Source organism: Triticum aestivum, chromosome 2B, assembly GCF_018294505.1.
Source record: "Triticum aestivum cultivar Chinese Spring chromosome 2B, IWGSC CS RefSeq v2.1, whole genome shotgun sequence".
Lineage (NCBI taxonomy): Eukaryota > Viridiplantae > Streptophyta > Magnoliopsida > Poales > Poaceae > Triticum > Triticum aestivum.
In genome coordinates, this window is record NC_057798.1 from 811,071,322 (window position 1) to 811,143,410 (window position 72,089).

The window sequence follows — 72,089 nt, forward strand, 5'->3', positions numbered from 1 at the left end:
CAGGGCTTCGCCTAAGCACCGCTACAATATGACCGAGGTGTAATATCGTGGAGGGGGGCACCGCACACGGCTAACGAACGGTCTCAATGATCAACTTGTGTGTTTAGGGTGCCCCCCTACCCCGGTATATAAAGGAGGGAGGGAGGAGGAGGCCGGCCCCAAGGGGTGGCGCTCCCTAGGGGGGGCAATCCTACTCCATGTAGGTTTGACCCCCCTTTCCTATTCGGAGTAGGAGAAGGAAGGAAGAGGGGGGAGGAGAGAAGGAAAGGGGGGGCCGGCCCCCCTCCCAATTCGGATTGGGCTTGGGGGGGGGCGCCCCCTCCCTTGCTCCTTCTTCCTCCCTTCCACTAAGGCCCAATAAGGCCCATATACTTACCGGGGGGTTCCAGTAACCTCCCGGAGCTCCGGTATATTCCCAAACTCTCCCGGAACCTTTCCGGTGTCCAAATATATCCGTCCAATATATCAATCTTTATGTCTCGACCATTTCGAGACTCCTCGTCATGTCCGTGATCACATCCGGGACTCCGAACAACCTTCGGTACATCAAAATACATAAACTCATAATATAACTGTCATCGAAACCTTAAGCGTGCGGACCCTACGGTTCGAGAACAATGTAGACATGACCGAGACACGTCTCCGGTCAATAACCAATAGCGGGACCTGGATGCCCATATTGGTTCCTACATATTCTACGAAGATCTTTATCGGTCAAACCGCACAACAACATAAGTTGTTCCCTTTGTCATCGGTATGTTACTTGCCCGAGATTTGATCGTCGGTATCCAATACCTAGTTCAATCTCGTTACCGGCAAGTCTCTTTACTCGTTCCGTAATACATCATCTCATAACTAACTCATTAGTTACATGCTTGCAAGGCTTAGGTGATGAGTATTACCGAGAGGGCCCAGAGATACCTCTCCGACAATCAGAGTGACAAATCCTAATCTCGAATTATGCCAACTCAACATGTACCTTCAGAAACACCTATAGAGCATATATATAATCACCCAGTTACGTTGTGACGTTTAATAGCACACAAAGTGTTCTTCTGGTAAACGGGAGTTGCACAATCTCATAGTTGCAGGAACTTTGTATAAGTCATGAAGAAAGCAATAGCAGTATACTAAACGATCAAGTGCTAGGCTAACAAAATGGGTCATGTCAATCACATCATTCTTCTAATGATGTGATCCCACTAATCAAATGACAACACATGTCTATGGTCAGGAAACATAACCATCTTTGATTAATGAGCTAGTCAAGTAGAGGCATACTAGTGACTATAGTTTTGTCTATGTATTCACACATGTATTATGTTTCCGGTTAATACAATTCTAGCATGAATAATAAACATTTATCATGATATGAGGAAATAAATAATAACTTTATTATTGCCTTTAGGGCATATTTCCTTCAGTTGCACCCACATTACCTCCACACCATCTTCTTGGTGTGCAGACCACACCCATGTGTGCCTCTTTATTAAGTGGTTTTTCAAAGAAAACTGAGGGATTAGCCCAACTGTTTTTTTACCTATTTAACAAATAATCACTATGTATTGTCATCGGGTAAATATGGATGGATAGGATTTAACTAAAGTTTATTGATGATGCTTTTTTTCTGGATATATGGAGAGGCTATGAGCACTGCAGTTCAACACTGATCGTGGATTACATGGTTGAGAAAAATTCTTACATGGTTAATAAATCATGTTCTTGCTACTTTATTAAGTGTTCAAGCATGATTATGATCCTGCGCTTCTTACTCTTTGTGTATGGCTTATTGTCTAATGTATGGAAGTGTAATGTTCTTGCACTCTGTTTTCTTCTCTTATTTCCCCTTTTTTTTGCTTGATCCGAAAACAACTCATATGGTTTAGTCGAGGAATTTTGAAGATCTCATTATTGCTGATGGATGTGTTCTTTTGCAGTTGCAGGGTGGAAGTCGTCGATGTTGTTCAAGAGTATGCTGCCCCTGGAGGGGAAGCCATGCGTGTGCCCAGTGAGGAGAAGCAGCGAGGGCTCGAGGTGTGAGAGGCTGAAGCTCGGGGACGACGACATCATTAATAAGAGTGCATACAGGTGGTTGTCTGAATTCATGATCCTTGCCTGCCTTGTTGGAAGGCAACACCGTCAGCCTATCTAACTTTTTATGTAGAAATTTGTAGGTTCTCCGAACATCCTTCCGAATGAATTATGACGATCCGAACGAGGTTGTGGCAGTTATACTGGGCAGTGGCACCGGGACTCAGATTTTCCCTCCTACAAGCACAAGAGGTGCACCTACTGTAAGATAATTAATTCAGATTTTCCCTCTTACAAGCACAAGGGGTACACCTGCTATAAGATGATTTATATAGTTTCATTCAATTTGACACATCTCAACTGCATAACGGAATAATAAATTCTATTAGAGGCACACAATGTTGCAGAGGATATCCCAGCTATAAGTAGATAGGAAATAGACATTATATTCAATTTCACTTGTTATCTACACATGCAGTTGATTTGGATAGGACCAGTTAAAATACAGCTCATTCAGTAGTGGTTTCTGCATTGTGTTTAATTAATTATTAGTGCAAGTGGTTTCTGTGGCTCGTCCAATTATCTTTAAATCACCAACCTAAATCTTGTTCCTCCCCCGTTGTTGCATTGCTTAGGTTTCTGTTGGAAAGGCTTATTAATATTCCAATGAACAACTACTTAAACAGAGGCACAGACAAGATATTCATCATAACTTGGTTTGAATCAACTTTCTTAACGGTCACATTCATCGCACGTACCTTTACTATGCAGATAATTTTGATAAGTAATCAAACAAGTCAACATCTCACTTTATTATTTAAGATGTTTTCCACATCTGAATCTTTGCTTGAATCGCTCGATCGTTCAATCTATTTGTTGTTGTCGTACAATGATTTTCTATTTGCTTTGTGGTGCAATATTTGTTGATTCAGACAGATGGCCCTGCTCACCGAGCTCAAGCAGCGGCGAGCAAGGCCAGCAACAACGGAAATGTTGTGGCTGGCGCCCATGCACCCCTACCCGACTTCAATGCAGCTTGGTGTTTTGTGAATAATAGACATAATAATACGTAGATTCAATTATCTATATGCAAAAAGTTTCCTTGTTTTCTTTTAGTAATTAAGCTGAACATCAATATGCCATATTAGATGACACATTGGCTACATCATCCAGTAAATGTGCTAATCATAATAAATCATGGACGGTTGCTGATATTGGATATTCATAGAATGCTAATAGGTTACGTCCTCGAGTAATCTGAGAGTATTTAGATTTTGGTGGAGCTAAACTATACAACATGATGCACAAATTCTTGTTGATTGCAGCATTTTAAAATGTCGACATTTCCCAGGTTTGCATTTATTTGGTAGTGTGCCTGCGGAACTTTGCGAGAACTTGAGTATTATGAGTATAACATTTTTGCAGGTAATCATTTTCCAACAATCTTATGGTCTGTACAGACCATCAGGTATGCAATAGCAATATCTTAACTATTTTAATATTCTTTAGGAACCATCGTTAAAGAGTACAAGATATACTTATTGTTAGTTCTTTGTTGACACCTACTGTTCTTACTGAACCATAGTTGTTAACAATATGTAGTACTATAGGATCAATGCACAGAAGGTTCTGTTGTCCAGTTGATGCTACTAATTTTGGCCCTATCGAAGTATCTCTTCTGCATGATATCTGCTTAAATATGAAAATGAGGAAGTCAGTATCTCGGTAGCATGCAGGCAACTTAGCAATGATGTAGGAGGATCCAGTTCTTTTGGACACAATTTTTTGGATTGGTAGTATATTCTGAATTATTTTGTAAACAAATGTGAGTGGGAGAGGACGTACTGCAGTTATATAATTTACTTCTGCAAGTGGAGGTTCTGTTTTCAATATCGTATTGTTATTTATCATTTTCCGCTGTAATTATTTACTAATTATGACATGGTTTTTATTTCTTCTGGTATGAACTACTATTTTTGGATTCATTGGAACAAGATGGAAGAGCTAACGGTTGTTTTATGATACGTCTCCAACGTATCTATAATTTTTTATTGTTCCATGCTATTATATTATCCATCTTGGATGTTTTATATGCATTTATATGCTATTTTATATGATTTTTGGGACTAACCTATTAATCTAGAGCCCAGTGCCACTTTCTGTGTTTTCCTTGTTTTTGAGTTTTACAGAAGAGGAATACCAAACGGAGTCCAATTGACCTGCCAATTGTTATGGATTTTTTATGGACCAGAAGAAGCCCCCGAAGTAAAAGAGTTGGACCAGAAGAGTCCCGAGCCATCCACGAGGGTGGAGGGCGCGCCCTACCCCCCGGGCGCGCCCCCTACCTTGTGGATAACTCGGAGACCCCCCGACGTGAAACCGACGCCAAAAATTCCTATAAATACTGAAACCCCCGAAAAGAAACCTAGATCGGGAGTTCCGCCGCCGCAAGGCTCTATAGCCACCAAAAACCAATCGGGACCCTGTTCCGGCACCCTGCCGGAGGGGGGATCCATCACCGGTGGCAATCTTCATCATCCTGGTGCTGTCCATGATGAGGATGGATCTTGATTTGGCACGATCTTGATGTACCGTGAGCTTTGCTACTATAGTTGGATCTTATGATGTTTCTCCCCCTCTACCTTCTTGTAATGGATTGAGTTTTTTCCTTTCAAGTTATCTTATCAGATTCAGTCTTTAAGGATTTGAGAACACTTGATGTATGTCTTGCATGTGCTTATCTGTGGTGACAATGGGATATTCACGTGATCCACTTGATGTATGTTTTGGTGATCAACTTGCGGGTTCAGTGACCTTGTGAACTTATGCATAGGGGTTAGCACACGTTTTTGTCTTGACTCTCCGGTAGAAACTGTGTGGCACTCTTTGAAGTTTTTTGTGTTGGTTTGAATAGATGAATCTGAGATTGTGTGATGCATATCGTATAATCAAACCTGCGGATTCTTGAGGTGACATTGAAGTATCTAGGTGACATTAGGGTTTTGGTTGATGTGTGTCTTAAGGTGTTATTTTACTATGAACTCTAGGGCTGTTTGTGACACTTATAGGAATAGCCCAATGGATTGATCGCAAAGAATAACTTTGAGGTGGTTTCGTACCCTACAATAATCTCTTCGTTTGTTCTCCGCTATTAGGAATTTGGAGTGACTCGTCGTTGCACGTTGAGGGATTGTTATATGATCTAATTATGTTATCCTTGTTGAGAGAACTTGCACTAGTGAAATATGAACCCTAAGCCTTGTTTACTAGCATTGCAATACCGTTCGCTCTTTTACCACTTACTACTTTGCTGTTTTTATATCTACCATCCATATTACGCTTATATCACCATCTCTTCTCTGAACTAGTGCACCTATAAAATTTATCATTGTATTGGGTGTGTTAGGGACACAAGAGACTCTTTATTATTTGGTTACAGGGTTGTTTGAGAGAGACCATCTTCATCCTACGCCTCCCACGAATTGATAAATCTTAGGTCATCCACTTGAGGAAAATTTGCTACTGTCCTACAAATCTCTGCACTTGGAGGCCCAACAACATATACAGGAAGAAGGTTGTGTAGTAGACATCATTTTACACTAGTACAAATGCTCATATCATAGTAAACAAATATACACTTTTATCAGCTTCTTCACTTAGGTAAAAATAGATTTAAAAGAAATAGTATCATTTGAGTTCTGCATAGCTTGAACTCTTCTTTGCTGGTTCATTAGTCAAAATTTGGAAGGGTACTTTAAATTCTACGCATAAGTATGATCCAGCCTGAGGAACATGTGCAACATTTATTACACACACACGTATATTTAGAATTGCCACACCAGACCTGCAGCACAACAACACACAAATCTCACAACTGAGGTCAAGAACCAGGGGAAGAGGTAGGGGGTAAGGGTGGACACGGTCCCTGACCGAGCCGCTGTTTTGACCGGCCGGCGGCGGACCAGACTGGACCGGACCGACCATCTGGGCGGTCTTCATTTCAGGGACCGATAGCGCTTCAGCCCAGGCTGGACAAAGAGGTGTTGCAATTTTGCTAGTAGGCCTTTGGCCCAAAGCCCAACTAAAATTCTGAAATTCTCTTGGCCCATTCATGCACACATGTGAGTGGAGTGAGTGAGACTAAAGTTTAGTCCCACCCCAGAAGTTGAGAGAGAGTTGCACCTCTTTATAAGGTGAGCTCTTCTACCACTTGTGTGAGCATGAGAAGAGGAGACCTACACGCGCGCTCCTCCTCGCTCGCTCGCCACGCCTCATCACGATGCGGGTTGCGGGATTGAGCCGAGCTGAAGACAGAGCTATGCACGTTGTCTATATTTTTGCTGCTCGGGAAAAATTAATGAGTCATTAATTAATAATTAACGGACGCGTTCCGATTCTTTTGGATCGTGATGACTCGGACGTGGGGTTTACTCCCACGACCTACCCAGCCCGCACTATATAGTCTACCCTAGCCACTGCCGCTTCGTATAGTTTCTCACCACCGTTCCAGATCATTGCGCCGCCAAGCAAGTCTTCTCCATCCCTCCTTTCGGCGTGCACCGGGAGAAGGGACAGCAGGCCTCCGGAACCCCGCCTCTCGTGATCCTGTACGGGAGAGGGGCGATCAGGTTTTTGGGGAGCGCACTCGCGCGACTGCTGGCAGCAACGACTTCACGAACGCCGGCGGTGCTGCACCCGCTGCACCGTATGTGATTCTATCCTTCTTGTTCGAGATCGTGGTAGAATTCATGTTTCTAGTATGTGCCCTAGATGTGAACTGTTCATCTACTATGCTAGTTCGCATGTTAGTTTATTCTCTGCTATTGCTGTCATGATCTATTTCCTATTTATTCAGATTGAATCTCGTAGTAATTTGCTCATATTTCCAACAATCCAAAAACCTGATTACAGGCAATTTACTTCGGGGAAGACCGTGCGTTTGAAGAACATTCATCATGTGCCGTCCATCAATAAAAATCTCGTTAGCGGTTCCCGTTTATGTCGAGATGGTTTTAGGTTGGTTTTCGAATCCAATAAAGTTGTAATTTCTAAGTATGGACAATTTGTTGGAAAAGGCTATGAGAGCGGAGGCTTGTTCCGCCTGTCTTTGTCAGATATTTGCACTAAAGTTATTAATAATGTTTGCCACAACAATGAGTCTGATATTTGGCATTCACGACTTTGTCACGTTAACTTTGGTTGCATGACGCGGCTAGCCAATATGAATTTAATTCCGAAAATCTCTACTGTCAAAGGCTCTAACACTACAGGAAACATCTAGTTTGCTGTCAGTGAGCATCTTTGCCGTCAGCTTTTCATCGGGGTAGACGGCAAAGAGCACATTTGCCGTCAGCTGCTGTCGGCAAAGAATGACTGACGGCAAAGATAACTTTACCGTCTGCGATTTCTATTATAGACGGCAAAGAAAACTTTGCCGTATGCGGTTTCTATTACAGACGGCAAAGAAAACTTTGCCGTGTGCGGTTTTTATTACAGACGGCAAAGAGCACTCTTTGCCGTCTGTAATAAAAACCGCACACGACAAAGTACTTTGCCATCTGGAAAAAAACTGCTGACGGCAAAGAAGAAACACACCTCGCGGATCGATCCCCCGGATCGATGAGGTGGCACGATCCACACCCCACACTGCATCTCTCTCCCACGCCCCCAAACACGTTCTCTCTCTCGCCCCCACGTTCTCTCACCCTCAGCCGACCCCACCACATTCTCTCTCCCTTATCCCCACGTTCTTTGTCTCACGCATCTCTCTCTCACGTAACTCACCAGTAGCCCCGCCATGGTCGCCGCTGGCCACCCTGCACCCAGCCACGCTCCCCTCCAACTGCCATGTCCTCTCTCCTCCCTCGAGCCGGCCCCGTCCCCATCCCCGTCGAGCCGGCCCCGTCCTCTCTCCTCCATCGAGCCGGCCCCGTTCCCCATCCCCGCCATGGAAGCCGCAGCCGGCCTCCTGCCTCGCGCCGCCGCCCGTTCCCCAGCGCCCCACGCCGGAGGCCTCGCGCGACCTCCTCCCTCTGGCATCTCCTCCCTCCGGCGAGCAGCACGGCGCAGACTGCGTGAACAGCGCGGGCGACACGGCGGCTTCCTCACTCCGGCGAGCAGCGTGGCTTTCTCACTCCGGCAAGCAGCGCGAGTGGCGTGGGTTCCTCCCTCCATCGCCTCCTCACACCGACGAGCAGCGCGGGTGGCGCCGCGCGGGCCGGTGAGCGGCGCGGCCTCCTCACTCCGGCGAGCAGCGGGGCCGTGCGGTGCGGGCTCCTCCCTCCGGTGCCTCCTCACTCCGGCAAGCAGCGCGAGCGCGACCTCCTCCTTTCGGCGCCTCCTCACTCCGGCGTGGCCTCCATCCAGCGTGGCCTCCCTCCGGCAGCGGGGCTTTTCTCCGGTGAGGTCGGGCGCGTCCAACATCTCTTCTCCGGTGAGGTCGGCATGGTGAGCAGCTTGGCCGTTGGGCGTGTGCGGGCGGCAAGAATCTCTGCTCCGGCGAGCTTTGTACGAGATGATGTGGATGTGCGGTGACGAGACTGTTGATCTAATTTTTTTAATAAAAAAGAACGGTTTGCCGTCTGTGATGTTTCTGCCTAACGGCAAAGAAGTAATCTGGCTCACGGCAAAACACTGACGTCGTCCGTTAGGGTCGTTAGTCTGTTAGGTTACTTTTCCTTGCCGTCTAGACGGTCTAGTTGACGGCAAACAGTATAGACTGATGGCAAAATCTTTGCCGTCATGCAAAAAAAATAGCAGACGGCAAAGTATTCTTTGCCGATTTATCTTTGCCGTCTACTTCCTAACGGCAAACTTTTTGCCGTCTGGATTTACGTCTTTGCCGTCTGTAATCCATAGACGGCAAATTAACTATTTCCTGTAGTGTAAGTGCCAAGTATGTGTGCAAGCTAAGCAACCTCGCAATTTCCATAAGACTGCAGAGGCAAGAGACTTGGTGTCACTAGAGCTTATACATTCTGATCTTTGTGAGATGAATGGCGTGTTGACAAAAGGTGGAAAGAGATACTTCATGACGTTGATTGGTGACTCTACTAGATATTGTTATGTGTATCTTCTAAAATCAAAAGATGAGGCTTTGACTTTCTTCAAAAACTATAAGGCTGAGGCAGAGAACCAACTTGATCGAAAAATTAAACGGCTTAGGTCCGATCATGGTGGAGAGTATTTTTCCAATGAATTAGATCTGTTTTGTGCGGAACATGGTATAATCCATGAGAGGACGCCTCCCTACTCACCCCAGTCAAATGGGGCAGCCGAAAGAAAGAACCGAACTCTAACTGATATGGTTAACACCATGTTAGACACTTCGGGTCTATCCAAGGAATGGTTGGGGGAGGCGCTAATGACTGCGTGTCATGTCCTAAACCGAGTTCCCACAAAGCATAAGACCATGACTTCATTTGAGGAATGGGAAAGCAAAAGGTTGAAACTCTCTTACCTACGTACTTGGGGTTGTTTGGCGAAAGTCAATATACCAATTCCTAAGAAGTGCAAGCTTGGACCAAAAACCGTGGATTGTGTTCTTCTGGGCTATGCTTTTCATAGCATCGGCTATAGATTTTTGATAATAAAATCTGAGGTATCCGACAGCATGTTGGTACGATTATGGAGTCGAATAATGCAACTTTCTTTGAGGATATATTTTCTATGAAGGATATGTCGAGTTCATCAAATCAGGAAATACCTACTCCATCTAGTGAGGATTCGCTGTAATTCCTGAACCCACCTTTGCGACGGAACACGTTGAAAATCCTGTTGAGGGTGACAATGGAACTCTTGTGAGGAGTAGGAGACAGAGGACTGTAAAGTCCCTTGGTGATGATTTCATTGTGTACCTCGTGGATGGCACACCTAGGACTATTTCAGAACCCTATGCATCTCCTGATGCCGACTACTGGAAGGAAGCTGTACGTAGCGAGATGGATTCCATCTTAGCTAACGGTACCTGGGATATCACTGATCGTCCTTATGGGTGCAAACCTGTAGGATGTAAGTGGGTGTTCAAGAAGAAGCTTAGACCTGATGGTACGATTGAAAAGTACAAGGCACGGCTTGTGGCCAAGGGTTATACCCAGAAAGAAGGTGAAGACTTCTTTGATACTTACTCACCTGTGGCTAGACTGACCACAATTCGGGTGCTACTATCACTGGCTGCCTCACATGGTCTTCTCGTGAAGGAAATATGCCCTAGAGGCAATAATAAAGTTATTATTTATTTCCTCATATCATGATAAATGTTATTATTCATGCTAGAATTGTATTAGCCGGAAACATGATACATGTGTGAATACATAGACAAACATAGTGTCACTAGTATGCCTCTACTTGACTAGCTCGTAAATCAAAGATGGTTAAGTTTCCTAACCATAGACATGAGTTGTCATTTGATTAAATGGATCACATCATTAGGAGAATGAAGTGATTGACCTGACCCATTCCGTTAGCTTAGCACTTGATCGTTTAGTATGTTGCTATTGCTTTCTTCATGACTTATACATGTTCCTATGACTATGAGATTATATAACTCCCGCTTACTGGAGGAACACTTTGTGTGCTACCAAACGTCACAACATAACTGGGTGACTATAAAGGTGCTCTACAGGTGTCTCCAAAGGTACTTGTTGAGTTGACGTATTTCAAGATTAGGATTTGTCACTCCGATTGTCGGAGAGGTATCTCTGGGCCCTCTCAGTAATGAACATCACTATAAGCCTTGCAAGCAATGTAGCTAATGAGTTAGTTACGGGATGATGCATTACGTAACGAGTAAAGAGACTTGCCGGTAACGAGATTGAACTAGGTATTGAGATACCGACGATCGAATCTCGGGCAAGTAACATACCGATGACAAAGGGAACAACGTATGTTGTTATGCGGTTTGACCGATAAAGATCTTCGTAGAATATGTGGGAGCCAATATGGGCATCCAGGTCCCGCTATTGGTTATTTACCGGAGACGTGTCTCGGTCATGTCTACATAGTTCTCGAACCCGTAGGGTCCGCACGCTTAACGTTCGTTGACCATATAGTACTATGAGTTATGTATGTTGGTGACCGAATGTTGTTCGGAGTTTTGGATGAGATCACAGATATGACGAGGAACTCCGGAATGGTCCGGAAGTAAAGATTGATATGTGGATAGTAGTGTTTGATCTCCAGAAGGGTTCCTGAATTCACCGGAAGGGGTTCCGGATGTTTCCCGAAATGTTTGGGCACGAGAACACTTTATCTGGGCCAAAGGGGAAAGCCCACGAGGCTTTTGGAAAGTGCAAAAGGAAGTTTTGCAGAGACCAGAGGCTAGATGCCAGGAACCCTGGCGTCTAGGGGGTAGACGCCGGGAACCCTGGCATCTAGCCCTGGAGTCCAAGAAGGACTCTTGCCTTTCGGGTGAAACCGACTTTGAGGAGGCTTTTACTCCAAGTTTCGACCCTAGGGCTCAACATATAAATAGTGGGGTAGGGCTAGCACCCAAGACAGATCAAGAAACACCAAGCCGTGTGCCGGCAACCCCTTCCCCTCTAGTTTATGCTCCGTCATAGTTTTCGTAGTGCTTAGGCGAAGCCCTGCGAAGATTGTTCTTCACCAACACCATCACTACGCCGTCGTGCTGTCGGAACTCATCTACTACTTCGCCCCTCTTGCTGGATCGAGAAGGCGAGGACGTCACCGAGCCGAACGTGTGCAGAACTCGGAGGTGCCGTGCTTTCGGTGCTTGGTTCGGTCGGATCGTGAAGACGTACGACTACATCAACCGCGTTGATATAACGCTTCCGCTTACGGTCTATGAGGGTATGTAGACAACACTCTCCCCTCTCGTTGCTATGCATCACCATGATCTTGCGTGTGCGTAGGAATTTTTTTGAAATTACTACGTTCCCCAACATCTCGTTCATCAAATGGATGTTAAGACAGCTTTCCTCAATGGAGAGTTGAAGGAGGAAATTTACATGGATCAGCCAGATGGTTTTGTAGTACCTGGTCAGGAAGGAAAGGTGTGCAAGTTATTAAAGTCTTTATATGGCCTTAAACAAGCTCCTAAAGAGTGGCATGAGAAATTCGAAAGAACATTAACTGCTGCCGGCTTTGTAGTAAACGATGGCGACAAGTGCGTGTACTATCGCTATGGTGGGGGCGAAGGAGTTTTTCTTTGTCTGTATGTTGACGACATATTGATCTTTGGAACCAAACATGATTTAATCAAGGAGGTTAAGGATTTCTTATCTCGCTGTCTTGAGATGAAGGATCTAGGAGTAGCTGATGTTATCTTAAACATCAAGCTGTTGAGAGATGAGAATGGTGGGATCGCACTGCTTCAGTCTCACTATGTGGAAAAGGTCTTGAGTCGTTTTGGGTATAGCGACTGCCCACCTTCTCCAACTCCATATGATGCTAGTGTGTTGCTTCAAAAGAATAGACGGATTGCTAGAGATCAACTGAGGTATTCTCAGATTATTGGCTCACTTATGTATTTGGCGAGTGCCACGAGGCCTGACATCTCGTTTGCTGTTAGCAAGCTGAGTCGGTTTGTGTCAAAACCGGGAGATGATCATTGGCATGCACTTGAGAGAGTTATGCGCTATTTGAAAGGCACCGCGAGCTATGGGATTCACTACACCGGGTATCCAAGGGTACTGGAGGGTTATAGTGACTCAAACTGGATATCTGATGCTGATGAGATTAAGGCCACAAGTGGTTATGTTTTTACGCTTGGTGGTGGCGATGTTTCTTGGAAGTCTTGCAAGCAGACCATCTTAACGAGGTCAACTATGGAAGCAGAACTCACAGCATTAGACACCGCCACTGTTGAAGCAGAGTGGCTTCGTGAGCTCTTGATGGACTTACCTATGGTTGAAAAACCAATTCCCCCTATCCTGATGAACTGTGATAATCAAACTATGATTGTCAAGATAAATAGTTCTAAGGACAATATGAAGTCCTCAAGGCATGTGAAGAGGAGACTGAAATCTATCAGAAAATTGAGGAACTCTGGAGTTATTACGTTGGATTATATCCGAACCTCGAAAAATTTGGCAGATCCCTTCACAAAGGGTCTATCACGTAATGTGATAGATAATGCATCGATGGAGATGGGTCTGAGACCCGCCACATGAGTTGTCCATAGTGGTAACCCACTCTATGTGATCGGAGATCCCGTGAAGTAGAAGTGGGAGACAAGCTATTGGTCAGCTGGGAGGAGAGTATCCATATATTATCTATCCCACTCCGTAAAGATGCAATACTCTTTGCATGGCAGGTTGATACTTATCTTAATGTGTTCTAAGTGGCTTATTCGGGTAAGCAGAGATGTTGTCTTGCAGAACATCTTCTGAGGAACACACCTATATGAATTTCACTGTTAACGTCGCAGTCTGTGAGAATTGGGTGTTCTCTAATAAATTCATGAAAAGGCCCTGGAGTATGACGTATACGCTCCACCCGCGGGTAAGCCTTGCGGCAGCCTAGTATCAGTCAAGAATTTGTGTGGAACTAGTCTCGCAGAAAACTTGTAGTTCAAGGCATAGTCCACTATTCAAGTTGTGATCTAGTGTAACATAAATCTCTAAGTGGAAGTTCAACTTCACAGTCTCCACTAAGCACCGGTATATAAACAATGTTTTGGAACTAAATGATGAGATGTGCCAATGAGACTTTGTGGGGGATTGTTGGAATTTTGCTAGTAGGCCTTTGGCCCAAAGCCCAACTAAAATTCTGAAATTCTCTTGGCCCATTCATGCACACATGTGAGTGGAGTGAGTGAGACTAAAGTTTAGTCCCACCCCGGAAGTTGAGAGAGAGTTGCACCTTTTTATAAGGTGAGCTCTTCTACCACTTGTATGAGCATGAGAAGAGGATACCTACACGCGCGCTCCTCCTCCTCGCTCGCCACGCCTCGTCACGATGCGACGCGGGTTGCGGTATTGAGCCGAGCCGAGGACAGAACTATGCACGTTGTCTATATTTTGGCTGCTCGGAAAAAATTAATGAGTCATTAATTAATAAATAACGGACACGTTAATTACTGAACCATTTCTGATTCTTTTGGATCGTGATGACTCGGACGTGGGGTCTACTCCCACGACCTACCCGGCCCGCACTATATAGTCTACCCTAGCTGCTGCCGCTTCGTATAGATTCTCACCACCGTTCCAGATCATTGCGCCGCCAAGCAAGTCTTCTCCATCCCTCCTTTCGGCGTGCACCAGGAGAAGGGACAGCAGGCCTCCGGAACCCCGCCTCTCGTGATCCTGTAAGGGAGAGGGGCGATCAGGTTTTTGGGGAGCGCACTCGCGCGACTGCTGGCAGCGACGACTTCGCGAACGACGACTTCTTCCCCGACCTCGGCAACCTCATCCTCGACGACATGGGCGACAACGTCAACGCCAGCGGTGCTGCACTCGCTGCACCGTATGTGATTCTATCCTTCTTGTTCGAGATCGTGGTCGAATTCATGTTTCTAGTATGTGCCCTAGATGTGATCTGTTCATCTACTATGATAGTTCGCATGATTAGTTTATTCTCTGCTATTGCTGTCATGATCTATTTCCTATTTATTCGGATTAAATCTTGTAGTAATTTTCTCATATTTACAAAAATCCAAAAACCTGATTATAGGCAATTTACTCCGAGTGGTTTTGCTGCGCATCTAAAGTTGCCTGCCTTTAAGGGGGCGCAATATAAGAGGTGGCGCACGAGAGCAGTCTACTGGTTTCAGACCATGGGCTGCTGTGACGCCACCAAGGGCAAGCCTGAGGGCGATCTTAATCCAGCACAACTGGAAGCTTTTGAGAAGATCGATACCCTCTTTAAAGGCGCTCTTCTGAGTGTTCTTGATGACTCCATTGTGGATTCGTATATGTCGTTTGACAATGGCAAGGACATGTGGGCTGCGCTCGAGGCCAAGTTTGGTGCCTCGGACGCCGGCAGCGAGTTGTACGTCATGGAGCAATTCTATAACTACAGGATGACTGATGAGCGCCTTGTTGTACAGCAGGCTCATGAGATACAGTCGCTCGCAAAAGAACTTCAATACTTCAAGTGTGTGTTGCCGGACAAATTTGTTGCCAGAGGCATCATTGCCAAGCTTCCACCTTCGTGGAACAATTTTTCTACTTCCCTGAAACACAAGAGACAGGAGTTTTCCGTTGCGGATCTCATTTGTACTCTTGATGTTGAAGAGAAGGCGAGAGCAAAGGACACACGTGCTCGAGTTGCTGAGGGAGGTTCTAGTGCCCACATGGTACAGAAGAAGAACTTCCAGCCCAACAAGTTCAAAAACAACAAGAACAAAACTCAGGGCAAAGGCAAGTTTGATACAAAGAACAAGCCATCACATTCTACCAACTTCAAGAAGAATTCTCATAAGAAGGGGAAGGGACGTTGCCATGTCTGCGGTGATCCTAATCACTGGGCTCCGAAGTGTCCTAACCGCTTTGAGGAGCGTGAACATGAGAAGAGCGGCAAGTCCGCTAATGTTGTCATCGGTGATACTGATATGAAGGAATCAGGGTACGGTATTTTTCCTACCATCCTTTCAGTATTCCAATCCCCTGATTGGTTAATTGACACCGGTGCCAATGTACATGTTTATGCTGACGCCTCCATGTTTTCTTCTTACCAGACCATTGGGATTTCTCCCATGCTGATGGGGAACGGGTCACATGCCATCGTTCAAGGTGTTGGTACGATCGATCTGAAGTTTACTTCGAGGAAGACCGTGCGTCTGAAGAACATTCATCATGTGCCGTCCATCAATAAAAATCTCGTTAGCGGTTCCTGTTTATGTCGAGATGGTTTTAAGTTGGTTTTCGAATCAAATAAAGTTGTAATTTCTATGTATGGACAATTTGTTGGAAAAGGCTATGAGAGCGGAGGCTTGTTCCGCCTGTATTTTTCAGATATTTGCACTAAAGTTATTAATAATGTTTGCCACAACAATGAGTTTGATATTTGGCATTCACGACTTTGTCACATTAACTTTGGTTGCATGACGCGGCTAGCCAATATGAATTTAATTCTGAAAATCTCTACTGTCAAAGGCTCTAAGTGCCAAGTATGTGTGCAAGCTAAGCAACCTCGCAAGTCCCATAAGACTGCAGAGGCAAGAGACTTGGCACCACTAGAGCTTATACATTCTGATCTTTGTGAGATGAATGGCGTGTTGACAAAAGGTGGAAAGAGATACTTCATGACATTGATTGATGACTCTACTAGATATTGTTATGTGTATCTTCTGAAATCAAAAGATGCGGCTTTGACTTTCTTCAAAAACTATAAGGCTGAGGTAGAGAACCAACTTGATCGAAAAATTAAACGGCTTAGGTCCGATCGTGGTGGAGAGTATTTTTCCAATGAATTAGATCTGTTTTGTGCGGAACATGGTATAATCCATGAGAGGACGCCTCCCTACTCACCCCAGTCAAATGGGATAGCCGAAAGAAAGAACCGAACTCTAACTGATATTGTTAACACCATGTTAGACACTTTGGGTCTATCCAAGGAATGGTGGGGGGAGGCGCTAATGACTGCGTGTCATGTCCTAAACCGAGTTCCCACAAAACATAAGACCATGACTCCATTTGAGGAATGGGAAAGGAAAAGGTTGAAACTCTCTTACCTACGTACTTGGGGTTGTTTGGCAAAATTCAATATACCAATTCCCAAGAAGCGCAAGCTTGGACCAAAAACCGCGGATTGTGTTCTTCTGGGCTATGCTTTTCATAGCATCGGCTATAGATTTTTGATAATAAAATCTGAGGTATCCGACATACATGTTGGTACGATTATGGAGTCGAATGATGCAACTTTCTTTGAGGACATATTTCCTATGAAGGATATGTCGAGTTCATCAAATCAGGAGATGCCTACTCCATCTAGTGAGGATTCGCTGTAATTCCTGAACCCACCATTGCGATGGAACACGTTGAGAATCCTGTTGAGGGTGACAATGGAACTCCTGTGAGGAGTAAGAGACAGAGGATTGTAAAGTCCTTTGGTGATGATTTCATTGTGTACCTCGTGGATGACACACCTAGGACTATTTCAGAAGCCTATGCATCTCCTGATGCTGACTACTGGAAGGAAGCTGTACGTAGCGAGATGGATTCCATCTTAGCTAACGGTACCTGGGAGATCACTGACCGTCCTTATGGGTGCAAACCTGTAGGATGTAAGTGGGTGTTCAAGAAGAAGCTTAGACCTGATGGTACGATTGAAAAGTACAAGGCACGGCTTGTGGCCAAGGGTTATACCCAGAAAGAAGGTGAAGACTTCTTTGATACTTACTCACCTGTGGCTAGACTGACCACAATTCTGGTGCTACTATCACTGGCTGCCTCACATGGTCTTCTCGTTCATCAAATGGACGTTGAGACAGCTTTCCTCAATGGAGAGTTGAAGGAGGAAATTTACATGGATCAACCAGATGGTTTTGTAGTACCTGGTCAGGAAGGAAAGGTGTGCAAGTTATTAAAGTCTTTATATGGCCTTAAACAAGCTCCTAAAGAGTGGCATGAGAAGTTCGAAAGAACATTAACTGCTGCCGGCTTTGTAGTAAACGATGGCGACAAGTGCGTGTAGGAGTAGCTGATGTTATCTTAAACATCAAGCTGTTGAGAGATGAGAATGGTGGGATCACACTGCTTCAGTCTCACTATGTGGAAAAGGTCTTGAGTCGTTTTGGGTATAGCGACTGCACACCTTCTCCAACTCCATATGATGCTAGTGTGTTGCTTCGAAAGAATCGACGGATTGCCAGATATCAACTGAGGTATTCTCAGATTATTGGCTCGCTTATGTATTTGGCAAGTGCCACGAGGCCTGACATCTCGTTTGCCGTTAGCAAGCTGAGTCGGTTTGTGTCAAAACCGGGAGATGATCATTGGCATGCACTTGAGAGAGTTATGCGCTATTTGAAAGGCACCGCGAGCTATGGGATTCACGACACTGGGTATCCAAGGGTACTGGAGGGTTATAGTGACTCAAACTGGATATATGATGCTAATGAGATTAAGGCCACAAGTGGTTATGTCTTTACACTTGGTGGTGGCGCTGTTTCTTGGAACTCTTGCAAGCAGACCATCTTAACGAGGTCAACTATGGAAGCAGAACTCACAGCATTAGACACCGCCACTGTTGAAGCAGAGTGGCTTCGTGAGCTCTTGATGGACTTACCTATGGTTGAAAAACCAATAACCCCTATCCTGATGAATTGTGATAATCAAACTATGATCGTCAAGATAAACAGTTCTAAGGACAATATGAAGTCCTCAAGGCATGTGAAGAGGAGACTGAAATCTGTCAGAAAATTGAGGAACTCCGGTGTTATTACGTTGGATTATATCCAAATGTCGAAAAATTTGGCAGATCCCTTCAAAAAGGGTCTATCACGTAATGTGATAGAGAATGCATCGATGGAGATGGGTCTGAGACCCACCGCATGAGTTGTCCATAGTGGTAACCCACTCTATGTGATCGGAGATCCCGTGAAGTAGAAGTGGGAGACAAGCTGTTGGTCAGCTGGGAGGAGAGTATCCCTATATTATCTATCCCACTCCGTGAAGATGCAATACTCTCCTGATCTGCATGGCAGGTTGATACTTATCTTAATATGTTCTAAGTGGCTTATTCGGGTAAGCAGAGATGTTGTCCTGCAGAACATCTTCTGAGGAACACACCTATATGAATTTGACTGTTAACGTCGCAGCCTGTGAGAATTGGGTGTTCTCTAATAAATTCATGAAAAGGCCCTGGAGTATGACGTATACGCTCCACCCGCGGGGAAGCCTTGCGGCAGCCCAGTATCGGTCAAGAATTTGTGTGAAACTAGTCTCACAGAAAACTTGTTGTTCAAGGCATAGTCCACTATTCAAGTTGTGATCTAGTGTAACATAAATCTCTAAGTGGAAGTTCAACTTCACAGTCTCCACTAAACACCGGTATATAAACAATGTTTTGGAACTAAATGACGAGATGTGCCAATGAGACTTTGTGGGGGATTGTTGGAATTTTGCTAGTAGGCCTTTGGCCCAAAGCCCAACTAAAATTCTGAAATTCTCTTGGCCCATTCATGCACACATGTGAGTGGAGTAAGTGAGACTAAAGTTTAGTCTCACCCCAGAAGTTGAGAGAGAGTTGCACCTCTTAATAATGTGAGCTCTTCTATCACTTGTATGAGCATGAGAAGAGGAGACCTACACGCGCGCTCCTCCTCCTCGCTCGTCACGGCGCGCCGCGCCGCGCCGCGCCGTGGGTTGCGGGATTGAGCCGAGCCGAGGACAGAGCTATGCACGTTGTCTATATTTTTGCTGCTCGAGAAAAATTAATGAGTCATTAATTAATAATTAACGGACGCGTTAATTACTGAACCGTTTCCGATTCTTTTGGATCGTGATGACTCGGACATGGGGTTTCCTTCCACGACCTACCCGGCCCGCACTATATAGTCAGGCAGACGTCTACCCTAGCCGCTGCCGCTTTGTATGGTTTCTCACCACCGTTCAAGATCATTTCGCCGCCAAGCAAGTCTTCTCCATTCCTCCTTTCAGCGTGCACCGGGAGAAGGGACAGCAGGCCTCCGGATCCCCGCCTCTCGTGATCCTGTACGGGAGAGGGGCGATCAGGTTTTTGAGGAGCGCACTCGCGCGACTGCTGGCAGCGACGACTTCGGGAACGACGACTTCTTCCCCGACCTCGGCAACCTCATCCTCGACGACATGGGCGACAACGTCAACGCCAGCGGTGCTGCACCCGCTGCACCGTATGTGATTCTATCCTTCTTGTTCGAGATCGTGGTAGAATTCATGTTTCTAGTATGTGCCTTAGATGTGATCTGTTCATCTAGTATGCTAGTTCGCATGATTAGTTTATTCTCTGCTATTGCTGTCATGATCTATTTTCTATTTATTCGGATTAAATCTCGTAGTAATTTACTCATATTTCCAACAAGAGGTCCAGCCATGGTCACCACCATTGTGTGCAGAGCACACACGAGGGGTTGCCGGACAGAGCAAGAAGAGGGATAAGGGACTCCATGGTCGAGATCTGGGAGGATGCACACCGGCAGCGACGGCCGGGCTCGACTGTTGAGTCTGAACCTGTGCATGTTTCTTCCTGAGCAGTATTTTCTCTTGCATGCATGCATGCAAGTAATGTAATGGGTGCATGAACACACGATTTTTAGTCTGCGGGCATTGCCTTGATTATTGTACTCACTTCGTCCCAAAATTCTTGTCTTAAATTTGTCTAAATACGGATGTATCTAGTTACATTTTAGTGTTAGATATATTCGTATCTTGACAAATCTAAGACAAGAATTTTGGGATGGAGGGAGTATCAAATTTGACGTGGAGTTAATCGTGGCATGTTCTCCCGTTTTTTCTGGTTTTTAAGCATGCAGGGTATATTGCTACGAACGATTTTGACGAAAACTTTTTTTTACGGGTAACTCTGACGTAAACTTTACGTACGTATGCTTTTATTTCCTCAACTTTACGTACGAATTGAATTGCAGTTCCCTAAAACCGTGAGGCACTCACAATCCAAATAAACAAATCTTGTACTGGTAGATTTGGTAAGCCTCTTAAGTAGGAATATGTAGGAGTTTCCTTCTGTTTGCTGTTCGATTGAATAAAAGGAAGCAGCAGCGTGGGATGGCGTGTGATAATTGGATCAAACTGTTTAGTTGCAAATAAAAGGAAACAGCAGCGTGGAGTTAGTCATGTGATGGTGCCTTGATTATCGCATCTAATCCCGTTTCTCTAGTTCTTTCTCTTTTCTGTTTGATGACTGAATTAATAATAGAGATAAAAAAGCTAGCCACTGACCTGAGTCTTCTTCTACCTCTTGCCCCTGTCTCAGTGTCAATTGACTGAATTACACTTGATTTTGGTGAACAGCGCCGGGGCAGAGGATCTGGCGGCGGCGGCACCGGAAGGACAGAGTCTATTGTCCACGCCCTCCTCGACGCCATGGTGAAGTAACTGTCGTTTGCGGGAGGTTGCGGAGGGGAAGCATGCGACGTCGGTTAAGTGTGATCTGGAGACTCCCATGGCATCGCATGGCCGTCTCAATCCTGGAGGTGCACAGGGCCACCGCGGGACACACACTCCCAACACTCCACATACAGACACAGTACACCAAGGACGAAGCACCTACGCCCACTCACACATACACACCGAGCAGCCGCGCGTGCCATCGATCCAACGGCGTCGCCACTCGCCCTTGGCGGATGGGATGCACACAAGATAGTGGACTTGGAAATAAGGGATCGGTGTTGGTGCTGGAATTGAGGCGCCGCCCGGTGTCGTTAATTATGGGAGGCTCTGAACGGCGGACTGGTCGCGGCGGCCGCCGCCGCCCAAGTCGCACGCACGAGAGGGGGACAGGGGTAGCGCTAGGTCTTTCTTCATTTCGGTGAACCGAGACATGTGGTAAATTTCTTCGTTGGTTTCGCGTGAGTGGCGTTCTGGGGGCGGACGAAGTTGAGGCAGGACGCGTTCAATTGTTGATTTTGATTTGATTGCGAGGAAAATGTGGATACAATGATTGTTAGGATTCCAAATTGATTGTTAGGATTTGAAATTAATTGTCAGGAGTACATATCTAAAAAACAAGCAAGTTTCTTTTGCTGCATATATTAGAGATTTGGTTATTAAGAAAGGTAGAGACTGATGCATTAGGAAAGTTAGGATTTGGAATTGATTGTCAAGAATTATCGTTTCACTGTTTGGAAACTATGATTTGTTTTTTCAATGAAAGGAAGAAAAATCCACCGGGAGGGGGTGGTGGGAGCTGAGCCAACAATAAACCAAACGAAATCTTTACTAAACTAGACGAAAATAAACCAGAGGAAATAAAACCATGAAACGAAAACTATCAGCTCCTCAAGTAGAGATTTGGTCTTCAGAAATTGATTAAAGATTGATCATGATTTATTCATTTCCATATAAAAGCTACCAAATACTATCAAAAATTGATCTTATTGGCAGATAAAATTGGTTTAATTAGATTGTGGGTAACATCCGGTTTAAATGTGTTGGTGGGATAAAAAATGGTAGGAAGGATTAACCGGAGTGAGGCGAGACTACCAACTCAGACATTAAAAGTAGAGACAATGAGAAAGAGCAGAGATCAGGGGGTGGTACCGTAGGGATTACACTACCGATTCAGTAAAGTTATTAACAAATTCAACTAGTGGGGGCTTGACCCTATGGGCAAGCAGGGCAAAATCTGCCTTGAATCTTTTCTTCCAGGAGGCATGTGTATGTGGAATTCCTTGATAAATTCTTCTGTTCCTCTCGTAGATGCTTCACGCCGATGTCATAAAAATTTCCATGAACATGGGGCGACTCCTCTACTCTCTGCCCACACAGCACGCCGCTGAAATCATTTCCAACATTGTAGTGTCTCCTCTTCAACATGTTTCTCGTGTTGACTCGATCTGCTAACACAAGCAAAGCAAATATCTTTATCTTCGTCGTGGCTCTGGACTCCCAAATCCATCCGAGTGCTTCATCTGCCATGACGCCCCTAAAATAGAATCTGTAGTACGAGGACTGAAAATGTTCGGAAATATTTGTTCGCTGTTTTATAAAAATGTTTGGAGTTCCAAAAATTCTGTGCATTTTCAAAAATATTCACAAATTTTCAATAAATGTTCAAAAGGGTTTTCAGATCTGACGGTACATTGAGTTATTAAATATTCGCGTTTATCATTAGCCAACAACAGTCGTTAGTTCTAGTGGCCACAAAGGCGTGGTTAGGAGTCCGAGGTTGGAAATTTCAATAATGCCTGGTATGATATGTCTTTGTGCAGGGCGAAGGTGGCGTGCTACGCGTTGCTGAAGATGTATACCTCAAAATACTTCAATTGGTACGCGCAAGAAACAGGCCAATTCGGCAGCTTTTTGTTCACTGACTGAACAAAGTTTTGATGATTGGCTGGCGGCGAAACGTTGAACCGCCTCTGTGTATGAACGGCAACTGTACTTACTTGTGGTTAGTCCTGGCCATGGGAAGCACCGCCCGACGCTGCTCCTAGGCCGGGCCTGGGCCTAGGTTTTGAGCCCGAACGCCAAGCGAGGCTGGGCCCAGGCCTGCTGTTTTTGCGCTTTACTGAATAGGCCCGAGGCCTGGCGGGCTTTTTGTAGTGGTGGGCTTGGCTTAGGCCTGAAAAGTAGGCCCGCCGGACGGGCTGGACTGAGCTTGGGCCTGACTTTTCTGCCTCGGGCTTGATCAGGCCCGGCCAGGCCCGGCGGATAGCCAGGTATACTTGTGGTGATGTGTGGTGAACATGCAGGACCTGATGGACGACCCCAGCATCGTGAGCGCCATAGACGAAGAGACGGAGTTCACGGTATTGGTGGTATGTCACACAGCAACTACTTCCTTCCGGTGTAGTCAGCTCCTAGCTAGTTTTGCTGCTGATGATCATATGTCAGGGCATCTCCAGCCGTTGGCCCTCCCAGGATGCATAAAAATCGCCCCCTGAGGGCGAGCCGGCGATACACTCGGCGCTGGGGGCGGTTTTGCGTTCAGTCGTCGTCCCCAGCTCGCCCCCAGGCGCCGAAATTGGCCCACTTTACAGCCCAATTTTAGCGAATAAACGGCCCATATGGGCGAGAACAGGCCCATATTCGGCGTGGTTTCGCCGTGTCTCGGCGTTCAATTATCAACACAATTATTCCTTATCACATATTTCATCACAGAAAAATCAAATACTTCAACAAAATACTACAACAACAAATAGTTCAATACAAATCATATAGTTCAACAAATAAAAACTCGTATTTCATCATGCGGCGTCCCCCTTGAGCCTCCATAGGTGCTCAATCAGATCTTTCTGCAGTTGATGATTGACCTGTGGGTCTCGGATCTCCTGACGCATACTGAGATAGGCAGTCCAAGTTGCCGGTAGCTGGTGATCAACTTCGGCTAGAGGACCCTGCCTGTAGTATGGTTCAGTGTCAAACACCGGGTCTTCTTGCTCGCTCTCGATGATCATGTTGTGCAAGATGACACAGCAAGTCATGATCTCCCACATTTGACCTCGACGCGGCTTTTCATTGCTCGCCAGCAGCTGGGCGAGGGCGGCGAGCACCATCAGATGCTCTTCTTCCTGGACGTCGGCCGCGGCTTCCTCCTCCAGCAGCGCGGCGAGCTCTTCCTCCTCATCCGAGTCCATCACCGAGACAGTCAAAACGCCGAACACCTTGCGCTCGGTGGGCGTGTACCCGCCGTTAAACCGCGCCTCCGCGGCCGGAAACGGCGGCCGAAAACGCCCAGCTACTGCGGCGAAGTGCTACTATTTTCCGGCGGGGAATGGCTATCTAGCGGAGTAGGCCGGCGGCCGTCGCCGGGATATAGCTAGTGGTGGCCGAGGGCGCGGGGGTGCGAGGCGAGTCGGGGGAAGAAAACCTTGACTTTTCCCCTGTCGGTGTGGGCCAGGCGTGCTTTTCCCAAGCGCCGGAGCCCCCAACAGCTCCCCAGCGCGCCGGGTTCGGCCTGTGACCGCCGGGCGGAAAAAAGGTCCGAACCGGCGATTTTCGGCGTCCTGGGGGCGCGATTGGGCCGTTTTTTCGGCGCCGGCGCCGAAAAAGTGGCCTGGGGGGCCTGGGGGGGCGCGGCTGGAGATGCCCTTATGGTACTGATGTGCGTTTGGGTGTGTGGTTGTTCGTGTGCATGCATATGCAGGAGGAGGAGGAGGCCCTTCTTGGGTCGATACTGCACGGCGACGACGATGTCAGCTGATCCTGACGTGCTTTAGTGGTAGAAGTACAAGTTTGTGACAGAGAGGTATCTCTCAGGAGTATATTATTGTTAGATGCGTAGAGTACGTACATGTGTTTTGAGGCAGGGGTATGTGTACGCTGGTATGGCATTGTATCTGTATGTAGAGAGAGTGTGTCCCTCCCCCCCTTTCCCCGTATCCCCACGTCGCCTCCCCGAGCGAGACGGCCGGGGGCCCTTCCCTAGCGGCCCTCCAGCTCTCCTCCACGTCCCTCCCTCCTCCCGCCGCCGTCAGCGTGCGCCACCGGTCCTCAGCCGCGTGGGGCTGGCGGCGGTGGACATGCCTCTCCCGCGCGTGGCCTTCCCCTGCTCGGGCGGTGATGGCCGGCGGCGGTGCGCCTCGGCCGGCTTCGGTGCTGGCCATCGGTGGTGATGCAGCGGGCTGCGATGGTGCTTGACACGGCGGTGCGGCCGTTGGCCGTGGGGCGGCGCGGTGGCGCTGGGCCTGGCGGCGCCCGCCTAGCCCAGATCTAGGCCATTTTGGTCCTCATCCGGGTTGGGCGGGCCGTTGGCTCGACGATTGGCGGCATCGTTCCCTTGTGGTCGCGTGGTGGCGGCGGTCTCGGGCGGTGAGGGCTTCGTCGGTCGGCGCGCTGAAGCGTGGTGACAGGACTGTCCGGGTCCAAGTGGACCCACCCGGGCATTCGATGGCCGACAAGTCCTTGTCGCCGCGTCCGGTCGGCCCCGCTGAGGTGGTGGAGGTTGTCCCCTCCCTCCGGCCGCGTTGTGGTCAGCTCGCGTGGCCATTGTTCCCTTTCCATCTCCAGGTCTCATGTTGGCAGCTCCAGTGAGGCGGCGAGGGTTGCCCAGTAATCATGATGGCACACGCTGGTGGGCGGATGTGGGGGTGATGCATGTCGAAATGCCTGGGATGGTGGTGGTGGTCGTGGATCGGGAGAAATCCATGTCGGCTTGTCCAGCACCGACGCGGTGACGCTTGTTGGCGCCATTGGTCCCTCCTGAGGGGCGTCCGGCGTATCCCTCCCTCCCCCCCCCCCCCCCCCCCGTGTACCGGGGAAACCCTATAACTTGTTCGGGCAACAACTGCGACGCCGTCTCATCCCTTCTTGAAGGTGTTGCTTGGTGCACGGTGCTTCGGGATGCTGGAAGCGTGGTGGTACTTCTTCAGAGGGTGCAGCGGTTGCTGGGCTTCCTTTCTCCGTTGATCTGACGATGTCGGCATTTATTTCTCTTCTTTTTTCTTCTTGTTTTTCCTTTTGGGCTTTGCTGTGCTTTGCCCCCAGCAAACTGGATGTATGGGCTGTCTGCTTATATATATAAGGAGGGAATCCTTTATCGTATGTAGAGAGAGTGTAGGTGAAGAAGAAGCTGCTAGCCTGCCTCACATTATATTGGAGAATGGAATGGTAGTTAGTTTTTTTTGGCATCTACTACGAATTTAGGCGATCGATGAATGAATGAATGCATGAATTTGGTACACTCGACTTTGATGACAATCAAACCAAACTGTTGCATGGTTTATATAGCGTGGCAGAAAGAAAGAAAAGAAAAAAGATCCTGTTGTGACAGTGAGTGTGGTTGTCTGAGCAGAACTAAAATGCCAAGTTGAACACCAACATATATAAAACAGTGTGTGTAACCTACCATGTACATAATATTCGACACAACTCTAACCAGCACGATTTCCTAGAGCCATGGCTATGCAGTAAGAATGGGCTCAACACAATGACGAGGAAGGATCTTCACACCATCTTTCTACTGATTCTCTGGGAGCTATGGAAGCATCGCAATGCATGCTATTGTTTTTGATGGGGCACCGCCATTGATCGAATTTGTTCTAAGTAGGGTGCGGTCTGAAGGCATGGTGTGGGCCTCTTCAGGACTAGTAAAAGGGCACGTAGACCAATTCATTGGTAGTGTAGGAAGGTGGGCGAGTAGGGAGGGAGTAGCAATTGTGACGAGGTATGGAGCGTTTGTACGATGGAGGCATTGTTTGCCTTTTTTCGGTAATATAGGATGTGCACTCGTGCATATTCGAGAGAAAAAAATATCTAGGAACCAATTGTCACAATTGAAAAGTGTCTTTTAGTAAAGACAATACAGTGCAGTGTGCATCAACAAATATTAGTATTGTAGAGTGTCCAATAACAATAAATTTACCCATAAAAGGATAGGGAGATAAAAGTACATCACTGTTATTTTTATTTTGGCACACTTAATTTTCGGCCCCCGGCCGTTTAGCGAAGTCCATTTCGCAAGGCTAGGGTCACGGGCAAGATTCATGGTCCCAGTACCAGTCCATCATACAGGTGGACACGAGGTGAACCAAATCTAGTGCGTCTTTTGCGCTATGGATTCCCATGTCTTGTAGTGATATTGTCTTTTATTGGCACGTGCAAGTTACCTCCGGCAATAATTTGTGAAGTGTCGCGTTCTGCACATGATTCTCGAGACAACTTTCATATTCTCACACAACCTTCTTATTTAACAACTTAGGGACATATAAAAACTTGTGTGATTTAGTACAAAATTCCAAGGTGGGTGTTCCTATCATAATTGCAAGCTAGCTGAGTTGGCTTTGTCCGTGGCACAATAGGGAAGGTTCATAGTTCAATCCCCTCATGCCCTTAATTTTTTGGTGCTTGTTAGTGTGATAGAAAAAGAAATGCATGGTAGGCCCAGTTGGGGATAAATAAATAAAAATAGGAAACTACGTGTGGAATGGGTGAAACAAAATCTATACGTATATTTTTGCTTTTTCTTGGGGCAGCTGTGTGGGAGCTACTATATGATGCTAGTTGCGTCAAATAGCGCGTGGAAGGCACAACCGATCGTGTCTGGGCCAGCTACTTCCAGGCACGAGTAATAATCCAGAAAAACGATTGGTTGAACGATCGAACACATGACCTTAAAGACTCGACCAGATGTAGTTGGCCATGGCAACAAATGCCTACTGCTAACCAATGGCCGACGCGAATATTTAAGAACATACCGCAACATTAGATTTAAAACATTTTTTATTTTTTTTTAAATATGTATTGCCGAATATTCTTGGAAAATAGAACATTTTTTGATATTACAAACAATATTTTTAATATTCCATCCATTTTAAAACATGAACAAATTTTGAAACAACATCATTTTCTGAAGACATGAACCTTTTATGACAACACAATCATTTTTTGAAGTTGTGACCGACTTTTGAAAATGGAACATGTTTTGAACATTCAGAACAATGTTATGAAATGTGTTTTTAAACACGGACATTATTGAATTTGTGAACATTTTACTGAAACAAGAATATTTTTTAAATTTTGAATATTTTTTAAAATGTATTTTTTGGTAATCCCAAACAATTTTCGAAACACACAACAAAATATGTCCTAAATTTCGAAAGAAAATCAGAACGAGAGAAAAATATATTTTTTTGCAAACATTTTTAAAAACGGGAACACAATATTTAATTGTGAATTTTTTCGGAAAGTTGACAAATATAAAATGCTGATTTTTTTTAATTTTTTATTACGAAATAAGTTAAAAATAAAAATAAATTTGGAAGAAAAAACAAAACGGGCTTGCACAGTTTTGGGGTCCCTGTGCGAAGCTCTGACTATCTGCTGCGTAGTGCAATAAATAGAGTTTTTGCAGCTTCTTGAGCGGGCAAATAAGTGGGCTGGCTTGGCTGGGCCACAGGTTGTGCGGGCCCAAGTCGAAATCTGGATTGTAAAATAAAAAACAGACGGACAGACAAAAATTTAGTACCACCTCGGATAGAAAAATAAATTTCGACGGTGAACGGATGAAAAAATTGGCAAAACGCACCTTGCTTTATTAATAGGTATAAATAAAGATATAGATATAGATATAGATATAGAGATATAGATAGTGCACCCGTGCATATTCGAGAGAGAAAAATGTCTAGAAACCAATTGTCACAATTGAAAAGTGTCTTTTAGTAAATACGATATAGTGTAGTGTGCATCAACAAATATTAGTATTGTATAGAGTGTCCAATAACAATAAATTTACCCTTAAAAGGATAGGGAGATAAAAGTACATCATTGGTATTTTTATTTTGGCACACTTAATTTTCGGCCCCCGTTTAGCGAAGTCCATTTCCCAAGGCTAGCGCCACGGGCAAGGTTCATCGTCCCAGTACCAGTCCATCATACAGGTGGACACGAGGTGAACCAAATCTAGTGCATCTTTTGCGCTATGGATTCCCATGTCTTGTAGTGATATTGTATTTTATTGGCACGTGCAAGTTACCTCTGGCAATAATTTGTGAAGTGTCGCGTTCTGCACATGATTCTCGAGAAAACTTCCATGTTCTCACACAACCTTCTTATTTAACAACTTAGGGACATATAAAAACTTGTGTGATTTAGTACAAAATTCCAAGGTGGGTGTTCCTATCATAATTGCAAGCTAGCTGAGTTGGCTTTGTCCGTGGCATAATAGGGAAGGTTCATAGTTCAATCCCCTCATGCCCTTAATTTTTTGGTGCTTGTTAGTGTGATAGAAAAAGAAATGCATGGTAGGCCCAGTTGGGGATAAATAAATAAAAATGGGAAACTACGTGTGGAATGGGTGAAACAAAATCTATACGTATATTTTTGCTTTTTCTTGGGGCAGCTGTGTGGGAGCTACTATATGATGCTAGTTGCGTCAAATAGCGCGTGGATGGCACAACCGATCGCGTCTGGGCCAGCTACTGCTAGGCACCGATATGACCTGTGTTTGCAAGGCACGAGTAATAATCCAGAAAAACGATTGGTTGAATGATCGAACACATGACCTTAAAGACTCGATCAGATGTTGTTGGCCATGGAAACAAATGCCTACTGCTAACCAATGGCCGACGCGAATATTTAAGAACATACCGCAACATTAGATTTAAAATATTTTTTATTTTTTTTTAAATATGAATTGCCGAATATTCTTGGAAAATAGAATATTTTTTTATATTACAAACAATATTTTTATATTTCATCCATTTTAAAACATGAACAAATTTTGAAACAACATCATTTTCTGAAGACATGAACCTTTTATGACAACACAATCATTTTTTGAAGTTGTGACCGACTTTTGAAAATGGAACATGTTTCGAACATTCAGAACAATGCTATAAAATGTGTTTTTAAACACGGACATTATTGAATTTGTGAACATTTTGCTGAAACAAGAATATTATTCGAATTTTGAATATTTTTCAAAATATATTTTTTTGGTAATCCCAAACAATTTTCGAAACACACAACAAAATATGTCCTAAATTTCGAAAGAAAATCAGAACGAGAGAAAAATATATTTTTTTGCAAACATTTTTAAAAACGGGAACACAATATTTAATTGTAAATTTTTTCGGATAGTTGACAAATATAAATGCTGATTTTTTTTAATTTTTTATTACCAAATAAGTTAAAAATAAAAATAAATTTGGAAGAAAAAACAAAACGGGCTTGCACAGTTTTGGGGTCCCTGTGCGAAGCTCTTACTATCTGCTGCGTATTGCAAGAAATAGAGTTTTTGCAGCTTCATGGGCGGGCAAATAAGTGGGCTGGCTTGGCTGGGCCACAGGTTGTGCGGGCCCAAGTCGAAATCTGGATTGTAAAATAAAAAACAGACGGACAGACATAAATTTAGTACCACCTCGGATAGAAAAATAAATTTCGACGGTGAACGGATGAAAAAAATTGGCGAAACGCACCTTGCTTTATTAATAGGTATAGATGTAGATAAAGATATAGATATAGAGATATAGATAGTGCACCCGTGCATATTCGAGGGAAAAAAATGTCTAGAAACCAATTGTCACAATTGAAAAGTGTCTTTTAGTAAAGACGGTAAAGTGTAGTGTGCATCAACAAATATTAGTATTGTAGAGTGTACAATAAAAATAAATTTACCCATTAAAAGATAGGGAGATAAAAGTACATCATTGGTATTTTTATTTTGGCACACTTAATTTTCGGCCCCCGTTTAGCGAAGTCCATTTCCCAAGGCTAGGGCCACGGGCAAGGTTCATCGTCCCATTCCATCATACAGGCGGGCACGAGGTGAACCACATCTAGTGCATCTTTTGGGGTACGGATTCCTATGCCGTGCAGCCAATCCCTGACACAAATTTCCCTTATGCTGGCGCGGTTATCATTATCTTGAGGCCACCGGTGGTAGCCTGTATCCTTCCATATCAGCAAAGTATCTGATATCATGTCCAATCCCTGTACTTGCTCCATTACCTCCTTGGGGAATCCAGTACCGTTGTCGTCCTCCCACACATTTGCAATGTGCTCATGGACAGGATCGAGCCTTGCGGATTCGCAGAACATGATGATGAGGCCTGCCAGTGCCAGCCTGGGGCACTCACCCTTCTCCACGACTGGGTAGCGCGACAGCATGCGCACGGCCTCCACCGCAAAGTCCTTGCCCAGGCGCTCGGTGCCCAGTTTCTTTCTGACTTTATCCCAGTCACTCAAGTGTAGTTTGGGGCGGCTGACGTCTCCATCGTCGTTGCTTAAACTTAAGAACCGTAGTAGGCCCACATTTAAGCGCGGTAGCATGTGTTTGTAGGAACCCCACATTAGCGATTTGGGGTTGAATTCTGCTCCGAGTCTGTCGCCCTTGAACCGGTCCCATGCCTCGTACCAAACTCCCTCATGGTTCATGAAGCCAAGTAGGTGCACGTCGTTATCTCGGACGGCTAGGGTAGTCGACGTTTCCTCCCCCACCAGTTGTAGCTTGATGTGAATCAACCGCGCTGGGCATTCATGTAGTAGAGCTCGGTTGTTTAAGTCGGAGTCAGACTTACGGTTCGGGTGGCCATCCAAGATACCCTCCTGGTGATCATGACGGGCGAGCACATCACGCAGTTGCTCGATGAATGTACTGAACCCTGCTTTTTCCTTGATGGTGTACTGCATGTAGATCTGCATGCATATATATATCGATGTCCAACAATCAGACGACATGATCAATCAATCTGTCTATTAATAGTATCAGAAAAAAATATATCATATTCTTATATTGTGGAAATCAAATAAGAATTCATATTTTTATGTTCTTATATTATCGGAAATCATATTCTCGCCTGATCTGCCAATCTAGACATATTCTTATATTGTGCAACATTTGCTATCATGATTTCTTTCTGGTGGCACATTTGAAAAGATTGGAATTGGAATGCTTTTTAGCAAAAGAACTTCCAATCAAGATAAGCTTTCCTTCTGGTGGAAATTAACATTTGAAAAGAGCAGAATCGAAGAATTTTTTAGCAAAAGAAATTACAATCAAGATAAAGTCGTAATGCTTTGCAAACATGACATACATAAGTTCCACTTGGCTACGTGACCAAGGGCAAACACCCCTTAGGGCATCTCTAACGACGACTTGCAAATTTCCTCTGCCATCCGCCCGCGGATACAAGGGGCCCAGTCCGCGGATATGGATGCGGGAGGCCGCTATCCCATGCTGCCCGCATACATTTCAACAACAATACAAACCAAAGATACGAAATTCATTCCAACACGACTGGTTTCATTAAAATTTGGACATAATTTGCATAAAAAGGTCAATATTTCAACCGTTTAACTAAAATACTAGAAAAAAAACTAAACACTATATTGGACGGCCACTTCGTATGTGTGTCCGCCATGCCCGCACCGCTGACGCCGTCTATGTCATCGTCACTGTTGTCGTCCCTCCAGCGGCAGTACGACGCCGGAGGGCCGCGACAGCCTTATCCGATGACTGTCTGCCGCTAGCGGAGGAGCCTCTCCGCCTCCTGTTGCGCTATGCGGAGGGCCACCACGGCCATGGCTGACATAGCCTTTAGAGCCCAGGCGGCGGCCTTGTCGCGACCGATGTTGCCGGAGCAGCCGCAAAACGACAACTCCTCGCCATCTTGGCAAGCGAGTTGTCAAGGTGGCGGCGGCCTTGTCACGACTCGTGTTGGCAGAGCAGCCACAAAGCGACAACTCCTTGCCGATCTTGGCAAGCTCGCCATCCAGGCAGCAGCGGCCTTGCCGCGACCGGTGTTCGCACAGCAGCCACAAAGCGACAACTCCTCACTGATCTTGGCAAACTCGCCGTCAAGGTGGCGGCGCCCTTGTCGCAACCGTTGTTGGTAGAGCAGCCGCAAAGTGACAACTCCTCACAGATCTTGGCATGCTCGCCGTCCATGCGGCGGCGGCCTTATCGTGACCGGTGTTGGCGGAGCAGCCGCAAAGCGACAACTCCTCGCCGATCTTGGCGAGCTCGCCATCCCAGCAGCGGCGGCCTTGTCACGACCAGTGTTGGCGGAGCAGCCGCAAAGCGACAACTCCTCGCCGATCTTGGCGAGCTCGATGTCCAGGCGGCGTCGGCGGCCTTGTCGCGACCAACGTTGGTGGGGCAGTCACAAAGCAACCACTCCTCGCCCTCAAGGTGGCGTCGGCCTTGTCGCGACTGTTGTTGGTGGAGCAGCCGCAAAGCGACAACTCCTCGGCGATCTTGGCAAGCTCGTTGTCAAGGTGTGAAGGAAATATGCCCTAGAGGCAATAATAAAGTTGTTATTTTATATTTCCTGATATCATGACAAATATATATTATTCATGCTAGAATTTTATTAACCAGAAACTTGATACATGTATGGATACATAGACAAAACACTGTGTCCCTAATATGCCTTTACTTGACTAGCTCGTTAACCAAACATGGTTAAGTTTCCTAGCCATAGAAATGTGTTGTCATTTGATGAACGGGATCATATCATTAGGAGAATGATGTGATGGACAAAGACCCATCCGTTAGCTTAGCATAATGATCGTTCAGTTCTATTGCTACTGCTTTCTTCATGTCAAATACATATTCCTCCGACTATGAGATTATTCAACTCCCGGATACCGGAAGAATACCTTGTGTGTTATCAAACATCACAACGTAACTGGATGATTATAAAGATGTTGTACAGGTATCTCCGAAGGTGTTTGTTGGGTTGGCATAGATCGAGATTAGGATTTGTCACTCCAAGTACCGAAGAGGTATCTCTGGGCCCTCTCGGTAATGCACATCATAAGAAACCTTGCAAGCAATGTGACTAATGAGTTAGTTGCGGGATGATGCATTACGGAACGAGTAAAGAGACTTACCGGTAATGAGGTTGAACTAGGTATGAGGAAACCGACGATCGAATCTCCCGCAAGTAACATACTGATGACAAAGGGAATTGTGTATGTTGTCATAACGGTTCGACCAATAAAGATCTTCATAGAATATGTGGGAGCCAATATGAGCATCCAGATTCCGCTATTGGTTTTTGAACGGAGAGGTGTCTCGGTCATGTCTACATAGTTCTCGAACCCGTAGGGTCCGCACGCTTAACGTTCGTTAACGCTAGAGTAGTATTGGGATATTTGATGAGTGGTAACCAAATGTTGTTCGGAGTCCCGGATGATATCCAGGACGTCACAAGGAGTCTGGTAATGGTCGAGATGTAAAGATTTATATATAGGAAGTCATATTTTGGGTTCCAGAAAAATATGCAGTTTTTTTGGTATTGTAACGGGAAGCTTCTAGAAGGTTTCGGAGGATTCCGGAGGGGTCCGAAAGTCCACAATTGGGTTCACCACGACCCAAGGGCTAGCATGGGCTGCGGGGAGGTGCCCTAGCCTTATTGGGCTAAGCGCACCAAGTCCTCAAAAGACCATGTGGCTAGGAAAAAAAAGGAAGGAGTCCTAGTACGAATAGGATTGGACTTGGATTCCAAGTCCTCCTCCCCCTTGGCTGCGCCTTGGACTTTGGAGGGGCTGTTGCCACGCCCCTCCACCTATATATAGAAGGGAGGGGGCACCCCAAGAGGACACACAAAGCCCTTGGCGCCCCTCTCTCTCCCGTTACTCCGTAGTTCCACCACCTCGTCCCGGCAACGCTTAGCGAAGCGCTGTCGGTGCTCCACCACCACCATCACCATCACGCCGTCGTGATGGTTGTCATCCCACCTACTTCTCCTCTCCCGCTTGTTGGATCAAGAAGGAGGAGACGTCATCAAGCTGAACATGTACAAAACTCGGAGGTGTCGTACGTTCGGTGCTTGATCGGTCGAAACGAGAAGAAGTTCGACTACATCAACCGCGTTGTCAAATGCTTCTGCTTTCGGTCTACAAGGGTACGTGGACACACTCTCCCCCTCTTATTGCTATGCATCTCCTAGATAGATCTTGCGTAAGCGTAGGAAATTTTCTGAAATTGCATGCTACGTTCTCCAACAAGGTGGTGGCGACCTTGTCGCGACCGGTGTTGGCAGAGCAGACGCAAAGCGACATCTCCTCGCCGATCTTGGCAAGCTCGCTGTCAAGTTGGCGGCGGCCTTGTCGCACCCGGTGTTGGTGGAGCAGCCGCAAATCGACAACTCCTCGCCGATCTTTGCAAGCTCGCCGTCCAGGCGGCGGCGGCCTTGTCGCGACCGGTGTTGGCGGAGCAGCCGCAAAGCGACAGCTCCTCGTCGATCTTGGCAAGCTCGCCGTCAAGGTGGCGGCGGCCTTGTCGCAACCGTTGTTGGTGGAGCAACCGCAAAGCGAGAACTCCTGACAGATCTTGGGATGCTCGCCGTCCAGGCAGCGGCAGCCTTATCACGACCGGTGTTGGCGGAGTAGCCGCAAAGCGACAACTCCTCGCTGATCTTGGTGAGCTCGCCATCCAGGCGGTGGCGGCCTTGTCGCGACCGGTGTTGGCGGAGCTGCCGGAAACCGACAGCTCCTCGCCGATCTTGGCGAGCTCGCCATCCAGGCGGCGACGGCCTTGTCGCGACCTGCGTTGGTGGGGCAGTCGCAAAGCAACCACTCCTCGCTGTCAAGGTGGCTGCGGCCTTGTCGCGACCGGTGTTGGCGGAGCAACCACAACTCCTCGCCGATCTTGTAAGCTCGCCCTACAGTTCGCGGCGGCCTTGTCACGACCGGTGTTGGCGGAGCAGCCGCAAAGTGACAACTCCTCGCCGATCTTGGCAAGCTCGCCGTCAAGGTGGCGGCGGCCTTGTCGCGACCGGTGTTGGCGGAGGAGCCGCAAAGCGACAACTCCTCGTCGATCTTGCATGCTCGCCGTCCAGGCGGCGATGGCCTTTTCGCGACCGGTGTTGGCGGAGCAGCCACAAAGCGACAACTCCTCGCCAATCTTGGCGAGTTCGGCGTCCAGGCGGCGGCGGCCTTGTCGCGACCGGTGTTGGCGGAGGAGCCGCAAAGCAACAACTCCTCGCCGATCAATGTCGTCCGCTCCGTGCTCTGGGGTGGCATGAATGCGGCGCGTGGATCGGAAGGAAAGTGCGGGTGGGGTAAGTGGGGGTTTGGGTGGGCCAGTGGGGAGGGGGGGTTGAGGGTCGCCGTTGGAGATGCCCTTAGTTTGCTAGTCTGGTTTTTCCTATTGATTTGTGGCTGCTCTAACTGTTGTATGGTGACTCAAATCCAACTTAGACTAGGAAGCAAAAGAGATGTGCTATTAGGATTTCTAATTCTACTAGGACTTGACTGTAGAATCTAACCAGGAGTATATGAATCCTATTTTGGAGGGGACTATATAAACAAGAGGTAAAGATCATAGGCATCAACCAAGCCAATAAAAAGGGTCTCATCCAAGGCTTCTAAAGAGCAATTGGAAGCACATAAGAGGATTAGGCTAGACGTCCTATTGCACTATTCTTGTATAGAGCAAGAACCAGAGGGTCGTAGAGGGCCAAGTAGGGTTGTGAGAGAGTGACATCACTTGTACTTATTTGGCTCTTACAGAACTTACAGTCAGTTTCACCAAATCCTAATCTCTTGTCATGGTTGCTTCGACATCGTCATCTAGGGTTTTCTACGATATTCATCTCCATCGCTCTTCATATGGTGCAAGCTTGTGTTATACTCGCAATATCCTTTCAAATATCTAAGGGCTGCTAGACGCATAGATTTTTAACACTAGATTTCTTTCTTGCCTAGTCCTTTGGCCGAGACCCAGCAGCCACGTAGCCCTAGCCTTAGTTTTAGTTGGCCTCGTTTGTCATGGTGGCTGGATTTGGTAGAACCAGCTTTTGTATCTCTGTTTTTCATTTCTCTCATCTAATAAAATTGTGGAAAATTAAGTTTATTATTGTTTTAGCCCTGAAACTCTATATATATCATATTACACATCCACTTTAAATCAGTTTTTGATGAAATTTGCATCCACATGACCATTATGATAAGTCCTACAGTTTGGTATACTTTTTATGTACTGATGTTAATGTGTGTTGTGGTACTTTTTATTTATTTATTCTGCTTGGGCAAGAGGGGTTTTGTTAGAAGCAGTCCTTTAACAAACTTGGACGACGACGACGACAACAACAACATGATTTTGAGGAAGGCAAGTGTTTCCTGATCATGTTGAAAATCCCTTCACATTTAGTTGCATATTGCATGTATGTATCATTACTTGAGAAACATAAGGATGTCCTAGATTATGTCATTAGCCTTGTTACCTGGGGTTTATTCAAGGGTAGTTAGCCGATGTAACTTTTACTTATGATATGTGATACCTTTATAACTGTTGACACTACTGATCAATGCATGATTTATTAGTAAGCTGGTTTCTAATAAAATAGGCCAACTAAAAGCTCACGACATTCTAACCAAAGTACTATCTCTCTCTCAGTTTACAGGGCGTGCGCGTACCCCTAGGTCATCAATTTCACCAACCTAATGCAAATCATATATTACAAAAAATATACCAACATAAACTTCCAAGTTTCTACTTTCAAAAGATATAATTTTTGTGTTATATAGTTTATATTAGGGTGATAAAATTGGCAACCTAGGTATACGTGCAGGACTTGGAAACTGAAACGGAGGTAGTATATATTTATTTTAAGCCTATACATATCATTTATTCCAATACTTGGTATAGTTGTATTCACACTTGTCTTATTATTTTATTAATTATTATCCTGGATAGATACTCAGACAGTGGAGTTGAGGAGTTTCAAGAGAAGTTCCAGAAGTTCTAGGAATATGTGTTCCCCATTCAGTTGCATGTGGAGGCTTGGATGATTCGATGCGAGTTACTTTACGATACATTGTGTTATGCCCGTTAATGAGGTTAAGTCAACATTGTAACAAGCCTTAAATAAAATCTTGTGGCTATGCACCATTTCTATTATTCACTGTTGATAGGTTAGAGCATCTATAACCGCGGACAGCAAATCCGACCTCTCAAATGCCCGCGGACGCGATCCGGCGAGTCCGCGGACAGTGCCAGGTCCAGCCTCAAATTTGCTCTTCTGCATCCGAGTTACTCATATTTGTTCCCCTAGATCCATAAAAGCACGCAAAAGAAATCCTACGTACTACCTTAGCTAAGCTTTGTCGTTGGAGATGTCCACGACGATCGTGCCGGGCGGCGGGTAGATGGGCACATGGGAGGGCTCCGGCTCCTTGTCCTCAACCGTAGACGCGGGCATCTCATCGAAGACCGGGACGTGCTCCGCCTCTGCCTCCTGCAGACGGCAGCAGTTTGCCTCCAATTCCAACTGGAGGGAATCAAGGATCGCTTGTTGCTCCGCCTGCAGATCCGCGTCCCCAGCGTCCCCCACATCCTCCTCCTCGACCTCATACTCCTCCTCCTCCTTCAAGTCCTCCTCCGGATCCATCGTGTCCGGAGGTAGCCCCACGGTGATCCGGGCTTCATGCCTTGCCCGAATCTGCTCAAGGAGCTGCAGCCGATGCTCCGGCGTTAGATATGTGGGTAGCTCCTTACCCGGTGGCGTGGGGGCATGGCTACTAGTGCTGGCAGACGGCGAGTGGAAAGTGGCATCTGCGGCAGACGGGGGGGGGGGGGATGTGGACGGGTAGAGTTTCGGTGCTGACAGTCGGCTTAAATAGCCGGGCTTGGCACCACGCGGCCCGCCGGAGCGGCGCCATGAGGCACCATCGGTTCGACAGAGGAGACGACCTTCAGACCATCGGGTTTCAGAGCGTTTTCTTGTGGCATCGCATCGTCAGTCCGACGTGGCGGACGCGCCCGGGCGCCCCCTTATCCGCCCCATATTTGGGTTGGATAATGAGGGGTGTTGGTCAGTCCGGGGGTTTGAGGCCCCTTTGAGGAGCCCATCTATGTCGAATTTTCATGACCGGCCAGTGACCGTGCCATTTGCGGCTTGGCATGTTGATGTCCCTGGCCAAAGTGGAACTTTGTTGGCGATCTGGCGGCTTTCGCTCCAGATTAGATCAGATCAGCGACGGTGACAAGCACGCGTGGGATCCTTCCTGGTGGCTCTTGTGGTTTGGCGAGGTGTGGATGGCAGCCCTCTCCCTGAACTCAAGAGGTGGCACACGCAGGTAGTGCCCGGTGTGCCAGGGCTCACATGGTGGCAGTGCTGATACGGGTGGTCGCCGAATCTGGGAGGCTAGATCTGGGGCTTTGAAGGTGGTCTAGCTGACGCACGAGATGTCGAATGGAGGCTCGTGGGACAAGATCCAGGTGAAACCCCAGCGGCCGGAGCCGGTGATGGTGACACCCTTGGCTGTTTCCTTCTTGGAGGCATCATCGAGGTGAATTTCGTGCCTCCTTCCGCTACCTCCGAGGGAAACCCTTGATCAGTCAATCAGATGATGGCGACACTCAGGTGTCTTCCCTCCCGTGGAGGCGTCGTTCTTGTAGGTGTGCATTGGCTCGAGGAAGCAGTGGACGGTTTTAGAGGTGGAACGGCGTTTCATGTCACGCGTTGACGATTTGGAGTCTCGGCGGCATGGCATAACAGGGTCTCGGCGATAGATGTGTGATGATGGACGCGCGGAGGGAGGTGTCATTGTCTGGCGTTGTGGTAGCGTCGACGGTAGGCCTGGCAAGGTCGATGCGTCAGTACCTGCTCTGAAGATGGATCGGTGGAAGACGGCGGTGACAACCTCTAAGATTGCGCCGGACCGGTGTGTGCCCCGGACCGGGCAATACGATTTGGTTGGGGCCTCCGACTTTAGATGTTAGGGTTTAGTGCGAGGTTTGTCTAGTATTCCACTCGGACAATTGGCACTCCTTCATCAACTGGATAGAAGTAGCGACAGATGTTGCCAAGATGGTGGTTTCAGACTTATTGATGTATTTCTTTGTATGGTCTTTGTGAATAATTAATAAAATGACTGGATGCATCACCCAGATGTAGAGGCGGGGGTCATCCTCCTTTTTGATTTTTCTTACAAAATAAACCGATAGAAAAACATACAATTCAATATAAGTATTTTTTTTATTTATTAATCAGAGGTATCTAATGCCTATGTCGGTTAAGATACTAGCCTGTGCGAGAGCACGGATCGATGGACTACAGTATCTAATGATACTAGTTTTATGTCATAAATATTTATGTTCTATTCTATAAATTCGATCAAACTTACAAAGGTTAAAGTAGAAACTATTCTACATGGATATAACTGTAGTAGAAACGATTGTATGAGACTAAATACTACTCTCTCCATCGCAAATATAAAAATTTCAATTTGTCCTTAGTCAAATTATATAAAGTTGGCCAAGTTCATAATAATAATATCAATAATAAAAATAATATTAATGATAATAATAATAACAGCAATGATAATAATAAACAACAACTACTACTACGTACTAATGATGACGACGAGGATGATATGAAAATGAAATACGTACTATTAGAGACATTATGAAACATACTTCATGAATTACCTATTTGATGTGGTAGACATTAACACTGTTCTCTATAAAGTTTGATAAACTTATAATAGTTTGGGTTAGGACAAAAAAAAATCTTATATTTTGGAGTGAACGAAGGAATATTAATTTATCTTAGCAGATACTCCTACATAATACTAGTCCTACATAGCATAATATTGTATATACCATATGTTAGGAGAGAAGGAAACAAGTTAGGTAATAACCTGTTTTGTACGATCGTCGCTGTTGAACAGGAGGTAAACGATACGTAGTGCATCTACTGGGCAATTGATTCCCATTTCCGAATGTTGCTGTTGTGGCCATCTGTTGCTGTTGTGGCCATGATCCTTCCAGCGGAGCAGGGCCACTGATATCTGACGCCAGATCCGGGTGTACTCATACAGTTCCTTGGGGCATTCTATCCTTGTATCCCAGCCAGTCGCAATGGATTCAGAAATAGGATTGAATCTTGCGGATTCGCATACCATGATGATCAGTTGTGCCAGTGCTAGCATGGGTTCCTCATGCTCCTCCACATCCGGGTATCGTGACATCATGCGCACGGCGGCCCTAGCGGATTCCTGGCCCAGGCAAATTCTGCCCAGCCTCTCGTGGATAAGTTCATACTGGGCGACGTCAGACCACAAGCGGTAGTCCCAGTCTAGGCGTACAGAGTTGTATTCTGGTGGGAGTTGCTTGTCGCCGCTGCGCCGCCAAGGGTAGTGTGGGGCAAGATCGTACCAAACTCCGTTCTGGTTCATGAATCCAGCTGCACAGCATTCATCATCCCGGATGGCTAGGGTCGTGGACGACGTCTCCTCGCCAGCCACCACTTCCAGCTTGACGTGTATCCACCGCGGTGGCTGTTGAGAATGGCGTCGTCTGGCGAGCACTGGGTGTTTACCGGTGTCGAGGAGCACTTTGTCTTTGCAGCCATGCAAGGCATCCTCGGGGTGTTCATGGCGCATGAGCACGCCACGCAGCTCCTCGATGGATGAAGTGAACTTTTCTCTATCCCCAATGATGAACACAACGTCTGGTTCTCTCTCCACCGTCTGCAGTTTAATGACCAACGACCATTAGTTGTTTGGATCATCCATTACACGATCGACATGATTTATTTCCTAAATACTAAGCTTATATATTAACCATTTACCTCCTCTTGAGCAGGCCAGGTGACGTTCACTTCAACTTCAACTTCAATATTGGCATCACCTTGATCTTGTGCAAGGGAAGTCCGTCTTGATCTTCCACAGTCGTAGCTGAGCCTACTAGCTTTCTTGACAGGCCGGTCCCCAGGAGCTTCTTTAATATCCAGGGCCGCCATGTCGATATGAAGCCGTTTACCAGATGGCACAGAAACGGAAGATTGCATCAGGATGGACGTCTCAAGGTCACGGGGGAACTCCTGCTCCCCTTCAGTTCTGAAGAGCACAATCGGGTTGTCTTCAAAGCCATCAATCTGCGCAATGATTTCACCATGAACAGTGTACTTCTTGCCTCTGATCTTGTCTGTTCCCCTGTGAGCTAAGTCATTAGGTCGCCAATATTTAGGTGACTCGCCTATGAGCGGCAGCTTCACCTCCACCTTCGCCTCTACTAAGTTATTCATCACCAAATAAGTGACAACAATCTTGCGCCCATGGTCTAAATTGATAGTGTGGGCTACAACTTCGGTGGTGTCTACATCCTGTTTGCGGCAATCCCATTTAAACTTCTTTGTGATGCTATCACCACTGCTTTCCCACGGTGGGAGGACAACTTCCATGCCGAAATATTCATACCCTGAAATGCGTCTGCCTTTATCTGTCAACTTCAAAGGTACAATTCCCTGCATGAATGCATTAATTGAAGGCTCACACAGATTGATATTGTTTCTCCAAAAACCAACTGATATGATAAGAACTTCTATCAGCATGTATTAGTTGAGAAGCAGTAGCTCACAGAACAAACAAAGCTCAACAAATTAAAACTTTAACGAGAAAATCCTTCCACGTCAAGGTGGCGAATAAAATACAAACACCACAATAACACAATGTAATGCCAGCAGCACCAAGCATTGGTGTCATGACGCTAACCCTCAACCTTCATCAACAAGCACAGCACAGGCGGGTTAGCGTAGGTTGAGGGAAATGATATATTGTTGCATTTCCTGATACAGAAAAGATAATTTCTCATTTGGTTTGCCGAGCTTTCATGAAGGGTTACATAATTTTTACAAACAAGGAATGGATAATTCTGCGTCTTATGCAATTAGTTTCTCAGACAACATCGATGCTAAGGGACCAAATGTGGTTTCCAACGGACCAAATATTTGAGGGACCAAATATGGTTGTCAAGAGACAACACCACTACGTACACACAAACGGGTTATGTTATGCCAGAAGTTGCTGATGATTTCTTTGGCAATGAAGGTGGTGATGAAGGGGACGGTTATCATGCCAACGAAAACAAACAAAAGGAGTTCTTCGCCGCCTTATTGCAGCATTGTTTTGTGCCCTGAATGTTCCTTGCAAAAGGTATGTATGCCTTGAAGACGGGAGTGGAGGATCCTTTGTACGAAGAGTCTGGGGTTGTACTAAAGAGTGGACAATATTGTGATTTGTCCTTCAATTGTTGATGTTCAAAGCATGATATGGTTGGTCTAATGCTAGCTTTAACGAGTTGCTATGTCTTCTGATAACCCTCCTTCCGAATGAGAAAACGTGTCTACTAATACCTATCATGCGAAGAAGCTTACCAGTCGATTTACTGTAGGTGTCTAAATAATCCACACGTGTAGGAATCATTGTATCATATATTCTGGTAAGGATTATGAAGTCTTGCAGAGCTACCCAAATTACATTGTGGTGCCACTAGGTACAAAACTAATGAAGATTATTGGGAAGAAGAGAATGGAGCCTGCGTTTTGAATTTGAAGAAGCGGAATAAAGAACCAAAATAGTTCAAACCAACTAGCCCCAAAGAAGAGACGATAACTCTTACAGAGAGAGAAGGATTCCTGCTTTGGCGATGTGGTACCTCCCTGCGATTGATCGCTTGAGATGCTTGTTTGCAAACCCTAATGATGTTGAACTTATGTGTTGGCATTCTTCTTTTGAGCGCAAGAATGACGATGGAAAGTTTCGACACCCATCTGATGCCCAACGGTGGAAATACTTCAATGACACATACCAGAAATTTGATAAAGGACCAAGTAATGTAAGGTTCACATTGAATGTTGATGGGATAAATCCTTTTTCTGAGAAGAGCAGCAAGCACACCACATGGCAAATGATCTTGACTATCTACAACCTTTTACATGGCTATGCTAGAAGTGGAAGTACCTACACAACCTGGAGTCGATATTTTGCTACCACAAGGCTTACATCCAATTATTAAACCATCACTATTCAACAAAGGCTGTTGTTTAGATTTTATTGGGAGAATGCAACATCCTTCATCAAATTGACATCATTTTGTGTTGGTTGCTAATCAATCATCGCAAAAGTAGACTGAAGTGGGTTCTCTCAAGAATAAGCATGACTCGCCATGAGGAAGTTGAGTTGTACATAAATTCGGTACCCCTCAAACTTTGACTACAAACATAGGAACTTCTTTCATATCTAAGGAGGTTCGTGAATATATAGAATCTTATAAGTTAAATTGCTCACTTGATCTCTATATTTTCTCAAGCCAATGGTAAAACTGAGTGAAGTAATAAGATTTTAATTAGTCTCACTAAAAACAAATTAGAAGATAATCATAGAAGATGACATGAAATTCTATTTGAAACATTGTGGGCTTACGCATAAACTAGACATGGTGCTAATAATAGCTACTTCTTTTGAGCTTGCTTATGATCAAGACATTGTTTTACCTGGTTTAGATTAATTAATTAATATGGCCAGTCTAATATTGTTTATAGTGATTTAGTGATTGACAATACTGGAAATTCATGATTTAATGATTGGCAATATTGATGAGGCCACTAACAAGAGACTGAATGCTTTAAACATACTGAGAAAGATAAAGCTAAAGTTGCAAGAGCTTATATGAAGAAAACCAAGTTGGTGCCATTCCAAGTGGGAAATCTAGTATGGAAGACAATCCTAGCTTTTGGATTAAAACCTAACAAGATGTATAAACCTATCTAGTCCATATCCCAAGTATGGCCCTTAGAAAAAAAAATGGCCAATGAATTGTGAGCATCATGTGTAGAAACTTTTGACATTACAGAATGTTTTTAGTATCGAAGCTTTAAAAAAACTAGGGTCATATGTTATAGGTCACAAGTAACACACCCGTTAAAACTGAGTGGTTTGGATTGCCCAAACCACATGACATGGTTTTGGTGAATTTGAATAGAAGTCAGCGTTATTTTTGGACTGTATCATATTTCAACTTGTATTCCAGGCTATAGGCCTCCCAACCCTATAAAATGATGGGCACACAGGCGATTAATGGCATTTAACAATCAGTCCAATATAAAAAATTGATTACTTTTTTTGTCTTTCCAAATCTAAAACCCTTTTTCCTACCTTAATTGTTATCTTCTCTTTGTCTCTACCTTGACTTGAGGTGTTCTAGGCCATCTTGCTAATCCTACAATAACCTTAGGTGCACCCTGATGGGCCCCTCTTGGATGGGTATTTGTAGGGTGTTGTGATCTATATGGTCATATTTTGTGCCACAATCTGTGATTTTTATAAGTAAAAAATATTATTAGAGATCTTCAGTCATAACAAAATATATAATGTCAAAAATTATTAGTATGCTTTAATTTCTATCATCAACGGAGGGCAATTTCTGACCTAATCAAGTTAGTCAAGGAATAATGGAATATTTGTATGACTAGTTCTTTTATTTGGAGCCAGCTAATAGGAAGGCATTCTTGAAATTCACTCCCTAGAACATTTCATTTATCATTATATACTACCTATGTCCTCAAATAAATCAACTTATAGAATTGTACCGAGCAAAACATTTGTATGTTTGCCCAAAGTTATTGAAAAGAAACAATATTGATGATACAAAATTAGTGTGATATATTTTCACAGAATACTTATTTGATGTTTATATTCTTTCATATAAAGTTGGCCAGACTTACAAAAAATGTCTTAAATATAACTCTAGAAGTTTATTCATTTTTGGAGATCAAGGGAGTATGTACTTGCGATATTGAGGTTCCTACTAGAGCTGTCCAAGTTTGTTGTTTCTTGATGCACCAAATATGCAGAAGGGAGTTATTACAAACAAACAAACAGACTTCTTTATGAAAAAATATTGGTGTACCTGTTGTGTTTGCCCCTCGTGAATTTGTTCCGTCTTCTGCTTATAGTAGATTGTATTTTTGCGTTTTCCCTCATCGATGACCGTGATGCTAATAACGGGGAAGTTGGAAGAGATGGCAAAAATCTCCACCCAGGTTGGTCCAGAGCCCGTAACATCAGTGGAGTCAAGCACAAGGTTAATGGACGCTAATGCAGTGCCTAGACCATGTCTGCATTTGATGGGCCATTTACCAGTCTTCTTCCACTTGAGCAGTGCGGCTGACATGCTTCCCCAATCCCACATGATATCCAACAGCCGCGAGGTGAGTCCCGTTCCCCCGTCCCAGCCACCTACAATGGTGTCGAGGAAAGGATTCATCCTTGCGGCCTCGCAGATCATCACCATCAGGCCCGCTAGTGACAGCCTGGTGAGGTTTTCATCAATTTTTTTCTCCGGAAGGTCATTTTCATTCCCAATTCGGTAGCGCGAGAGTCTGCTCACGGCCCTCACCGCGAAGGCCTTGCACAGCCTCGTTGACATGAGTGTCTTCTTGACTTGATCCTTGTTACTGAGATTCATTAGTCCCCTGTAGCTGACGTCCCACACTTTCAGCTCCTTTGCCTTGTAACCTTCCGGGAGCTTCATGTTGTCGTTAGCAGCATTGGCTGGAAGCTCAAACCACTGTCCGTCCTCGTTCGTGAAGCCCTTGACGTACAAGTTGTCCTTCCGGACAGCCAGGGTTGTCAGCATTACCGTACTGCCAGTGTTGTCCTTCTCATCAATAGCACGCAGCTCGACATGAATCCACCGTACTGCCTTTTTGGCACTTGGCTTTGCAACGAGCAGTGGATGAGCTTGAGCTTGGACACGACATGAATCGCCCTCAAAGATCTCATCCACGACATCAGAACCCTCCTTGAGCTTGGACAACTTCTTACGCAGCTCCGTGATGAATTTAATGTGCCCTTCTTTGTCCCCGATGGTGTACGGTATTATGACATCTTCACGAGCCTTTTCGACGGGCTGTTCATAGACATAGAGATTCTAGTAGTTTAGTAGTACACGTGTATGTATATAAGAAAAATAGAGCAAACTCACTGGTAGAAAAAGAGGCTTCCGTCCAGCCCCATTAGTCGCGAAACTGTAGGAACCGCGACTAATGAAGTCTTTAGTCGCGGTTCGGCAGACGAACCGCGACCAAATGCCTGGGCCCAGGGCGCTCGGTGGCCAGCTGGTGCACGTGAGGGGCTTTAGTCGCGGTTGGCCAGGCCAACCGCGAAAAAAGGTGCCCAAAGGCCTTTAGTCGCGGTTGGCCAGGCCAACCGTGACTAAAGCTCCTCCCCTATATATACCAGTTCAGCACACTCACTTAGCCATTTGGTGCCACTTCTCTTCGCAAGCTTCACAAGGGGGTGTAGGTTTGCTTTTGGTTCCTCTTATGCACACAAGGTGTTTGATGGAATGCCCCAAGAGCGTGAAACAAACATGATATGAAGTGTTGGAGCCACACTTGAGGTTCCTCATTTATTTTTTCCTCCTCGATCGCGGTTAGCAACTTGAACCTTTCATGCATGTGTGTCATTGATAAAATATGCATGTGTGTTGTTCATTGTTTAATTTCTATTGTTTATAGCTAGTTAGTTTAACAAATGCATGATGGTTAATTATATATTTTATATTATAATAATGCAGATGAATCGGCAATGGATGTACGGTAACCGACTCTCCCGCGAGTTCACTACGGGTTTGAAAGATTTCCTCGTAGTGGCTAATGCGAACAAGCAGAAGGGTTTTGTTATCTGTCCATGTGTTGACTGTAAGAATCAGAAGGGTTACTCTTCCTCAAGAGAAGTTCACCTGCACCTGCTTCGGCACGGTTTCATGCCAAGCTATAATTGTTGGACCAAGCATGGAGAAAGAGGGGTTATAATGGAAGAAGATGAAGAAGGGGATGATTTCATCGATGAAAGCTATCTTGCTCATTTCGGTGATACTTTCATGGAGGATGCTGAAGGTGAAGGGGAAGGTGAAGGTGAAGAAGAGGCACGTGATGAGACCGTTGATGATCTTGGTCGGACCATTGCTGATGCACGGAGACGCTGCGAAACTGAAAAGGAGAGGGAGAATTTGGATCGCATGTTAGAGGATCACAGAAAGTCGTTGTACCCCGGATGCGATGATGGTCTGAAAAAGCTGGGCTGCACACTGGATTTGCTGAAATGGAAGGCACAGGCAGGTGTAGCTGACTCGGCATTTGAAAACTTGCTGAAAATGTTGAAGAATATGTTTCCAAAGAATAACGAGTTGCCCGCCAGTACGTACGAAGCAAAGAAGGTTGTCTGCCCTCTAGGTTTAGAGGTTCTGAAGATACATGCATGCATCAACGACTGCATCCTCTACCGCGGTGAATACGAGAATTTGAATGAATGCCCGGTATGCACTGCATTGCGTTATAAGATCAGAGGCGATGACCCTGGTGACGATGTTGAGGGCGAGAAACCCAGGAAGAGGGTTCCCGCGAAGGTGATGTGGTATGCTCCTATAATACCACGGTTGAAACGTCTGTTCAGGAACAAAGAGCATGCCAAGTTGTTGCGATGGCACAAAGAGGACCGTAAGTCGGACGGGGAGTTGAGACACACCGCAGATGGAACGCAATGGAGAAAGATCGACAGAGAGTTCAAAGATTTTGCAGCTGACGCAAGGAACATAAGATTTGGTCTAAGTACAGATGGCATGAATCCTTTTGGCGAGCAGAGCTCCAGCCATAGCACCTGGCCCGTGACTCTATGCATCTACAACCTTCCTCCTTGGTTGTGCATGAAGCGAAAGTTCATTATGATGCCAGTGCTCATCCAAGGTCCGAAGCAACCCGGCAACGACATCGATGTGTACCTAAGGCCATTAGTTGATGAACTTTTACAGCTGTGGGGCAGACCTGGTGTCCGTGTGTGGGATGAGCACAAAGAAGAGGAATTTGACCTACGAGCGTTGCTTTTCGTAACCATCAACGATTGGCCTGCTCTTAGTAACCTTTCGGGACTGTCAAATAAGGGATACAATGCATGCACGCACTGCTTACATGAGACTGAAAGTGTACATTTGCCAAATTGTAAGAAGAACGTGTACCTTGGGCATCGTCGATTTCTTCCGAAAATTCATCCAGTAAGAAAGAAAGGCAAGCATTACAACGGCAAGGCAGATCACCGGCCGAAGCCTGCGGAACGCACTGGTGCTGAGGTATTTGATATGGTCAAGGATTTGAAAGTCATCTTTGGAAAGGGTCCTGGCGGACAATCAGTTCCGAAGGGAGCTGACGGGCACGCAGCCATGTGGAAGAAGAAATCTATATTCTGGGAGCTAGAATATTGGAAAGTCCTAGAAGTCCGCTCTGCAATCGACGTGATGCACGTTACGAAGAATATTTGCGTGAACCTCCTAAGCTTTTTGGGCGTGTATGGGAAGACAAATGATACAAAGGAAGCACGGCAGGACCAGCAACGTTTGAAAGACCCTGATGACCGGCATCCGGAATGGTTTCAAGGTCGTGCCAGCTACGCTCTGACCAAAGAAGAGAAGGTCATCTTTTTTGAATGCCTGAGCAGTATGAAGGTCCCGTGTGGATACTCGTCCAATATAAAGGGAATAATAAACATGGCGGAGAAAAAGTTCCAAAACCTGAAGTCTCACGACTGCCACGTAATTATGACGCAATTACTTCCGATTGCTTTGAGGGGGCTCCTGCCGGAAAATGTTCGAGTAGCCATTGTGAAGCTATGTGCATTCCTCAATGCAATCTCTCAGAAGGTAATCAATCCAGAAGTTCTACCACCGTTATAGAACGATGTGATCCAATGTCTTGTCAGTTTCGAGTTGGTGTTCCCGCCATCCTTCTTCAATATTATGACGCACCTCCTGGTTCACCTAGTCCAAGAGATTTTCATTCTCGGTCCTGTATTTCTACACAATATGTTCCCCTTCGAGAGGTTCATGGGAGTATTAAAGAAATATGTTCGTAACCGTGCTAGGCCAGAAGGAAGCATCGCCAAGGGCTATGGAAATGAGGAGGTAATTGAGTTTTGTGTTGACTTTGTTCCTGACCTTAAGCCGATTGGTCTTCCTCGATCGCGGCACGAGGGGAGACTAAGTGGCAAAGGCATGATCGGAAGGAAATCAACGATATGTATGGACGTCCATTCTCTGACTGAAGCACACCACACTGTACTGACCAATTCCAGCTTGGTGGCTCCGTACTTTGAGAAACACAAGAATATTTTACGCTCGGACAACCCGGGGAAGCCTGAATCCTGGATTAGGAAGGCCCACATGGAGACTTTCGGCAGTTGGTTGAGAAAACATTTAATGAATGGCAATGATGTTGTAGATCAGCTGTACATGTTGGCCAAGACACCATCTTCGACTATAACGACTTTCCAAGGGTACGAGATAAATGGGAATACATTTTACATGATCGCCCAAGATAAAAAGAGTACCAACCAAAACAGTGGTGTCCGCTTTGATGCAGCAACCGAGAATGGGCAAAAGGTCACATATTATGGTTACATAGAGGAGATATGGAAACTTGACTATGGACCCTCCTTTAAGGTCCCTTTGTTCCGGTGCAAATGGTTCAAGCTAACAGGAGGTGGGGTAAAGGTGGACCAGCAATACGGAATGACAATGGTGGATTTCAATAATCTTGGTTACCTTGACGAACCATTCGTCCTAGCGAAAGATGTCGCTCAGGTTTTCTATGTGAAGGACATGAGTAGCAAACCGAGGAAACGGAAAGATAAGAAAACGATCAGTACATCATGCGATGATCCAAAGCGCCACATTGTTCTTTCAGGGAAAAGAAACATCGTGGGAGTGGAGGACAAGACAGACATGTCAGAAGATTATAATATGTTTGCTGAAATTCCGCCCTTCAAAGTGAACACCGACCCAAGCATTAAGTTAAATGATGAGGATGCTCCATGGATACGGCACAATCGTAAGCAAGCAGGGACACAAGGGAAGAAATGATGTGTAATAATTTATTACCCATGATGTGTTTGGTGTCCATTTTCGAATATTTCGAGATACCACTGATGATACATGAAATTTGGAGTGATTTAGTCATACTCCTGCCTAGGCGTATAATATGCATACTCGTAGTCTTCATAGCCGCCGCCGTCGTCGCTGCTGTCATCGCCTTCTAAGTTGCCGCCGTCGTCGTTGCTGCTGTCGTCGCTGTCGTCGGGCGGCGCTCGTGGATCGAACTGAGGGTATTAGTTTTATTTTTCTTAATTTTTTGATATATTATTTGTATTTTTAGTATTTTGAATTGAATTAGTTTTATTTTTCTAAATTTTTTGATATAATATTTGTGTTTTTAACATATTGAATTGAATTAGTTCTATTTTTCTGAATTTTTTGATATATTATTTGTATTTTTAACATATTGAATTGAATTAGTTTTATTTTTCTTAATTTTTTTATATATTATTTGTATTTTTAAGATTTTGAATTGAATTAGTTTTATTTTTCTGAATTTTTTGATATATTATTTGTATTTTTAACATTTTGAATTGAATTAGTTTTATTTTTCTTAATTTTTTTATATATTATTTGTATTTTTAACATATTGAATTGAATTAGTTTTATTTTTCTGAATTTTTGATATAATATTTGTGTTTTTAACATATTGAATTGAATTAGTTTTATTTTTCTGAATTTTTTGATATATTATTTGTATTTTTAAGATTTTGAAAAAGAAAAAGTATTTTGAAAAATACCTTTAGTCGCGGTTGGCCTGGCCAACCGCGACTAAAGGTCGTTGCGCGCGGGAACGCAAAAACCCGCAAAAAACCCTTTAGTCGCGGTTGGTCTGGCCAACCGCGACTAAAGGTTACCCTTTAGTCGCGGGTCGCCTCCCCAACCGCGACTAAAGGGGGGGGGGGCTATAAATACAAGGGCCCGAACCTTCGCCTCCATTTCTCGTCTTCTCCGACTGCCGCGCCGAAGGCCTGCCGCCGTCGCCCTCGCCCTCGACGCCGCCCGCCGTCGCCCTCGCCCTCGACGCCGCCCGCCGTCGCCCTCGACGCCGCCCGCCGTCGCCCTCGCCCTCGACGCCGCCCGCCGCCGCCCGCCGCGCTGTCAGGCGACGACTCCGGCGCCTCGGCCGGGTAATTATCCTCAGGCGCCGTCTCCTCCAGGCCCCGTGCCGCGCGGCCCATGGCGGCACACGAGAGCAGCAGCACGGCCAAGAGAAGAAGCGCGGTGCAGCGGGCCTTCTCCGGTGAAGTGCCGCCACGGGAGAGGCTCACCGGAGCTCTCTCCGGCACCCGCCTACGGGTCCCATCTGTCATACACATGAACACACTGCTGGGTGCACTTCCGTGTACCCATAGCAGTTTCTGTATTTAATAATTTGAATTAAATTAAATCAGGATATTAGAAAATGAACCAAAACGGTGGTGGTGGTGGCGGCGGTGGTGGTGGTGGTGGTGGTGGCGGTTCACCTACACCTCCGTCACGTCAGCCGACGCCCCTTAGTCCACAACGTCCGGCGGGTGATCAGACTCCGCCCCCAGTCCTCGTCCGGCGGGTGATCAGACGCCGCCCCCCAGTCCTCGTCCGGCGGGTGATCAGCCGACGCCCCCCAGTCCACAACGTCCGGCGGGTGATCAGACGCCGCCCCCCAGTCCTCGTCCGGCGGGTGATCAGACGCCGCCCCCCAATCCACCTCCGGCAAAGAAGCAGAAGCAGTCCTGGATTATTAACCCGGACCCTTATGTACCTAAGACCACAAAGGTACCGGAGCCATCACTGAAGCCTCTCCCCACAAGGCCTTGGGAACGTAGTGCCGAGGAAACTGCCGCGGCCGCGGCTGCTGATCATGACAAATGGAAGGCGGACTGCAAGAAGAAAAGAGAGCCCGAGCCCAAGCCAGTATTTTCTGATGAGCAAAAGAAGTGGGCTAAGTCATTTTTGAGCACACCGTCCCAAGCCGCGAAGAATCTGCCTGACGACTATGCACGTGAACTTCGTAGGCAGGCACTCATGTTGAAGGAGAAGAAAGAGCGGGCGGAGAACCAGGAGAACAAAGCCTTGGAGGAGGCCGAGAAAACGGAATTAGAAAGTAAAAAAAGCGGGAAACGAGTTGCCCAGCTCGGGGAACAAGGTAAACAATCGATTGCCCCGCTTATAGTGAAAGCCGCCGGTCCGGATGACCCCGATATCATAGCAGCTGCGGCAGCACATGGATTGACTGTAACGAGTGCCAGAGAACAAGTGGCCAACTTAGGTATTACTCTTCGTGAACTGTTAGGCCTTGATGAGGCGCCAGTGAAGGAGGTAGTAATTACATATGTGAAGAATGGGCCTCTTGTCGAGCCTGCGCAGGAAAAGGATCTACCTCCACAAATGAAAGGTCTGCTGAAATGGTACAAAAGGCGGGATTTGAGGTAAAAAGTAGAATAATTAAAAGGAAGGATCCGTAGGCTTCAATGTGTTGGGGCTACTAAATTAGAAAAGGAAGGATTTAATTCCCAGCTAAAATGGGTGAGGACGTCATGGTAATTAAATGAATGATTATACTTAAATGGAGTCAGTGGGAGATTATGCCCTGCAAAGAAAATATGAACACGGCTAAATTGCATCTTTTTTTGTGTTCATTTTGTAGAAGGATGCTTCGTTGCAGCATGTTCTTCATAGTGAATTCGATGCTGTCGAACATTATGCTTGCGCAAAACTTCAATTTTTTCCCTTGCAACGCACGGGCATATGTGCTAGTGGTTACATATATACAATCGAGACGGACCTTTGAAGTTTTAAGATCAACTTCTTCCTCTTCCTTTCTGGAATTTTCCTTATGTTGGTTGGAGATAGTAGCCTTTATCTTATTTCCTGTTATAAGAACAAGAATATATAATATATAGGCTCAGTTTATAGTATCAAAATAAAAGTAAAAGAATTAACCTCAGGTGCATCAAGGATCAGAAAAATACTAAAATATTAATGTCTGGGACCTCAAGTGTACCAACGAATAAGAAAAATACTAAAATATTAATGTCTGGGTAAATAGGTAGCACACTATGGGTTTGCCGGTTTCGTTTGTAATTTCAACCATGAAATTACTGTCGAAAACACATAATCTACCACAATTCAGAGTTTTGATTTCTGAAAGTAAGCTGAACACAAGGGTTTACAACTGTTAGTCGCAAGGTTTGCAATTGCGATTTCTCCGTATTTTAAAAAGGAAGTGTATGTGGAGTTGTGGACATAACTGTGTCAGCTTGTAATTGGCTATGTGAGAACAGATCCAAAATTGAACACAAAAAATTGAGGCAGGCAGGATATGATTTTAAAACAATACTAATATTCAACTTAGTTGCCAAATACTACTTTTGAGGAATTTAACTTCTCACATACTCGCTCTCTCCCTACTTCTTTTTCTAAGAAGAATATATATAAGATAATGGCAATAAAATTGATGGAACTAGAACCATGAGGATCAACTCTCTGTTTAACTGAAAACAGACCTTCTGGATATATCTCGTTTAATAGTTCAATAACCTGTGAAGCAACATCTTTATTCTCGCAATAAACATAAGCAAACTTCTTGCTTTTCCCATTGCGATCATGCATTGTCACCTGCATTTAAAAAAAAGGTCTCAACTGCAGAATAAAACAAACATAAAAGCGAAGTCAAAGAAAATAGACCGTTTACTCACGCGGACTCCTTCTCCAAATTTCTCCAAATGTTTCTTCAGGACGGCTTCTGATACATCGCTGCCACCAACATGGACTACATATTTAAGTTCGTCTTCGTCACCCGCATCGGATGATTGTGCCATTTTTTCCTCAGTGGCCGGATTATGTGGGCTATCCTCTGTAAGGTTATTATTAGTCTTTTTATCAGCTATAGTCGGTCTCAAACTATCATCTAGATCACTCCTGAATTTTTTAACGTCATTGTGCATGATAAAACATGCGCTTTTGAGAAAACTATCTTATTCTTTTGATGAAGTGTGCTAGGCTACACATGGGCTGGACCATCAGGTTTGATCGACCCATGGAGGCAAGCTACCAAGTACAGTACAAAAGGAGCAGCAACAATAACAACCAGCCTTCATCGAATAACAACCAGCTACAGTACAAAAGGAGCAGCAACAATAACAACCAGCCTTCATCGAATAACAACCAGCTACAGTACAAAAGGAGCAGCAACAATAACAACCAGCCTTCATCGAATAACAACCAGCTACAGTACAAAAGGAATAGTTTGACATATGATGATTCTAGAAATTAATTTATGTTGGGAAATCCTCCTCATGATTGGGCATTGAGGAGATTAGTAGGCCCAGATCCACATGTCGTAGGTACGGTGTAGCTCAAGAAAGTGAACCAATCTTAAACATACATCTAGTATTTGAAACTTGCCTAGCTATAGAATGGCGAGAAGTATCTGGAGAAGCACACACACATGTAACACAGTACAGAGAGCATTCAAGCCCTTCGTGAGCACCAGAGAGAGTCTCCAAGGGAGAAGGAAAAGGAGATTAGAGAGGAGATCTTGCAATAGATCAAGAAGGGTTCGTCCTCAAGGTTGTGAAGCTGCAGATCTGTAAAATCTTGATGTATGGTTGCCTCTAGTGCTATCTAGAGATGAACTTGTGTAATCCCACCAGCAAACAGTGGAAGAAATATGTCTGGTTTGGTCCCGTGGTTTTTACCCCGATTTGGGGGTTTTCGCTTTAAATCTGGTGTCCTGTTGTTGAAGTGAAGAGTGGATGCTACTAATTGTGATTGCTGTTGGTGTTATTCTGACCAGTTTCAAGTTTCAACTAGTCGCAACTCGCAAGTGCAAGGAAAGGAGAGGAGGCGCATCAGAGCCGCGTAAAGGAGGCAGGGGAGCGGCTGGACGTGCTCGTAAGGGAGATGAGGTGCATCAGTACTCAAGCACCAGCAGCGGCTGCTCGCCTAGGATTAGCGCCGCAGCTCGCCGGCGGCAGCATCAGCAGTAGCTCGCGTGGCGTGGGGGCGCTGTGGAAGCACGGCTGTGGGTAAAGGGGAGAGAGGGATAATAGAGAAGAAAGAAGCGAACCTCACGCGGGGGCGGTGGGGCGGCGCCGCCGGTATCCGGTCGCCGGTGCCGGAGTTGGTGGTGGCCTCGGGTCAAGGGAGGCGTCCCAGGCGGCGGCGGCGGGGACTGGTGAGGGCTTTGCAGAGAAAATTAAGAGAGAGAGAGAGAGAGAGAGAGAGGATGTTTGATATAGTACAGGTACAGCTTTTGAGGTTATACTTTGAGCTGTAAGAAAAGAACCACGTGGGACCTCTTTTTGAAAAACGGAGCACGCGACCAACATTATCTTGGGTCGCTCCCAAGCCGCCGCTCTCTTGTCTCCATCGACGCAGACGAAGAAGGAAAAGCCGTTCACTTCACAGTTAGCTCGGCCACTTTGGTTTTGTCAGTGGTAATAGTTTGTGCAAGCCGGTGCTCTGTGCGCCATGATGAAGTCATATATCTAGGGTAGGGTCATAGACCTGTCTTAAGTACCCTTCCCAAGGACACCCTCAGAAGAAACTGCCTTCCAGTCAACCAAGATAGGCTTCACTCGACGGACTCGAAGGACTCGACCATGAAGACTCACTCGACCACCAGGAGATCAAGAGCCACTCTGTATCCAAACGGTCTGTAATTAAGTAGTCTTTATGGCATTTAGGACACTTTATGTAAGGCGTTACCAGTAACGCCTAGCCTTAATGTACTTTAAACCCTGCATAACTGAGGACCGGAGGGGTTTGGCAGACACTATATAAGCCACCCCCCTCCTCAGTGTAAGGGGTTCGCACCCTTGTAATCCATACACACATAATCCAGTCGACCGCCTCCGGGCTCCGAGACGTAGGGCTGTTACTTCCTCCGAGAAGGGCCTGAACTCGTACATACCTCGTCCGTACAACTGCTCCAAAGCTAGGATCTTGCCTCTCCATACTTACCCCCATTCTACTGTCAGACTTAGAACCACGACAGTTGGCGCCCACCGTGGGGCAGGTGTCTTAGCGATTTTTGGAGAAGTTGCGATTGTTCCGATTGCCTTCATCATGGTTTCTGGTGGAGTTTTGGTCGAGGGCCGCGAGATCCGTCTCGGCGCGCTCGCCTTCATCGCCGACGACTCCGCTTGGCTCCAGGAGGCTCCGCTCGACATCGACGCGCTCCCCATCCGCGGCGCGACGCATTTTCGGGCGTGTGTCCGCGACGTTCTGCTGCGGCAACCGTCGACTCCTTATCGGTCGACTCCCCTATCGTCCTCCCTCCCAGTCTCCCGCCAGCGCAAGCGCTCTGGTCGGTCGAGGCTCCAGCGTTGGGTAAGGCACGCGGTGGCCCGCCAGTCAGCCACCATCCAAGTCGCGGCAATCGAGCCCGACGAATCTCTCTACGGCCTGTTCGATCTGTCGACTGGCTCCGTAGAGACCGCATCCGAGTGCGACAGCAGCAATCCGGCGGCGGAGGTCTTGATGGTCAGCGGGCCTCGTAGCCTTCCCGGCTTCCCCCGCGACGATGGGGTGAACGGTGGAGGCGACCCCGCTCAAGTCCATGAGGAATATCAACCCGAGCCACTTAATTCCATGCAAAGGGAAGAACTCCGCCGCAGGAACATGGATGCCCTGCATACTCCCATCGCAGGAAAAACCCCCGAGGCTCGCGCCTTGGAGGAGGCACGTTTGGCCAACTTGGCTGAACGCACTCGTCTGGAGAACCTCCAGCGAGCACTCGACGAGCGCGCGCGACAACGAGTACCCGACTCCAGTCGACGTCAACTCTTCCCGCAGCCGACTCAGGTATATCGAACCCCGATTCAGAATTTAGCAGCTGCAGCCCGTATAGCAGAGTCAATTCAGCCCTCTCAGTCGAAGGCTGGCTGAGGCTTGATGCAGATTAGGGATTTGCTCCGAGCAGCAGGAGATCAGAATTCAGCCATGTCACAGTCACGCAACAGGATTCACAGTCGATCCGTCGCTGCGAATACGGTTCAGTCGGCTCACAGCCCTAGATCGCCTCCACAGCGTGAAGGACGCGAGAGTCGACGGGACCAGTATGGTGACCGATACGATCGTGATGATAGGCGTCGAGTGCCCACTCCTCCCCCAAGAGGTGGGTCGTACGCTCATCGGCAACAAGATGACAAGCGCCAGCTCAGTGTGGAGCGAAGAGCTCCGGTCGACCCCAGGGAACCAGGATTTGACGCGCGATCCATCATCGTGCAAGGCTTGGTCGATCGAAACAGGGCTCATCGAGGTGGCCACGACAGAGATGCGCCCACTAGTAGCCGAGTGCATGTTTCAGGTCCGGAATGTTTCAGCAGTGCTATCAGAGCCGCAGTGATTCCCCCCAACTTCAGGCTGGCGACTGGAGTTAGCAAGTTCACCGGTGAGTCTAAGCCTGAAACTTGGCTTGAAGACTGCCGAGTGGCGGTGCAGATTGGTGGCGGAAATGATGAAGTGACTATGAAGCATTTACCACTCATGTTGGAAGGTTCGACCAGGGCATGGTTGAATCAGTTAGCTCCTAGCAGCATTTACACTTGGGAAGATCTTTCCCGAGTGTTCGTCAGAAGATTCGAGGGAACTTGCAAGCGACCAACTGGATTGACAGAGCTGCAAGTTTATGTGCAGAAGTCGAATGAGACTTTAAGAGATTATATTCAGAGATGGATCACTTTGCATCATACCGTGGAGAACGTGTCTGATCATCAGGCAGTCTGCGCCTTCAAGGATGGTGTTAAGAACAGAGAATTGTGTTTGAAGTTTGGTCGGACCGGAGATATGACCCTGAGTCGAATGATGGAAATTGCTACCAAGTACGCCAACGGCGAAGAGGAGGACCGACTCCGGAGCGGCAAGTACAAGCCGAGTCAGTCGAAGAAAGGAAACTCTAGTCGGAAGCAGAAGCGGAAGGCCGAGCCAACGGCTCCTGGAGAAGCTCTGGCCGTGACTCAGGGCAAGTTCAAAGGAAAACCCAAAGGATCCTGGAACCCCAAGAAGCTGAAGGATAAAGAAGGAAATGACGTGATGGATCTTCCGTGTCACATCCACACGAAGAAAGACGAAGAGGGTAATTTCATCTACCTGAAGCATACCACTCGCCAGTGCCGGCTCCTGATCCAGCAGTTCCAAGGTAAACAGCCCAAGGACAAGGAAAAGGAGTCGGACAAAGCCGAAGACAAGGAAGACAGTGATGGAGGATATCCTCATGTTAACTCCACTCTGATGATTTTTGCTGATGTGGAAAGCAAAAGCCGACTGAAGGTTATCAACCGTGAGGTGAACATGGTCGCCCCGGCGATGCCCAGTTATCTGAAATGGTCCCAAACTCCCATTACATTCGACCAGTCTGATCACCCGACTCATATAGCCACCCCTGGGAGGCAAGCTTTGGTGGTCGACCCGGTCGTCGAAGGCACTCGACTGACAAAGGTGCTAATGGATGGTGGTAGTGGACTGAACATATTATATGCGGAGACGCTGAAAGGGATGGGCATTCCGATGTCCCGACTGAGCACCAGCAACATGAGTTTTCATGGAGTCATACCAAGAAAGAAGGCTGAATCACTCGGCCAAATTGCTCTGGACGTGGTGTTCGATGACTCGAAGCATTTCCGCAAGGAGAAACTGACATTTGAAGTCGTGGATTTTCAGAGCGCTTACCACGCTATTTTGGAGAGACCAGCTTACGCACGATCCATGGCTCGACCATGTTACATGTACCTCAAACTGAAGATGCCCGGTCCCAGAGGTGTGATCACTGTCACGGGTAATCGGAAGAAGGCGGAGGAGTGCTTCCAGAAGGGCTCCAAAATTGCCGATGCTCAGATGGCAGAAATAGAGTTACAAGAGTACCAGAAGACTGCGGACCCGAGTGATCTGTTGCGAGCCAAGAAGCCCGCCACAGATTCAGCGTTTCAGTCGTCCGGTGAGACAAAGCAGGTTCACATCCACCCGACTGATCCCAATGCGGCTCCGACCAACATCTCCACAACACTCGACTCTAAATAGGAAGAAGCGCTCATCCAGTTCCTCCGTGAGAACTGGGGCATCTTCACATGGAAGCCTGCTGACATGCCGGGTGTTCCCAGGGGGCTGGCTGAGCACCGCCTACGAGTCGACCAAAAATTCAAACCAGTTAAGGAACATCTTCGACGGTCTGCCGTCCAGAAGAGAAAGGCCATTGGCGAGGAGGTGGCTCGGCTCTTAGCAGCTGAGTTCATCCGAGAGATCTACCACTCCGAGTGGCTCGCCAATGTCATCATGGTCCCCAAGAAGGACAAGTCGCTTCGCATGTGCATTGATTTTAAACATATCAATCGGGCCTGCCCGAAAGATCATTTTCCTCTCCCTCGCATCGACCAGATTGTCGACTCGACCGCGGGGTGTGAGAGATTGTCTTTTTTAGACGCCTATTCCGGATACCATCAGATCCGTCTATATGGACCCGATGAGATCAAAACAGCTTTCATCACTCCGTTCGGGTGCTTCTGCTATGTCACCATGCCATTCGGCCTCAAGAATGCCAGAGCCACGTTCATGAGAATGATTCAGAAGTGTTTACTCACTCAAATCAGTCAGAATGTGGAAGCGTACATGGATGATATCGTGGTCAAGTCGCGAAAGGGTTCCGACCTGTTGACTGACCTCGCTGAAACATTTGCCAACCTCAGGAGGTATGATATCAAGCTCAATCCATCAAAGTGCACATTCGGAGTTCCTGGTGGTAAGTTACTCGGTTTCCTCGTTTCCGAACGAGGAATCGACGCTAACCCAGAAAAAATCGGCACTATACTCCGAATGAAACGCCCCATGTGGGTGCACGATGTCCAGAAGCTTACTGGATGCTTGGCCGCATTAAGTCGATTCATCTCTCGACTCGGTGAAAAGGCATTGCCTCTTTACCGACTGATGAAGAAGGAAGACAAGTTCGAGTGGACTCCAGAAGCTGATGCAGCGTTTGCCGAGCTAAAAGCTCTGCTCTCCACCCAGCCAGTGCTTGCTGCTCCAATCAGCAAAGAGCCTCTGTTGCTTTATATTGCAGCCACAGGACAAGTCGTCGGTACAGTACTTACGGTCGAGCGGGAAGAAGAAGGGAAAGCCTTCAAAGTTCAACGCCCAGTGTACTATCTGTCTGAAGTTTTGACTCCATCAAAGCAAAGATACCCTCACTATCAGAAGCTTGTTTATGGGATTACATGACCACGAAGAAGGTTGCTCATTATTTCTCTGATCATTCCATTACAGTCGTCAGCGACGCCCCATTGTCAGAGATTCTTCATAACAGAGATGCAACTGGTCGAGTGGCCAAATGGGCGATTGAACTTCTTCCCCTTGATATCAAATTTGAGGCAAAGAAAGCTATCAAGTCCCAAGCAATAGCAGACTTCCTCGCCGAGTGGACTGAACAGCAGCTTCCGACTCAAGTTCACTCGGAGCACTGGACTATGTTTTTCGATGGTTCCAAGATGTTGAATGGTTCTGGTGCGGGGGTAGTATTGATTTCCCCCAGAGGAGATAAGCTCAAATATGTTCTCCAGATTCACTTTGATTCATCCAACAACGAAGCAGAATATGAAGCCCTCCTGTATGGGTTGCGTATGGCCATTTCACTCGGCGTCCGTCGCCTTATGGTCTACGGCGACTCAGATCTGGTTGTTAATCAAGTGATGAAGGAGTGGGACGTCAGAAGCCCAGCCATGACAGGTTACTGCAATGCAGTAAGAAAGTTGGAGAAGAAATTCGAGGGGTTAGAGCTCCATCATGTACCCCGACTGAAAAATCAAGCTGTGAATGATTTGGCGGAAATAGGGTCCAAAAGGGAAGCCATTCCCAGCGATGTGTTTTTGGAGCACATCCGTGCACCATCAGTGCAGGAGGATCCTTTCACAGAAGAACCCCCGCAGCCAAAGAGTGCCAATGATCTGACTGAAGTTGAGATCCCAGCCGTAGTCAACCTGATTATGGAAGTCGTGGCCATCACTCCCGACTGGACAGTGCCGTACATTGCGTATATTTTGAGGAAAGAGCTTCCAGAGGATGAAGAAGAGGCTCGACAGATCGTCCGTCGATCCAAGGCCTTTACAGTAATCAAGGGGCTGTTGTACAGAGAAAGCGCGACTGGAGTCGGTCAGAAGTGCATCACGCCAAAAGAAGGTCAGATAATTCTTGAGAATATCCACTCGGGGACCTGTGGCCATCATGCGTCCTCTCGGACCATTGTGGCTAAAGCATACCGAGCAGGGTTTTACTGGCCAAAAGCAAATGAAATGGCAAAAGAGATAGTCGACAAGTGTGAAGGGTGTCAGTTTTATTCCAACATGTCGCACAAGCCCGCCTCAGCCTTAAAGACCATTCCACTCGTCTGGCCCTTCACTGTTTGGGGGTTAGACATGATCGGACCGCTGAGAACTGGCAGAAGCGGCTTCACTCACTTGTTGGTTGCAGTCGACAAGTTCACCAAATGGATCGAAGCCAAGCCCATCAAGAACCTTGATGCATGCACTGCTATCAGTTTCATCAGAGAGTTGATATTCAGATATGGAGTTTCGCATAGCATCATCACTGACAATGGGTCAAACTTTGATAACGACAAGTTCAAAGCTTTCTGTGCTTCTCAAGGCACACGAGTCGACTATGCTTCAGTTGCTCATCCACAGTCGAATGGTCAGGCAGGAAGTGCAAATGGTCTCATCCTCAAAGGATTGAAACCACGGCTGATGCGTGATCTCAAGCATGCAGCAGGAGCTTGGGTCGACGAACTTCCATCAGTTCTTTGGGGATTGAGGACCACTCCTAATCGGTCGACTGGGAGGACTCCATTCTTTCTGGTCTATGGAGCTGAAACTGTTCTGCCGAGCGACCTGCTTCACAATGCGCCTCGAGTCGAACTTTACTCTGAAGAAGAAGTAGAACAAGCTCGGCAAGATGCAGTCGACCTCTTGGAAGAGGAGAGGGAGATGGCCCTAATCCGCTTGACTATTTACTAGCAAGACTTACGGCGATTCCATGCCAGGAATGTGAAGAGCCGAACCTTTCAGGAAGGAGACTTAGTCCTCCGAGTGGATCAACAAAAGCCTCACAAACTCGCTCCTACTTGGGAGGGTCCCTTCATCGTCACCAGAGTTCTCCACAATGGAGCGTATCATCTCTACAACGTTGATCGTCGGATCGACGAGCCTCGAGCTTGGAATGCGGAACTGCTCCGCCCCTTTTATACTTAAAAACTCACTCGGTTGAGATGTAATAAAAGTACCTCTATAGTTCGTTTATCTAAGACAAGAATGTTATAATTTTCCCAGAGATTGTTGTTTCTTCTTGTTGAAATTTCCCCCCAGTGGGTGGCTTAGCTGCGAATCCGTTTCGCCTAAGTTTGTAAAAAAAATCCTTACCGAGTGGCGAGCCAGCCTCCCACTCGGGGGCTTAGCTGCGAATCCGTTTCGCCTAAGTTCTTATAAAATCCTACCGAGTGGTGAGCCAGCCTCCCACTCGGGGGCTTAGCTGCAGTCCAACTACTCGCCTAAGTTCTAATAAAATCCTACCGAGTGGTGAGCCAGTCTCCCACTCGGGGGCTTAGCTGCAGTCCAAGTACTCGCCTAAGTTCTAATAAAATCCTACCGAGTGGCGAGCCAGCCTCCCACTCGGAGGCTTAGCTGCAGTCTAAGTACTCGCCTAAGTTCAAATTCAAACATGCGCTCTGCAAGGAGGACGAGGTGCGGTCGGCTGCTACCCTTTCCTCCGAGCTACGCCACAAGTACAACGTGCGCTCTGCAAGGAGGACGAGGTGCAGGTCGACTGCTACTCTCTCCTCCAAGCTACGCCACAAGTACAACGTGCGCTCTGCAAAGAGGACGAGGCACAGGTCGACCGCTACTCTCTCCTTCGAGCTACGCCACAAGTACAACGTGCGCTCTGCAGAGAAGACGAGGTGCAGGTCAACTGCTACCCTCTCCTCCGAGCTACGCCACAAGTACAATGTGTTTTCCATAAGAAAGACACCTTAAAAATCCTACCGAGTGGAGAGCAGACCTCCCACTCGGGGGCTTAGCTGCAGCCCAGTGATCGCCTAAGTTTTGAAAATCCTACCGAGTGGGAGCAGACCTCCCACTCGGGGGCTTAGCTGCAGCCCAGTGCTCGCCTAAGTTTTGAAAATCCTACCGAGTGGAGAGCAGACCTCCCACTCGGGGGCTTAGCTGCAGCCCAGTGCTCGCCTAAGTTTTGAAAATCCTACCGAGTGGAGAGCAGACCTCCCACTCGGGGGCTTAGCTGCAGCCCAGTGCTCGCCTAAGTTTTGAAAATCCTACTGTTGGAGAGCAGACCTCCCACTCGGGGGCTTAGCTGCAGCCCAATGCTCGCCTAAGTTTTGAAAATCCTACCGAGTGAAGAGCAGACCTCCCCATTCGGGAACTTAGCTGCAGCCCAGTGCTCGCCTAAGTTTATTGGGGAACAAGTCAATTGCAATAAGCACCTCGCTTTAACCTGCAAAAGACATCTCAAACCAAATGCAAGCATATTCAAACGTCAAATCCAAGTTCGGATAAATACCTAACGGAACCGAAAGTGCTCAGGCGCTAAGCCTATTAAGGTTTGTCGGTTACAAAAATCACTCGGCATACCGAGGCAAATTTAAAGAATCAAGCTCAGAAGTTTTTTACCCCCCTGTGGAGGGCTGGAAGGTGCAACAAACTCATCTAGGTCGATTCCATCGGCAATCCGAGTGGCAGCGGCGATGAAAGTCTCCATGAAAGACCGGAAATTGTGCTTCTTGGTGTTAGCCACCCTCAGGGCCGCCAGCTTGTCCTCTCGTGCTTCCTTGCAATGGACTCGAGCCAGAGATAGAGCAACGTCAGCGCCGCACCTGGCAGAAGACTTCTTCCACTCCTGGACTCGACTTGGGACTGTGTTCAGTCGAGTCATCAGGGACTCGAGGTCATTCTGGAGCATCTCTCTGGGCCAGAGCGTGGTGTCGATGTGGGAAGTGGCGACCTTCAGCCTTGCGAGATAGTCAACGACGGCAGCAACATGAGATTCGAGCCGGAACACGTTCATGGCGACTTCATCCGTCACAGGAGAGATGATGGGGTCCAGGTTTGGCTCCAATCGACCAGTCTCCTCTTCAAAGTTCTGGCAAAATTCTGCAAGCACAACCACCGAGTCAAGACAACAACCGAATGGAAAGATCACAGTTAAAATACCTTTTTGGTGCAAAAGATTACCTTCGAGCCTGAGGAATAGCTTCTTGGCGAGTCCGCCCAGATAAGCCTCCAGATCGTTCTTCTTCCCCACCAACTCACTGTTAAAGGGGGTCGAGGAAATACTAAGGAAAAATTTCCATGTGATGCTCAACTCAAAATCCTACACCTACCAATCCCTTCGAGTGAAGCCATTGGAAATCTCATACAGTTCAGTCAATTTCTTCAGTGACAGAGACGCAGTTCTTCTGGTCACTGAGGACTTTGCTCTAACTGAGTAGTTAGGAATTCTCCAGTGCGAATTGCCTACATAGTGAGGAACATGATAGCCCTGAGGAATTTGAGAGTCAAATTTCCGCCCGTTGCTGTGCTGCGCGCCAGCTGTCCAAAATATCTTATCCACCTAACGATCATATCATTGAAGGGCATTTATGTCTTATCATGTCGGGCTGCTCCCTAGGCTATAAATAGCCGCCCCCTACAGCCACTAGTTGATTGGCTGCTCCGAGAGAACTTGACACTTGTCATCTGAGAGCAACCCATCCTCCGAGGACTTTGAGCGAAAATCATCAAGTGAGGAAATCCCAAAACCAAACCCCCACAAACCCAAAGTGATTGAGCATCACTGAAGAAATTGATCATGCGTGGATCCGACGCTTGTTACCTTTGAAGACCGTGCTTCTTCCAGACGGTTAGGCGTCAAGGTCTAGAGCATCCAAGAGGAATTGTGGATCGCCGAGTGACCAAGTCTGTGAAGGTTTGGAAGTCACCTGAAGACTTACCACGAGTGATTGGACGAGGCCTGCGTGGTCTTAGTTCAAGGAGAATACGGTGAGGACTGGGTGTCCTGAGTTGCGGCTCAGAGACTGGGTGTCCGGGACTGTGTGTCCTCGAGTTTAAATACTCAGCCGCTCCAACCAGACGTACAACTGAGACAGCAGTTGGAACTAGTTTACCAAATCATTGTCTTCATCAACTAACTGGTTCTATCTCCTCAACTCTTTCATTTCCTCATTACTGTGTTGTACATTGTTCATATCTGTGCTTGAAGACTTTGACTGAAGACTTTCACAAATTCCTCAGTTCAATTTCTTCAGTCTGTCCGTCTTCATCTTGTTATCCTGTGTTTACGCTTTCTGTACTCTGTGCTAGTCTTCATTTCATCATGATGACTATGTTTGTATCCTGTTATGTTTACTTCTGAGTACTTATTCTGCTGCAAGTAGTTCTTCGCTAAGGAATTTCCTCACCAGCAAATTCCTCAGTGAAGAATTCATAAAAATCGCCTATTCACCCCCCTCTAGTCGATATAACGCACTTTCAATTGGTATCAGAGCGAGGTACTCCCTTGTTCTGTGTGATTTTGGTTTAACCGCCTGGAGTTTCAGTTATGTCGACCGCAGGTATGATCAAGGTCTCGGCTGGGTGTCCTACCTTTGATGGAATGGACTATCCCTACTGGAAGAACAAGATGCGAATGCATCTTGAGGCAATTGATAACAATCTCTGGTATGTTGTGGAAAATGGTGTCCCCTCTGTCACTCCCTCACTGAACGCTACCGATGTGAAGAGATTCAAACAACTCGATTCTCAAGCGAAGAATATCATATGTGGTCATCTGAGCAAAGGACAGTATGGAAGAGTGAGTGCTTTGGAAACTGCTAAGCTTATCTGGGATAGGCTGTCCAAAGTAAATGAAGGAGTTTCAACTCACCGTGACTCTCGAGTCGATGTTCTTCGGAATCTCTTCAACCGCTTCAAAAGACTCGACAATGAGAACGTCCAACAAACCTTTGATCGCCTCACTGACATCTCAAATGAGCTTCAAGCCCTCGGTGCCACTGACATCACTCATCATGAAGTTGTGAAGAAACTGTTAAGATCGCTTGATTCCTCATTTGATACTCTGGGACTGATGATACAAGAACGTGCTGACTACAAGTCGCTTGATCCTGCCGATATCCTCGAAAGGCTAAACACTCACGAGTTCCAGCTTGCTGAAAAGAGAGATCTCTATGGCTCAAACTATGGCAAACCACGTGCCCTGAAGGCCAAGGCTGTGTCTGAATCTGAATATGAGGATTCTGGTAGTAGCCTGGGTGATCCTGAAGAACTGAGCCAGGATCTAGCACTGCTTGTGAAGAAATTCCAGAAGTTCACAAGACGTGGTCGCTTTGGAAAATCCTCAGGAGGAAATGATTCCTCATCCAGTGACTATAAGAGAAGACTTTGCCACAAATGCAAGAAGCCTGGTCACTATATTCAAGATTGTCCTCAGTGGGAAAAGGAAATGAAGAAGAAGAAATACAAGGATTACAGTTCTGATGATGCGAAGAAGAAGAAGAAATCGTCAAAATCTTCGTCATCAAACTCCTCTAAGTCTTCATCTCACAAGAAGAGCAGCTCCAAGAAGGCTCGGGCATTCATTGGCAAGGAGATGGACTCTGAAGCTGAATCTGAGGAAAATGATGAAGAGGAGGAGTCTGAAGAATCTGAGTCTAGTGTTGCGAGTCTGGCCGTTGCTACTGCATTCGTCAGCAAGTCCATCTTCAACACTGAAGAAACTGACTCCACCGACAAGCCTGATGAAGATAATGATGGCTATGCTCCCACCTATTGCTTCATGGCAAAATGTGCTAAGGTACTCAAATACAACTCCTCTGACTCTAGTGAAAATGAATCTGATGAGGATCTCAAGCCCAGCTACTCTAAACTTGCTAAAATTGCTGTGAAACAACAACGGGCTCTTGAAAAGGTTCAAAACATGCTAGATAAAAGTGATGATATGTTGGGTGAAGAAATGGATCGCACTAAAGCCTTGACTGAAAATCTTCAGAGACTTCAGTCTAGGTTTGATAACCTTCAAGGTCATCATAACTCTCTCTTGTCTGATCATGAGAAACTTTCTTATGAATTTCTTCAAGAAAAGCAAGATCACGAGAAGCTTTCTCTTGAATCTCTTCAAAGAAAGGAAGATCTTGAAAAGCTAAGAGTGTGTTATGAAGATCTTCAGAAGGAGCGCGATTCATTACAAGCTCAACAAATCAGTGCTTCTCAGGAAGAATTTGTTCCTCCATGCTTAAAGTGCATTGAACGTGAATCTGCTAATTCTTCACCTGAATGTTCAAATGCTTCAAATGTTACAAATTCTTCATCTCCCTCTGCTATCACTAATTCCTCATCTGAGGACATTGCTAGTATCACTGACAATGCAGGGCTGAAGGAATTGTACATGACAGGCATGTACAAAAGCCTCAAAGGGCATCAGACACTTTGTGATGTGCTCAAAAAGGAGATCCTCAACAGAAACCCTAGGAAAGAGGGTATTGCCTTTGAGAGGAAACTCAATGCCGATGGAACATATTGGAAGCCTGAGCAGTATCCCAAAACCTCATGGGTTGCTGCAAAGGGACCTCCAGTTGATCCATCTAACTTATCTGGATTTACATGTGAATCTCCTCATTCTTCTGATGAGTCAATTGACTCCAACTATAAACTGTTCAAAAATCAAAATGGTGAAGTATTTGCTAGATATGTTGGCACTAACTACAGGAACGGTTCCCCTATGAAGAAAATCTGGGTTCCCAAAAGTTGTGTTGAAAGTCTTCAGGTGAATGTCCTCATGACACCACCTGTGAAGAACAGGAACCCCAGATCAAATTCTTCATATGGACCAATTTCTTCACATGGATCAAAGTCCTCATATGATTATCATTGTGCTAACAACTCTGTCTCGCAGGGTAGAGCTAAGGGCTATGAATATGTGCATTATTCTTCAAACCATTATGTTCATAAGTCCTTGAAGAATTACTCTGCTTATTCATATGCTTACCCTAACCCCTCTTATGTGAAACGAAATGGTTTGGCATCTTTGCCACCTTTCTCATATGGTGCTCGCAGAATGATGAACTCTTTGCCACCCCTCCAGATGTGGGTGGTGAAGAAAAAGAACTAATCTCTTCTGAAGAGTCAGGTCTCCAGACGTGCCTTAACGTCTGAAGAATTTGCTGGGGACCTGACGAAATTGCCTGAAGGGACGCACGCGAATCATGATGAAATGAACTTTCATTTCACACGTCCTCATACTGCTATATCAGTTTACTGCTTGATGAAATTCATCTGATGAACTTGATATCATATTCTTCACTGGTGAAGCATATGAGATTGTAAGCTACACTAATTCATCTGCAGGATGATCAACCCAAAACCACTGAATGGGTCCTCGATAGTGGATGTACAAATCACATGACTGGTGACAAGAATCTATTGATGGATGCTCCCTTATCACCGTCACCTCTGAAGCATATCATCTTTGCTGGCAAAGGCAAAAGTCAGGTATTGGGTCTTGGTAAGGTTGCTATATCTAAGGATAAGCACATGGACAAAGTCAAGCTTGTTGAGTCCTTAGGATACAATCTCATGTCAGTCTCAATGCTTTGTGATCTTGATATGGTTGTTGTCTTTGGCAAATATCGCTGTGTTGTGATTATGGAAGCTGACAATTCCAAAGTCTTCGAAGGCTTTAGGAGAGGAGATCTATATATTGTTGATTTCTCTACAAAACCACAACCAGCGGTGTGTCTACTTGCAAAAGCTTCAGAAGGCTGGCTATGGCATCGATGACTTGGTCATGCAGGCATGAGGAATCAGAACACGCTTGCGAAGAAGAAGCATGTCATTGGCATTGAGAATGTCAAATTCCTCAAGGATCACTTATGCGGAGCATGTGAAGCTGGGAAAATGACCAAGGCCAAGCATCCAGCGAAGACTATCATGACCACTACTCGTCCATTTGAATTGCTTCACATGGACCTCTTTGGACCTAATCATTATTCAGCAGTCACTAATGATGCATCTCTATATGGTTTTGTCATTGTTGATGATTATTCTCGATATACATGGGTACACATTGTTACTTACAAACATGAAGTGCAGGAAGTCTTCAAACGATTTTCCTCGAGGGCTTCAACCAACTTTGGTGTGAATATCAAGCATATCAAAAGTGACAATGGAACTGAGTTCAAGAATTCCGGTCTTGATGCTTATCTTGATGAACTTGGTATTACTCATGAGTTATCTGCTCCCTATACTCCTCAGCAGAATGGCGTCGTGGAGCGCAAGAACAGAACTCTTGTTGAGATGGCTCGCACTATGCTTGATGAATACAAAACGCCTCAGCGTTTTTGGATTGATGCAATTGATACTGCCTGCCACATCATCAACAGAGTATATCTTCACAAATTCTTCAAGAAGACTGCCTATGAACTCCTCACTGACAAGAAACCCAATGTGAGTTATTTCAAAGTCTTCGGTGCTAAATGTTGGATTAGAGATCCTCACCACAACTCTAAATTTGCACCGAAAGCACATGATGGTTTTATGCTTGGTTACGGAAAGGACTCGCACACCTACAGAGTCTTCAACGTTGTTCTTCACAAGATTGTTGACACTGTAGATGTGCGGTTCGATGAAACTAATGGCTCGCAAAGAGAGCACCTACCTTCTGTGTTAGATGAACCAGCACCTGAAGATGCTATCAAGCTTAAGGCAACTGAGGATGTTATTCCGACTGAAGAATCTGCTGAAGAATTCATTCCTGTTCGTGAAGAACGTCAAGCTGATGCACCTGAAGAACAAGATGAGGAAAATGGTGCTGAAGAAAATGCTGATCAAAATCCTCAGCGACAACCAACTCATCCACGCGTCGCAAAAGAAGTGCAAGTGGAGAAGATCATCGATGACATTAGCACACCAGGTCCTCTCACACGCTCAAAAGCATCACATTTATCTAACTTTTGTGGGCACTATGCTTTTGTCTCTATCACAGAGCCCACTAAGGTAGATGAAGCATTTCTTGAGCCGGAGTGGATTCAGGCTATGCAAGAAGAATTACATCAGTTCAAGCTGAACAATGTCTGGGAATTGGTCAATCGCCCAAATCCTCGCAAGCATAATATCATTGGCACAAAGTGGATACCGCAACAAGCAAGATGAAAATGGCCTTGTGGTGAGGAATAAGGCACGACTAGTAGCTCAAGGCTACACACAGGTTGAAGGAATTGATTTCGATGAAACTTTTGCACCTGTTGCTAGACTTGAGGCTATTCGCATATTACTTGCTTACGCTAACCATCATGATATCATCTTATATCAAATGGATGTGAAAAGTGCATTCCTCAATGGTAAGCTTGAGGAAGAAGTATATGTTGCTCAACCCCCAGGTTTTGAAGATCCAAAGAATCCTGACAAAGTCTTCAGACTCAATAAGGCTCTCTATGGCCTCAAGCAAGCCCCTCGGGCGTGGTATGATACATTGAAGGAATTCTTCGTGAAGAATGGCTTCACACCCGGTTCACTCGACCCTACTCTTTTTACTAAATCATATGATGGTGAACTGTTTGTGTGCCAAATATATGTTGATGATACTATCTTTGCTTGTACTAACCAACGATATAGTGATGAATTTGCCTATGTGATGAGTGAAGAATATCAAATGTCTATGATGGGAGAGTTGAAATTCTTCTTAGGTCTTCAAATTCGTCAGCAGCGCAATGGCATATTCATATCTCAGGAGAAATACCTCAAAGATGTACTGAGGAAATTCGGCATGCAAGATTGCAAAGGCGTCAAAATTCCTATGCCCACAAATGGCCATCTATGCACTGATGAAAATGGTATTGACTTCGATCACAAGGTATACCGCTCCATGATTGGTTCTTTATTGTACTTATGTGCATCTAGGCCAGATATAATGCTTAGTGTTTGCATGTGTGCCCGATTTCAAGCTGCACCGAAGGAATCACACCATAAGGCTGTGAAGCATATTCTTCGATATCTAGCTCACACACCAACACTAGGATTATGGTACCCCAAGGGCTCTGCTTTTGACCTCATTGGATATTCTGACTCTGACTATGCTGGTGATCGTGTGGACCGCAAGTCAACATCTGGTACTTGTCATTTCCTCGGACGATCTTTGGTCTGTTGGTCCTCGAAGAAACAGAACTGCGTATCACTGTCTACTGCTGAAGCTGAATACATTGCTGTTGGCTCATGCTGTGCTCAACTGCTTTGGATGAAGCAAACCCTCAAGGACTATGGCTTCAACGTGAAGAATGTGCCTCTCCTCTACGACAATGAGAGTGCCAT

At 46.2% G+C, this 72,089-nt stretch overlaps 1 protein-coding gene across 1 annotated transcript; it reads right to left on the minus strand.

The window, feature by feature from the left end:
* Positions 1 to 30,674: 30,674 nt before the first annotated feature.
* LOC123042994 (uncharacterized) lies at positions 30,675 to 54,483 on the minus strand. Its single transcript, XM_044465322.1, has 6 exons — positions 54,243 to 54,483; positions 53,522 to 53,607; positions 45,739 to 46,740; positions 41,621 to 42,295; positions 40,689 to 41,519; positions 30,675 to 31,730 (listed from the first exon to the last, which is right to left on the minus strand). Exons 1-6 carry the CDS (start codon positions 54,358 to 54,360, stop codon positions 30,807 to 30,809), a joined length of 3,636 nt encoding a protein of 1,211 aa, XP_044321257.1. The 5' UTR covers positions 54,361 to 54,483; the 3' UTR covers positions 30,675 to 30,806.
* Positions 54,484 to 72,089: the final 17,606 nt, after the last annotated feature.

Coding starts and splice junctions, on each gene's coding strand:
- LOC123042994 (XM_044465322.1), bottom strand. CDS start 54,360: ATGCAGGTGACAATGCATGATCGCAATGGGAAAAGCAAGAAGTTTGCT. Junction 53,608..54,242: donor AAACGAGATATATCCAGAAG/GTCTGTTTTCAG, acceptor TTCTTATAACAG/GAAATAAGATAAAGGCTACT. Junction 41,520..41,620: donor CCTGGCCTGCTCAAGAGGAG/GTAAATGGTTAA, acceptor ATTAAACTGCAG/ACGGTGGAGAGAGAACCAGA.